General features: G+C 38.2%; 4 protein-coding genes across 7 annotated transcripts in view; 3 read left to right on the plus strand and 1 right to left on the minus strand.

Annotated features, from left to right (window-relative positions):
- Window positions 1-5,757, plus strand: part of LOC139140789 (secreted frizzled-related protein 5-like) — a 7,990-nt gene extending 2,233 nt beyond the window's left edge. Inside the window, exons 2-3 of the mRNA XM_070710201.1 lie at window positions 1,376-1,453; window positions 4,419-5,757. Coding sequence (XP_070566302.1) covers window positions 1,376-1,453; window positions 4,419-4,726 — 386 coding nt within the window. The 3' untranslated portion in view covers window positions 4,727-5,757. The remainder of the gene's footprint in view (window positions 1-1,375; window positions 1,454-4,418) is intronic.
- Window positions 5,758-12,605: 6,848 nt separating this feature from the next.
- LOC139140790 (DNA-directed RNA polymerase III subunit RPC2-like) lies at window positions 12,606-42,695 on the plus strand. The gene is made up of 27 exons (XM_070710202.1): window positions 12,606-12,760; window positions 14,278-14,367; window positions 20,223-20,287; window positions 21,330-21,506; window positions 22,752-22,961; window positions 23,266-23,347; window positions 23,973-24,122; window positions 25,621-25,734; window positions 26,278-26,418; window positions 27,015-27,176; window positions 27,622-27,732; window positions 28,168-28,257; window positions 28,892-29,054; window positions 29,218-29,371; window positions 31,186-31,359; window positions 31,576-31,703; window positions 32,075-32,160; window positions 32,287-32,410; window positions 34,967-35,125; window positions 36,243-36,351; window positions 36,997-37,140; window positions 37,850-37,916; window positions 39,378-39,483; window positions 40,115-40,211; window positions 40,735-40,872; window positions 41,197-41,346; window positions 42,118-42,695. Exons 1-27 carry the CDS (start codon window positions 12,689-12,691, stop codon window positions 42,245-42,247), a joined length of 3,393 nt encoding a protein of 1,130 aa, XP_070566303.1. The 5' UTR covers window positions 12,606-12,688; the 3' UTR covers window positions 42,248-42,695.
- A 2,587-nt stretch (window positions 42,696-45,282) lies between these two features.
- On the plus strand, window positions 45,283-51,493 carry LOC139140793 (uncharacterized). The gene is made up of 2 exons (XM_070710208.1): window positions 45,283-45,400; window positions 47,180-51,493. The coding sequence occupies exon 2, from the start codon at window positions 47,195-47,197 to the stop codon at window positions 49,586-49,588; it is 2,394 nt and encodes a 797-aa protein (XP_070566309.1). The 5' UTR covers window positions 45,283-45,400; window positions 47,180-47,194; the 3' UTR covers window positions 49,589-51,493.
- A 1,460-nt stretch (window positions 51,494-52,953) lies between these two features.
- On the minus strand, window positions 52,954-66,085 carry LOC139140794 (histone H3.v1-like). 4 transcript variants are annotated; one of them, XM_070710210.1, is made up of 9 exons: window positions 65,837-66,085; window positions 64,527-64,644; window positions 62,458-62,526; window positions 60,576-60,791; window positions 57,651-57,732; window positions 56,839-56,994; window positions 56,248-56,377; window positions 55,394-55,663; window positions 52,954-54,795 (listed from the first exon to the last, which is right to left on the minus strand). In XM_070710210.1, the coding sequence occupies exons 1-9, from the start codon at window positions 65,863-65,865 to the stop codon at window positions 54,618-54,620; spliced, it is 1,248 nt and encodes a 415-aa protein (XP_070566311.1). In that variant the 5' UTR covers window positions 65,866-66,085; the 3' UTR covers window positions 52,954-54,617. The 4 variants fall into 4 exon arrangements, with proteins under 4 accessions (XP_070566311.1, XP_070566313.1, XP_070566312.1 ...); XM_070710212.1 differs by having other exon boundaries at window positions 60,696-60,791; window positions 65,837-66,081; XM_070710211.1 differs by lacking the exon at window positions 65,837-66,085 and adding an exon at window positions 64,870-65,004 and having other exon boundaries at window positions 60,696-60,791.
- Between the last annotated feature and the right edge of the window lie 6,004 nt (window positions 66,086-72,089).

The raw sequence follows: 72,089 nt of genomic DNA on the forward strand, positions 1-72,089 counted from the left end.
TTCTTTACATTCGCACTTTTGTCCATCCAGATGCCCCCTGCCCTCCACCCAAAATCCGTAAATTGGTCGACGGTGTGGGCAAATTAGTAAACATCTAAAATGCTCGTTTTGTCTTGCCTGTACTGAACAAAGTTCACTGTTTTGGGCTTGTCAAAGCAACTATAGTTTGTGTAGTCCGTCGCGGTAAGTGACTGCACCGCAGTGGAGAGGTTGCTGTTGGAACACGTTGCCGGGCAGGCAGAGATATATTTTTTCTTTCCTGTCTAACCTGTTGACATGTGCTGTCCTCGTTCACAGCAGACGTACCGTGTCTAGACCAAGGTTCCTTGACAAAGGTTTGTTTTCCCGGCGTAAAGTGCACAGATTCGCGGCAGCTGTCTCGACCTCCAACGCAGTATTTTCTCACTAATAAGCCCCTCTGGAACATTAAAAAGTTTTCACAGGTCGATTTGGGGCTTTAAGAAAAGAATCCGTCTTCTTTGGATGATCAGTTAATTAGGTCCATATAGCCGTATCCAACTACCTAATAAATACCTCCCTTTCTATTGAATACTTTTAAAGCTGCGTGGAGCGATACCATGCCGGCACTTTTCAGTGAATTTGGCAACAGGAATACCTTGATGCCATGACTCTGTATTTAGATATTGCCACAACAGAAATCGAGCAAGCTGATCGTTAAAACAGTGTGTAACATTTCAACATTACTCTGTGGCGTAATGTCTTGACTTTGCACTTGTGCTGAGTACGATACCGTGAAGTGCAAGTGCGCGATAAACGTGTATGTTGTGCTATGCGCTAGTCATATGGGCCCGGCTTGAAGCCGTCTATTATTACGGCATTTTTCACGCAGCTTCGAAGCGTTGATCCGAGGCGCTGTACTTTCTCCAAAATGACAAGCGTGTGGTCAAAATTTACGAGGGAGACTGTCCCAACGTGTGATGAGTGACAATCGGCTACACGGGGAGGCGTCAAATGCCCTCCCAAATGATTAGATTGTAATTAACCCCCGCTGCTTAACTACCCTATTGTTTTTATAAGCTCGGACCGTAAGACTTATGACTAAACTAACCAAGAGATAAAACCAATTTCTCCTCCTTTGTGAAAAAGTGTTATCTACGCCAACCCCCCACGGTATTGTTGCTACGAACTGGTGTGAAAATCAAAACAGGCAGCTGACGTTCGGCCAAAAGCCCCGTAGTTGTGAACATTTTTAGTACAGAGGCGCTCTATCATTTCATGAGAACTGCTCGGTAGCGTTTAAGTTACGTCAATAAATGGTGGCATTTTCTCGCCCAAATATAATAATCAGAGCGTTCTGACAATGAATTCCCTACGGATTAAGAAAACTCAATCTTTGCTCTTGTTTAATTTACAGGCACCCCTGTCTGCGACCAGTGCCACGCTGAAGCAACTGAAGAGAAAATCATAACGGAATTTTGCAATGCTGATTTTGGTAAGTACGCGTCATGCCCCAGCTTAAGCTGTCCGACTGTTAAGCTGTCCGACTGTTGAGGTTAGAGAGAGACAGCTGTATTTGAACTTTACCATTGCACTACATTTATAAATGATGGAAGATCCGAGAAAACTCCGTCCCTTTAGAATAAATTACAATTCTGTGGGTTTGAAACAAGACTTTAAATTTTGAAGCTAGCCCGATATATCTTGTCGCACTGTGCGTTTTTTTTTGAGGGGGACCAGAGTCAGACTGATGGTAAGGAAGGAGGAGGTTTCGATGACGTACTGTTGGGTTCAATGAAATGTCACTGTACTGAGAGATGACGTCATAGAAAGTGTCGGCGGAACGGCATGACTTATTAGTGGAGTCAGTGGTGTACCACTTGTCTTGTGAACGTCCTAAATGGTTAAATTACGGTGATATATACGATCTCCCTGTAAGATGAAGTCACCAAACCAAATTGCTCTACGTGTAACATAGGGCATGTGCAGCCATCTGATCAATGTAAACGTCGAATATTTTACAGTTTGGTGTCGGAAACCGCGCCAAGAAAAACAAAGGCGAATTGAATTATCAAAAGCGCGGTTAAAGGGCAACTACCACGGAAGCTTCGTCAAGTTTTCAGAACAGGGTACATGGCGGGGATTCCATAAAACACCTGTTCCTGGTTCTATTTTTACAGCTCAAGACAGCCAGACACCGCGTCAACGCTGTATGGCAAACAGCTGAAGTAGCTTCCAAAGTAATTTAGTCGGGAAGACGGGTCTTGTATATCGCTTGCAGTTCAATGTTTTCATTGGTGGTTTACATGGCGTTGCATTGCGGCAGTTGAAAGAGAGAGCGTATTTCATAGTTTCGCCCTTCTTACAGAAAGCATCGATTGCAAGTTGACCACCTGTCTTATAAAATATCTCGCTATATTTGTTGTCCAATACCATTACCAATGCCATTGCACGCCGTTGCTCAGCGTCCCACCAAACTGTTGAAAGAGGGCGGCGGTGCGTAAATTTACGTGGACTTCCCCCTCCGATGGTTTATGGCCGACAGTTTAAAACATCACAGATACTTGGCAGTCTTGGGCTTTGTTAAATCCTCCATGCAATTCAAAGACGTATGTTGAATACTAATGCGAAAATACATCGAAATGAATACTTTTTGTCGGTGCGTTTTCCTTTCTGTACGGTCGTTTTGAGGATACCGCCGCGGGTACCTAAGTCTTTCTTTGCCCCCATTATGTCACGAAGATTTCTAAAAAGTTGTCTTGTAATGCAAGCCTTCAGGCGTACACATCGGATTTCTGAAGGCAAAATCAACAATAGTAGAAATGGGACAGTGAAAAGAATCAAAAGTGACCTCGAAAAGCAGAAAGGGAGACAATATATGCCATTTCCGTCCTTTAGGGGTGTTGATAATAATTAAGACGAGGGTAGGCGGACAGTGCCGGTTTTTTTACGTGGTTATTACATGTCCGTACATCAAGACACAAACCCATTTCTTTTGTGGTGCCACGGTTTTTGTCGAATTTCCGACAAATGCAGGTATTTCGTATTGAGAAGAGCGACAGAGAGATCCTCAGTCATTGAAGTGCAGAAAACGGAAAATTACCACAAGTCGGGTCAGACACAGACGCCCAAACTCAGTTCGTGCGTAATGCATGGGATTTACCCAGCAAATATTTCAATGCGCCTACCTGGTGTATAATCCGATCGGCACGTCGGCTATTAAATACGTACGGCTGGCCCAGCTGACCTCTTGAACCGCCCAGCAACTCAGGGTCTGCCTGCCTACTTCACCGCGATCAAACTGCCAGCCTCTAATTCACCCATGCAAAAGTTACCAAACCCACAACTGAACACGGTAAAAGGAAACCGGCCCAACCTTTCAATCGGCCAGCTACTTCGTTAATTTCCCCAATGGTAGCATTCTGCGACAACCAACCACACATTATTGCGTAATTTTACAGAAAATAAATCTCAAATTGGCTTCCCGGTATTAAACTTTTCCAGTCAAACCTAGTCAATGTATGAATGACCAGACGGAATTCAGCATGTATTTTCTTGCTGTCTACACATGTGGACATTTTTAAATTTAGATATTTCTGAGAATTCGTCTATAGCGACAACCGTTAGTCTGCCAGACTTACGGTTCATTCGGCGACCCATATCATCACCACTTTCAACAGTCCGATTTCTCGTCTTCAATGTTGTCCATGTTCTGTTTACGTAACCCTCACTCAACTATACCCATCATTAGCCAGTGTAACGGATCCAACATCCTTACAATAGACAACAACCGATTTAATCAAATTACCAACCAAATAAATCATTTCGTCTCACTCTAGTCAAACAATACCCAAACTGCCTATTTCACTATCCAATCGCAGCCAGAAGCTGACCGAAAAAGCGCCAGCTATCGTTTCCGTCAGTCGTCCCGAACTCATACCTCATTTCACGCACACAGCGGCCAATCAAGTCTTATCATGCAATTCTCCATTGCGGCGAATCATTCGCGCAGCAAAGCGAGTAAACCGCCAACTTCCGTCGATGCGTGCAGCTGTATCCAACCCTGCCAATCTCACCCAGATACTGTTCCTTCAACTCGTCACCCGACTGAGTTGTGTACATCATCCGAATAACCAATTTCTTCCAGGTTATCGATAATTTTTCATTGCAAAAGGCATGAGATGAACGAAAAAACAAACAAAAACAGGAGAGCAGTATCAATGTTAAAGTAACTCCGACATCATGACAAGATTTCTAAATATGTACGCTGCGTCGATAAAAGTACCTGGTCCAAGCTTCAAAAGCAACAGTGTATCCTAATGTGCCTTGGGCATCCGATTTCTTCGGGGGATAAATGCGCTGTCTTAATGGAATTTTATTTATTTATTTATTTATTTATTTATTTATTTATTTATGTCTTTATTTATCTATCTATCTATCTGTCTATCTATCTATTTCAGCTGTGAAGACTAAAATCCAGGAAACAAAGCTATCAAGAGGGGACATAAAAATTGTCAGTAAAGGAAAGAAGAAAAAGCTTTACAAGAGAGGTAGTCTGAGGAAGAAGGACACAAAGAAAATGACACTGGTATTGGAAGATGGCAGCCAGTGTACCTGTGAATTCCTCAACGTTAACAATGAAAAAGATTCTTACCTAATCATGGGCAGAATAATAGACAAAAAGTTGGTGGTTACTTTCGCCATGCCTTGGTCGAAATCTCGAGATCTCCGGAAGGCAAGTCGCCGTTTCAAAAACGAGCAATGCTAGGCTAGATTGGACGACGCTTCCGCAAAGTGTGCAGGGGAAAGACGTCCGCAGAAGGACTGTTTGTTTGAAAAAAACATCGGTACATTCAGGTGATTTGACCGACTCGGTTTGGCGGCAGACCGCAAACATCGTCTACTTGAACTGCACAGGAACATAGTTGTCGTGACTCCTAGATCGTTGAGGGCGTACAACACTCACTGCGAAGGTGTCAAACCATAAGAACTTTAACGATGCAACCCCGCGTCGCAGCAAATTGCTCGAACCTTAATATCAAATCGTCCAATTCTATGAATCAAAGCTCATTGGTGTTTATATGAAAAAGCTGGAAGTACAAGCTTTTCATTGTCGAATGAGGGCGCCCAGCCACAGGGCTTTTATTGCACGTCAGAAGAAACCCGATTATTCATTGAGTATCGAGGACTCTATTACAGAGTGTATAGCTTGCATTTATTACAATTATTTAGATATCTTTAATCGTGTAGCATTTTATCTTTTTTCTGTTTTTATTTGGGCAAACGGTGAAACAGACAAGTCTTATAAGTTTTTAAATTGTGTCTATCTTTGAAGCCTGAGAGAGTATAGTTATATCTTGATATAAATATTTATTATCGTTAATGTTTTCCATTTAGAAGTATGTGTCTTGACGTTCATCTCAATCTTCAACAGAATATACATGTTTTCACATCGTTGAAAGCAAAGCTTTCTCTGTAAAACTTAATTTTTTGAAATGTAGTAGTTTAACGAAGTTGCCTTTCAGACTGGATACACGGCAATAGATTCACGGCATCACCTTTGTTAATCGCATTTCCACGAACACTCAAACCGCTGGAGCCCTGTTAGTATTCATTCCCTTGATGGACAGTTCTTTATAATACGCTTTGTCAGATTCGTCGGGGTAGATGTTATAGGTATTGATCACGTGGTCACTATGTCACAGTTTAAATCATCATGAATTTCACGTGAAGTAATCGCATTGTTTGTTGTTTCCACGCGTAGAGTACATTAAAACACCTTTATCTATTGCATGTCGACGTCGTGTCTTCATTGTCATCGTTTTATAATTTGAGAATCATACAAGTATCAGTCAGTGTCTTAGATGTTTTGAACGCAGAGACGTTTATGGACGCAGCGGAGAAATCCATTCGATTCCCCGTATTGAGTATGAATGACCATTATTAAAACACTGTGCTAAGAGAGAGAGAGAGAGAGAGAGAGAGAGAGAGAGAGAGAGAGCGCAAATGCAGAAAGGACATCAGCGCTATCCAAATTATAAGTCATTGCAGCAGAAAGTTCATTAATTCTCCATGAACCTTCGATAGATTTTTCAATTATTTTTGCTTTGTTTGTAAAAATCCATTTTCTTGTTTTTACACTCAAATCATGGCGATATATGCCGATATTTAACTTATCAGCTCAGTTTATTGGTGTATATTTTATTGTTGACGACTGGATTCGAATTCATTTGTCAACAATGATATTGAATATTGAACATAATGCATTGTCGTTGCAAGACTAACAGTACTTTGTAATGCAACATACTAGTATTTTTATAGGGATAAGACCAGTACAACATACTTGTTTTCTTGCAAAGAAAATAATGAAAAAAATTATCAAAAATTACTCAGGTATTATCCGTTTAAAGAGAAGTGCCGACACTCCTGAAGGATAAGTTATTCCTTGACTAAACTGCCGAACAGCACTACGATACTCAAATAAACCCACAGATATTGATTGAAAATCATTTTCTGCGGGCGCTGTTCCCTTGAACTTGGTCTGTATAGGAACGCGGTACTTGCACTTGTCATCATGGTTAATTTCGAGATCTTTCTCACCAGGGAAGAAAAAATTTACTTCGGAGAAAAGATGACAAAAATGGCAAAAATGGTGTTTGCAAACAGATGCAAATGATGTTGAATGAATAATCTCAACTATGGGCAGAAACCAGAACTTGAATAGGAAGACCGAAAACCAAACAGATTATGATTGCAATTGTGCAAAAGAGATGTGTAGCGTAACTGTTCTACATAGACTTCCGAAATGTCAATAAATCACGTCAACTTGTCATTCTCCCATCATCAACTTTACCCACCAGTTCATTTATCAGAACCTCTTTGCATTCACTATACTATTGCAGGCGTCTATGTGAATGTTTGTATATTTCATGACTAAATAATTGAAATTTTAGCGGTAAAATATTGGTAAAATATTGAAAAGTAGCTCTCTAATCACTTACCCTGGAGAAAAAGAGAAACCGTGGAATGGACTTTTCTTTGAAAGCCTTACATGAAATGACAATAATTCATCATTTGCCCTAAAAACTTACCCGGATGTTAGTATACCCAAAGACATAACTTTCGTAGCACGGATACCAAACAACATTTTATGGTGTCCACGGTGAATAGTTCATTTGGTTTTCAAATTCATTTGTCCACACCAACCCCTCTCTTTTAATACTGGCTCTAGGATCCTCCCAGTGAATGCCCGTATTTATATCTTTACATTGGTCATTTAAACACGGATCATGACGTCATTTAAACACATGGCGACAAAAACAAAACTCCCAGGAATTACAACTTCAATTTTAGCAATGGCCACATTAAATTCTTAACATTGATAGTAACGTTACCAAGTCTCAGAAGTAAGTAAATGAGTTCTTGCCAGTATTCTACTTCCGTCAAGACAAGCACAAAAGTGTCATAGCCGACAGTAAGCAGATGACGCCAGTCTTTGACCCCCAGAGATTAAAATTTTTGCATTGCTGACATGCGTGATTTAACACCGCTTTGTATCTCTCCTACGTTGCTGCATTATATGTATCTCCGTGCAGTTTACTGCGTCTTTCTTGCAACATCACAGTACACTATTCTGAGCGCCAAACTAGCTATGAAATATCAGGTCATAAACTTGCACTATCTAAGCATTCTTGACAAATTTCAAGTTTTATATTCTTCAATCCATCACACCTTAGAAATGATCCTTCGTAGTTCATTAGGAAGTGGGTGACACAGATGGTTCAGCATGTACTCTCCTCTGTTAAGTAGTTGCCAAAATCTTTTTCAAGATAAAACAAAGTAAGAGTTGTACGATCGCTTGAGTGTTAGGCTGCATTTACAAAAATATCTGGGGGATAATGAAGATCTTAACAGCCTAAAAACATTCAAGTATCGACTTCCAACTTCTTAATAGACTTTCTTAATGGACTTTCTCCTTGACAAAGCTCCATCACTCAAACACCACAAAGTTAGAACTGGATTAGGCTGTGTTCACAAATAACGATTAGGGGGTGGGGGGAGGGCTGGAGGAATGTCGATTGAAAGCTTTTTTTTTTCAGATTCCCCCCCCCAAAGTACCCTAAAAAATTTTCAAATGCTCCCCTCTATATTTTTCAAGTCCCCCCCCCCCAACAATCACAGGCCCGCATGTTTGTAAAGGATGTGAGCGGAGAAAAAAATAAACATGTATTGCGCCGTTCTGCTCACAGGTGTTCGACACTACCTGTATTAGCACTTTGTATAGTCATATTCCCAAGGCAAGTTCTTTGAATGCATCAGTGATTTTTTTAGATTTATTGGTCTAAAAGCCAACTTGAGTTAATCCAACTCTGGCCAGGTCAATTGCTCCTGTTGAAGAGCACACAAAATGCAATCATGAGAGAGTAGAAAAATTGTGAATTCTGGCTAATTGCTGTATTGCACAGTGACCTACCAAAAATTGTTTCAAAACTACAAGCCCTATATGAATTAGATGCTACTCAAAATTGACAATACCGGAAGGTTAAAATATTCCATCAAATAAATGTTTTAATCTCTGAAATTTTGGGTGTGATAATCGCAAATTTGGTTAAAAAATAAATAATTCCATTTGGTCACATATTTTTTCTTTTAGTCTTTACTATTCAAAGTTTTACTTCTGTATCATTTTATAATAAGAGTGTGAAAATTTAGAAAATCAAGCATGGTGACCCCATCTTTTTTCTTTAATATTTGATTATTCTCATATGCCAGAATTCAAACATTTCTATGTTTTCTTCCGTGTGTTACTCTCTGGCCTGATCTTGTGTACAAGTGAGTTTCACTGTCATGAGTGTCATTTGACCAAAACTCTTCCATGTACATCAGAGTCAGAGCTGTCTCTGTCACTGTTCAGGTATGCAGTGACAGTGACACTGCAGTAGCAGGGTAGTATCTGATAGTGACACTACCCGTAGGCAGTAGCTGTATTAACTTTGATAATTTTGGCAATATTTTTGTTCAGTTTTACAACTGCGTTCTTGTTCTACTCCCTACAGCATGTTGAATTGTCCAGTATTCAGCTTGCTATCACAGCCTATATATGTGTACCATGCATTTGTATCACTGACAACTGACTGTCAGTCTGGACTCCAATTAAATTATCACCAAATACATATTTATATTTATATATACAGGCTTTGTCGACAAACTAAATATTGTGTGTTTGAGCATGCTGTAGGGAGATAGCAAGAAACTGTAGTTGTTATATTGCATAGAAATATTGCAGAAATCATTAACAGTTGCAGCTTCTGCCCTGTTACGAGGCTAAAGTTTGTTTTTTACGACAAATCACACGTTTAGATTTTTTCGAGATAAAAGTCATGAAATGTGACAAAATGGTTCTAGATTTGTTAAATTATTACTAACATTACAACATTTTGATGACATAAAAAATGGTATTCATTTTTCATTGAATTACCTACAAAAACTTGGAATTGGAAAATGTAAAACTCAAAAGGGACCCAAAAATTTTCAAGTCCCCCCTACAGGTAGAGCAAAATTTTCAAGTCCCCCCTCCACTACCCCCAAAATTTTCGAATCCCTCCTGAATTCCTCCAGCCCCCCTAACCGTTTTTTTGTAAACGCAGCCTTAATGAAAACAAATTTAACAAACAATTATGAAGTCTTTTGGAAAAACTTGATCACTGATGAAAATAGTAAACTAAAAATGTACGCCAAAATAAAACATAATTTTAGATTAGAACCCTACTTAACACAGTTACAAGGTGAGAAAAGAAAATTACTCGCCAAACTTCGCATTAGCAATCATGATCTAGCAATTGAAAAAGGGAGACACACTGTTCCAAAAACCCCAATTACTGAAAGATACTACAATCAGTGTAACACCAACAGTATTGAAGATGAAACACACTTTTTATTAGTCTGTCAGAAATAAAAAGTACAAAGAAAGAACTTTTTCAGTAAAATCAATTTCCCAAACGACACAACTGAAAATCAGCTTATTTCTCTACTAACAAAACAAGTTATCTTTTAATGAACAACTTGCAGATTATATTTTTACTTTATATAAACAAAGAAATACCTAGTTATATTTATTATAAGCTACTATTATTATACTGTATTACTTTATCTTTATTGAAGAAACATTTGAACTTATTTTTGTATCACACTTTTATTACCATAAATGTGATGTAAATCCTATATTTACAAGCAAGCAATAAAACATTATTATTATATAATATGAATTATATCTTCAACCCACCCTACCCCCATCCCTACCCCACCCCAGAGGCGGTGGCTGGCTGCTGTACATTAATCAATTTTCGATTTCTTGCACAAAGTAAAATACATGCCACCTTTTCCAGCAGAAGCAAAAGTAATTGATGGAAAAATTGAAACAAGGTGACCCCTTTCCCTTACCTGTCAAAAGGTGTATGCAATTTTCTTCAAAATATCGAGCATAGGTGGCAAAGGAAGCCAGCTGGCTGGTTTAGGGAGAGGGTGAGCAGGAATATTTTTGAAAATGTAACACATTTTGGAGCAAAATTTTGCTCTCTTGTACAATATATAAGCAAATTAGCAATTAGTATGTATATCACTCTAGTTAGGAAGTTTGTTACATGTGTAAATTACAAATTTATCAATATAACACAGATAAATGTCATTATTCACTATTCAAGGAACAGGAGCTCATTATCTGTACCGAGTTTCATGAAATTTGATGAACTACTTCTTGACATTTCTGCCTAATTACGACAATTTATTAAATATGCAAATTAGCAGTTAATTGACATGATAGTCCTACATATCTTTGCACACCGTTACACTACTGGAAGATCAACATCTGCACCACGTTTCGTCAAATTTCATGCAGTATTTCTAGACATATCACACTAATTATGAAAGTTCATCAAGTATGCAAATTAGCAATTTATTATCACACAGTATTACAGTACAGGAAGATCATCATCTGTACCACGTTTCATCAAATTTGATGCTGTATTTCTGGACATAGCCACTAATTAGGAAAGTTCATTAAATATGCAAATTAGCAATCAATTCACATAATACTGTCTTTGTATTCTTTTATAGGACTGTGTGCTAAAGATCTGTACCAAGTTTCATCAAATTTGCTGGAGTATTTCAAGAGATATCACCCCAATTACAAAAATTTATCAAATTTGCTAATTAGCAATTAATTGAATCCATTCTGACATAAGTTATCGTGCGCTATTAGAACTCTGTCTGACCAATATCTGCATAAAGTTTGATCAGATTCAGTGCAGTCGCTCAAGAAGCAAAGCTCTTTTTTCAAAAAGTCATTGTCAATGGCATAGTCCCCACTTTGTTAATGAATTGAAAACAAAATAGCCGTCACGCGGTCATATTGGATCGTATCACAAAACAAATCAACGTGCGTATATATGACGTAGGTAGTAATGCTTGTACCAAATTTGAATGAAATCGTTCCAGGTATCTCTGAGAAATTTGCATGAACAGACTGACTAATATGACATTTCTCGTTACTTTAATATTTTGGCCATGCTTCCTGTGATTAGACCACAGGATTAATTGACATGATACTGCTACACATCTTTGCACACCATTACACTACTGGAAGATCAACATCTTGACCACATTCGTCAAATTTGATGCAGCATTTCTAGACATATCACACAAATTATGAAAGTTCATCAAATATGCAAATTAACAATTAATTTACATGATACTCCACACAGTATTACAGCACTGAGAGATCAACATCTGTACCAAGTTTCATCATAGACCCTTTATGGTCTTTTGTTTCATCAGATTTGATGCAGTATTTCTGGACCTGGCACAACCAGATAAGAAAAGGCATGACGTCAGAGGTCAAATCGGCCAAAGGTGGGCTGAGAAAGTTCTTCATTCAACCGTTTTAATTCAACAAAGTGAGTAAATTGAAAGATGTTCAACATAGCTCTAATCACAGGAAGCATGGTCGAAACGTTTAATTTAAGTAACGAGAAATGGCACCTTGGTAAAGATGAAAGAATGGATTACATCTTATTTGAATGTAAATATGTAAAGGAAATTTGCAGAAATGTATATTTTTTTATTTTTTCAGAAAACACAACATCAACAACAATAACACCGACAACAATATCAAGAGATTGGCAATATCAGGAATTGAAAATGACAACAATACAACATCAGATACTGTATCACTTCTTATGTGACATAGTACACAGTTTTTGAATATCAGAAACTCAGTTGTTCTTGATGGGATTACAGTAAGGTTACCCGTCAATAGTATGCCATTCAACTCAAATGCTATCTTCATAGATGAATGCGTTATACCTTAAGCTATAGCATAGGCCTAAGACAACGATAAACAAAGTTGATGATTTCATGACCGATTTTTCAAGCCTTTTTTAATGCGTCTTGGACGCATTCCCTTAATGATATTATTTTATTGGTATTTTTGAGTCCCCACGGACAACGTGGGGGGGGGGGTGGCTGTGTCCGTGCATCCGTGCGCATACGTCCGTCCGCCCCTCCATCGGTCAGTCTGTTCATGAAAATTTCTCAGCGTCGTCTTAAGAAGTGCGCCATATAAGTCCATCGATAATCGTCCGTTTGTTTTTGTCTATTTTTGGTTGAATCCAAGATGGCTGCGCCCACGCCCCTGGAGTTGTGAGCGTGATCTCACCGTTCAACTAGCTTTAAAATGGCGAGTCTAGATGATTTACTCAAAGAGAGCGAGAAGGAATCGCTGGCAGCGCCCATAAATACAGTTCAGGTTAGGTCCCCTAGCGTCATGAAAATTGTGTACCCATTCAAAAACAGTACACAATAGGGTATGCCATGGACTCTGGGAGTGGGAAAAAATTGTAGGGAGGGAGGGCGAGTTTTCAAAATGATGCTGAGAAAAGTGATCCTCCCCAATTTCTATGCCCAACAAACATTGGCCGTCCCTGTACGTGTCATAGCTAACATCAATAATATTTTATTTCACAAATATTTACTAATTCATAATGTGACACTGCATCCCACCAAATATGACGGCTGTTGCACTTGTAGCTACTAATATTATCCAGAACCTTGTCAAACAGAAAAAGGTCTCTGTAGCTAGAACTTTCAACCTAACATATAGATACATAGACGATGTTATTTCAATGAATAACTCTGAATTCAGTAAATATCTCGCTATGATTTATCCTCCAGAATTGGAGATTAAAGAAACTACAGAAACGGCCTCTTCTGCTTCATATCTGGACATTTTACTTGAATTTGACTCTAATGGTCACCTTTCTACTAGGCTATATGACAAGAGAGATGATTTAAACTTTAGTATAATCAATTTTCCACACCTCATAAGTAATATTCCACTCTCACCAGCTTATGGGGTATACATTTCCCAGCTTATTCGATATGCTAGAGCATGCAGTTCATATGGTGATTTTGTAGAGAGACATGGCCATCTCTCTTACAAACTGTTAAATCAAGGTTACACCAGAGCAAGACTTGTCTCTACATTCAAACGCTTTTTGGCAGGTATCGCAAGCTGGTAGATAAATACAATATCTCTCTTTGACAAATGATTGCTGATGGCATCGGTGACATTGGGCCTTAGTTAGTGACCACTACCTATCTGACTTACAGATTGATATATGGCGGGTGCCACATGTGGGGCAGGATGCGCTTACTATTTTCGAAACACCTGACATCACTTCTTGGTCTTCTGGCCAGAAGTCCATATATCTTTCTTTCATGAATATGACTTTGTTTGTGTACCGTCTATTTACTGTCTGTTCTGTGCTGTTTTGTGTCTATGTTTACAACTATTGTCTTACGAATTCTGACCTAATGTCTTTGGAGTATGGATTGGTATGATTGCGATTATTATACTAGCAAAGATGTTAAATTAAGGTCAAAGGTCATCCTGGTCCGTGATATTTTTGCAGTAAACTTTCCTTCCTTTGTGGCCGTCCAGCAATCAATTACAAAATAAATGTGGGCCAAGTTTAGACACTTTTTTTGAAAAAATCTCCGGATTTGCAAAATTTTTGTAAATTTTGACGGTTTTGGGGGTTCATTGATAATATAATGGAAATAACAGACTCCGCGCTGACCATCAACGTTTATTTATTGGCGCGGACGAGAGGAAAGCCAAAATTAACGTCAACTGAAAAAAAAGTCAAAGTGGGTTTATTTGATTGTTTAAATTCAATATTTGATATTTGGACAAAACTAAGATCATGCTATGGAAAACTATAGGATTGGGTAAAATATTTTATTCTTTCATGTCATCAACAGGACAAATGGAAATTACTGCCAGCTTTTTTGAAGGTGAAGGGTCTTGTTCGTCAACATATTGATTCCTTCAACTACTTCATCAATGTAGAGGTAAGAATTAGGGATGGTATGAATGTTCACCCAAGCCAGCAACTGTTATTCATTACACTTGAAATGGAATACTCTTGAACTTAATGAGTTTGTTTGCTTCAATTGTTAAATTACGCAGTGGCATCAGGGCTATTTGATAAGTTGGCATTCAAGTCTGTTATTAAGTATGATTATGTCTTCAAGTTTCTCCAACAACTGCATTAACTTTGAACTTTGAATGTATCATTCCAAGTATTTGGTGTGTTGAATATTATGGGTTGAATTAATGATGAGGTCTTGTTCAAACAAACCTGTAGCGTAACAGCCCTGTCAGTAGTGTACTGTCATATAGTTACATATCAAAGGACACACTCTAAGACTTACTTATCACAAGATCAGCTGACCAGTTTTACATTCAATCAGGATCGACGATTCTCTAGTCTCCAATCACAGCCTTGTCCATTTCAGCATGAAAGTACAGCGTCCACCAAACTCCAAAGTCACTACTTCTCACTGGAACTATCGGAAGATGAATATCAATGATTTTCAAGTCAAGCTGGCAGCTAGTCTCTCATGCCAGACCTCGAATCTGCGTGCGGTGCAAGCCGCGAAGCCGCAAAGTGCGAGTAACTGCAGGTTAATACTAATGGTCTGGCTAGAACCAATGTGCTATATATAATGTCCAATAGAATCCTTCGAAAATCGGCTAGATGAAAGAGCACATCTATTGCTTAATCATATTGTAGGCGGAGCATCTAAAAATAGCCTTTTGAACTCGACTGAATGATTGTATCATTCATCCGGAAATGTTTCATTGGAAGTAAACTGCCCTTCGTTGACCTCAGTGCGACTTCATGAAATCACGGTTACTCTATCGATGAAAAAATCTGCAAAAATGCTCAATGCCATTGAAGAAGTGGTGATGGACAGCCTGAAACTGAAGCAGGAGGTAGCTATGACAGATTATCTGGAAGGAGACGACGTTTCGTGAATTTGCCGACAGGATATGTCCAATCTCTCGTTTTAAGCTTGCTCCAGGCGTTGCTTCAATGCTTGTGATTTTGTCGATCATCGACATCCTCTATGGAGTTTGCTTTTTCCTTCTGCTCTGTGCCAACGAAGCTCAGACTTTTGGCCCTATTCGACTGCCAATGAGCTGGTGGTAAATGGCCCACAAATAAATTCTCACTGTAGATATTTACTGGAGTGTTTTTCGGCATAGATATGTGGAACATGATGGACAAATACAGTGAAAATGCGTTATGGTCGTCTGAGCGTTGTGGTCCAAAGTTTTACTTATTAGCATGGGAAAGACAGCCCAATTTTGACGTCATCACATTCCTGAGCAGTTGGTTCTAGCCAGACCTCGTAACCTGCAGTTACATCTCGTGGCTTTGCCACTCACGCCGCATGCAGGTTTGAGGTCTGGCATGCGAGACTAGCTGGCAGCTAAATTCTCTGATTACCCTTGTGACTCCAATCCTTAAATATTATCAGAATTTTTCCACGCGACTTCTACAGACATGTTAGATGATGTTGTTCCTGTTACTACCAAAGTTATAATTAATAAAGTCCAAGCACCTTGGTACACTGAGGAACTCCTACTACACAGGAAAAATCTTTGGCGTCTAGAATTGAAATGGCAAAATACACAGCTTGCGATAGATCAACAAATTTTCATCTGCATGCGATCTGAATACTTTAGTCACTGTGATGACGCGAAATCAAGCTACCATTGACGTCATATCTGAGAGGCGGACTCTAGGAAACTATTTAACATCGTTGGTGAACTTTCCAATGCAAATGCAAGTAACACCAATGCATTGCCAAACAACATCCCTCTCACTGACTTGCCATCCGAATTTCTCACCTACTTTGAATTCAAGGTAGCCAAGCCCTGAAAGGGACTTGCAGTTCAACAGGTTGACTCCCATGATATCCTAACACACCATGTATTTGATGACTTCCACCTGGTTACAGCTGCTGAGGCACAAACAGTCATAAAACGATCTTCCCACAAAGTCTTGCGACCTTGATGTCTTACCGTCTGTCATTCTCGAGAAATCTGTCAACACTGTCACACCTTTCTCAGTTGACTTTTTGCTCGCTCTTGACAGGCTTTGTCCCAACTCACTTCAAATCTGCCATTGTTCGGCCACTCCTAAAAAAAACCGGACCTAGACAAAAATATGCTGAAGAGCTATAGACTAGTGTCAAATCCTACATTTCTTTCAAAAGTTCTTGAAAGAATCGTTGCACAACAACTACTTAGCCATCTTACCAGGTTTGATCTGTTCAAAAAGTGCCAAAGTGCATACTGTCCTAATCTCAGCACCAAACAGCTCTTTGCGGGTGCATAATGACATCATGCATGCGCTAAACGATAAATTGGATGTCAGATCTCAATCAGTGTGTCAAAGTTGGCAATGTAACATTGTCTAATTCGACAATGAAGTATGGTGTACCACAGGGATCAGTACTGGTGCCAATCCTTTTCACACTATATATATCACCTTAGGAGGATATCAAGGAAAGGCCATGGTCTGGATTGTATGATGTACGCCGACGGACACCCAAGTTTATGTTATTTGCAGGCAACCAGATGACGTACGTACCTTTCTCAGGAATGTATCGATGATGTACGTGGCTGCATGAGGTCAAATCTACTCATTCTGAAGGAAGGAAGGTGTCCATTTCTCGTCACCCTTGAAATCTGATGCAACAGGACTGTTTAGACTATAGGGTGACCGGACAATTTTTAAAACTGAAATCTTTTGCCAAAATCTTAAAGGTATATAGTCACCTGTAATCTAAATATGGCCATATGTAGTCAAAGGGGTGTTCCTTGGTATTCAAATATGCCCATGTGAGGGCGCTGTCTTTAAAAAGCAGCCACTTGCTTAAAATCTGTGATTGATGAGATTTTCTCTTTTCATGGTAACCGTGGCAAAATTGGAACATACCTTAATGGCACCTGTTGATAGTGTTGGTTATAATTCCTAATCTGGAAAAATAATTTGGCTAATTAGCATAATCACACTTTGGCAGCCTCTGGAAAGGAGAAAGGCAAAGTTTCCAAATTCTTTCCCTGAGAATATTGTAATGAAGGATAATGAGACAGTGTGACCAAAAATGGACCCGATATGGTTGAAATGGCTGGAAAGATGACTAACTGTACAATAATGAGTCCAGTGAAAGGTGCATTTACAGTTTTAGATTTTTTCCCTTAGAATATAGTAAAGGTAGATAAGTCCAGTGAAAGAAAATGGAAAATTGTCCTCACCCTGACCTTTGTGTTTCCAGTATAATGATAGCCATTGTTTCTGGTCAGTGACAGGTGTGCACCAGTAAAATAGCGTGTTGATCAAGTACAGCACTATTGCGAAGCTTACAGCAAAAACGGAGTCGGTGTGGGCTCTCTCTTGTGCGCATGACAAAATAAACACAACCACTGATGTTTTTTACAGCCAAACACACAGACAATGTAACAAATGTCGTGAAATCTTTTTCTATCGAAAAGGTGTGCTAGCGTTACCAGGACTTACTTTTTTGAACGTGTTGATTTCGTCATTGATGTGTAAGACAAATATATCGATGTCTTGAACAAAAAAAACTGAAAAAATTAAATTTCAATATTATCAATGATTTTATCCAACTCAGAAACCGGAGCAAGGGTTTTCCATCTTTAGGAAGAACAACTGATGCTAAAAACGGATAGCCTCTATGGAAAACACACTACGGACCCTAGTAGTACGGGTAGTCGCTGGTGGGGGGGGGGTGTGTTTTCAGTTGTCCATCAAACAGTCAACGGTGTGCCCGCTGTCGTCAGATTTTCATCCGATAGACGTACGGTGATGAAGGTGGCATCGAATAATATAGATAAGGTGTATAATACTGGCATTTTGATGGCAGCAATCTATATTGAGCTGCTTGATGCGGTGTTTGTTCGGTTGATGCTGTCCCAGTTTCACTGAAGCTACCACCTCGATTGACCAAGGAAGTTTGTGTAGATGCAGACGCAGGAAACGTGATACCGCGCCGTTCAAGCTCTTTCTGTACATAATTTACCGTATTTTTGGTTTATTCTCAACTCGTCATGAGGAACTTTTTGTAACAATAAGAATACAAATTGAATCTTTTGTTTTGATTTGTGGGATGACGTTTAGTTTGGGTGTTCTGTGTGACAAAAACATCTGTGGCTGCGTTTATTTGTTGCGCCCCACAACAGTGAGTCTATGCTGACTCCGTTTTTGCTGTACTTCCTGCTTTTGGAAATCCATGGGTGCAAATTTGCATTGCATAGCTGAGCCTGTTCAGAGCACAGAACCAGAAGAAAAATGTCTAAGGTACAATTTGCCCACATGGCCATATCTTTCCCTCTCAGAAAACGATGCCAAGAGTCATACGTGTTCAAGTGCAAATTTCTTGAGCATTTTCCCCAGTGAAAAAATGTGTTTCAGGGAAATTTTAGTACCAACCTTCACTTATAACAGTCTTCACAGCGTTCAGTGAGAATGCAGCTATTTCCGTTGATGTGATCTCTCATCACAACCGTTCGTGCAAAATGGACTACTTCCAAGATGGCGTCCCTTCCGAGATTTGTTAAAGCGCAGTGGATGTCGCGCTGCGCATGCTCCTGAGGGGTCCCCCCGTTGAAAACATATCCAAGAATGCCCCACTAGGTTACGGGTTGATATTATGTTTGCGATATATTGCCGCTTATTAAATGGCGGCTGATGTGTCACAAGCATACCAACTTACCAAATGTAACACGCAAGAAAAGGTCAATTAATCTAAGTTGAATATCTGCTGAATATTGAACAGTAATTACACGCTGGATTGAGATCACATTTGATCATGATTTTCTTGAATCAGTTGAATGGGGCTCAGCTACTGTTATCGCTCGAGCCATGGAGCTAAACATTTACCCGTATGCGTGTATATGCCAACAGACTATCAATGTCCGGGCTCTAGTCTACGACATCGCTAGCAAGGACGAGAGCTTTCATTTAAAGAGGCCCAACAGGAGTACAATTGACAATAACGCAAGCTACAGAAATCTACAGCTCGCAGAGCAATGCCCACTGCAGCAAGAAGCAGTACAGATATCAAGTCAAGCAAAGGACCTTTCATAGGTCTTCTTGTTATGTGGGGGATATCTGATTTGAAAGAGGATTCAGACCTACCCGGAAATGTGCCGAGGGTAGGTGACCATTTGCCCGACGTAAGGAGGGCAAATGGTCTCCTGCCCCGAGGGTACATAGTCCCTTGTTTGGGCTATAATGTTTTATTACATGCCTCTCTTACACAGTTTTCACTCAAAATATTAACGTTTATTGGCAAATGATCATCAAATGCTTTATTTCCATCTATTTCCATCTAGACGAAAATCCGTTACAAATGGAACGACTTTCATCATCGAATGGCACATTGATATATTAAAACTACTGTTATGCGGTTTATCAATTTTTTGCGCAAAATTTCCCAAAAGCTGGATTTACCATGCAAAACATGTAATTTCAACATTTCTACATCCAAAAGCTGTCAAGTTTGAAAATAGATCCGGGTCACTTTCAGTCAAGTGATGACTATGCGGCCCGCGACGTCATCGACGAGTTACCATTGAATCCTATGGAGCGCGCGACGTTCCATATACGAGGCATGTAATAAGTTACTATTGAATCCTATGTGGCGTGTGATGTTTGACATATGAGGTATGTAATAATGTAATTTGCCAAACAGAATATGTACATGAATAAAGTAATATTGCACAGGACATAATTTGAAAACTGGAAGAAATAGAATAATATTTTCCCTACCTATTGATGCATAGATGACATCTTTCTCTCCTAAAATTCTGGTTTCTTTTTCTGCAGATAAAGAAGATAATGAAAGCCAATGATAAAATAACCAGTGATGCTGATCCTATATTTTACATGAAGTATGTAGACGTTGTCACATCACTGTAAATGTCAATGCACTGTTAGTCTTTTAGGATAAATCTTAACCACTGTAATTTCAATTGGGTCACTGTCAATCAACGTCATTGCATTGATGATGCTGAGAGTTGTGTCAATGCTTAAAAGCTTTCAGGGAATGATCCCGATACTGTTGTATGCTTTACTTGTTCTCTGTCAAGGAGAATTATAATTTTATAGGCATAGACAAGTAAAGAACCCTTTACCTAAACTGTGGTATTTAGTGTCCATGAACTGAGCAAAATCAAATTTCTTGCCATTTACCCAGAATCCACTGCCCACTATGAAAAAAATCTACACGATGGCAAGAGAAATTATCCAGGGAGCATGAATGGAGTTCAGAATTCCACCGTAGAATGGAAAAAAAACCCATAGAACTCATTGCAGTGGGTCACCCTAGAATTATATTGTGTACTGGTCATCTCAAAATATTGGTGAATCACTTTTGCAGTGCTACTGTAACACCAAACCATGTACGAACGGTTGTACACAGCTCAAAAACTGGAAAGATTTCTGCCTTTGCTCAAACATGCAAGGAAACTTTAAACCAATGCTCGTTCAAAATCAAATGAAACCCCGGGGTCACCAGTCAAATTTGGATACTGGAAAATCAATTTACCACAAATTTACCGATATTTGAAATACAAAATAGCTGCTGTCCCTATGTTAACTCTGTAGGGAAAATCAAATTTTTGATTTTCACAAAAATAAGATGTTTAAGCCTTAATTTATTCCACAAGTGTCAAAATGAGTCCACTCAAGCAGCCGACTAGAAAAGCACTGTGAAAATTTGAGTGTCCAAATATCAAATATGAGTGTCCAAATATCAAATTGGAGTGTCCAAATATCAAATTTGAATGTCCAAATATGTTCCCAAGGTGCATTATACCTCACAAGGTCCTATCTTTGTACATGAATGTCTACTTTGCATTTCTGTACAGATTACAATCTCTCATAAAGGAATGATTGAATCATCCATATATGAAAAAACATCTCTTCCAACAGATACCTGAACATTTATGTCGGTATGCCTGATGTTGAGGAAGGCTTCAATATTACTAAACCCATTTCACCCCATGAATGCAGACTGCGTGATATGACTTACTCCGCTCCAATCACTGTAGACATTGAATACACCAGGGGTCAACAGAGGGTCGTCAGAAATAATCTACCAATAGGAAGGTATGTACAGACTCCTACATCCAATCAATATGCTTGCAATGATTGCACTTACTGGTAAGTTCATTGTTGTGATCAGAGACTCTGTAAACAATCTGTATCATTTTCAAAATGATGATCATAGATTTATATCATTTGTTGATGTTGTATATTTAACTATTAGTTTTAATGTCTTTCTCCAAACCTTATTATTGTACTTTCTTTGATGAATTAAAATAAATTCAGATGTTATTTGTCAGAAATTCTCTTCTGGTTTATAAATTTAGACTCCATCTCTGATTATACTGAATATAGATCAGAATTATGGACAAAGTCTAATTTTGGTACTGAGCATTTTGCTTGCCACTTGCCAGCAGTGTGCCCGCTAAGCCAATTTGATGCTTCATGACGCAGAGCAAATCCGCCTGACACACTGAAATTACAAGTAATCTTACGCGTCACTGACACAGCTTTAAAAAGCCTGCCAATGACTAGAAATGCTCAGCAGATTTATAATTTTCACAGATAACATATTTCCTTGGGCGAAAAAATATCTGAATGTGTCATTTCTATAAGTCTCTGCAGTGATACTACGTGCCGATTGTACACTTGTCTTGCCGATCATTCGATGGGGAAGGAGGCAGCCATTGTTGTTTTCATTGTCTTCTCACTGACTCACACGAGAATACCAGGAATAGGCCAAACCCGGAATTCGAATCGACCACGGTACAAACAAAGCCATGTGCGCAAACGCGCTTAGACGTACGTGTATTTCCATACGCGTTAGTACACATGTGGGCTTGTTTGTACCGGCATCACGTAATTATTTGGGCGTACTGAGTCTGTAGAACGCATCGCGTCCTTTTTATTCGGAGTAGAACCATTGAGAAGGACACACTACCATAGAGGGCGCTATACTTATAACTACTGACTTTATTTATAACCATTTCATGAGTGCATGCAGTGATGCCCACCAAGTTTTCTTCAGTTTGACTCAAAACAATTTTTTTTCACCTCCCCTTAGAGGGCACACTGCTTGCCAGTGTACCTGTTGAGCCAATTCGATACACCTTGGACTCAAAATATCTTGTCTTTAACTCAAGATAATTTCAACTATTATACATATATATTGGTGTAAAGCTGGCCCAGACAAACTTCAGTGTATTCTAAATTGAGCCGAGGAGTTCAAATATCTCAAAAGTGAGGTGACAAACTTTCCATCTTTTACATCAACGTAAGTCTTGATATGGCGCCCTCTTTGTTTGACAGGATGCCAATCATGCTGAGAAGTTCAAACTGTGTGTTATCAGGTAAGTCACCAGCGGAACTGGCCAAGCTCAACGAATGTCCAATCGATCCAGGAGGTTACTTCATTGTCAAGGGTGTGGAGAAAGTCATACTTATCCAGGAACAGTTGTCCAAAAATAGAATGATTGTAGAAGCTGATAGAAAAGGCAACGTTACTTGCTCAGTGACAAGGTGAGCTCACTATATTTTTCTTCAACATTCTCAAAAAATTTGTTTCAGATATCGCAACTTAAGAAGTCAAAATGCTAGTGACATACCAAACTTGTCCTTTCCCTGTCCAGAAAATGTTACTACAACAGATGAATGACAAAAATGAAAAAATGTATATGTAAAAACTAATCAAGTTGATAAAATATAAAAATGTGTATAAAAGGTGCTCATAGCTGCATAGCTGAAGTCTTGCTAACTGTATACATTGCAACAACACTGATGTTATTTACAAGAAAACTGATGATGTTTTCTGTATTTCCATCAGTTCAACTCATGAAAGGAAGAGTAGGACCAATGTAATCATTAAAAAGGGGAAGTACTATCTGAAACACAACACAGTGTCAGAGGTAAAGTAATCTTCTTTGTTTCATTTGATAATTTTATCCCATCTTCAACGCTCTTATTGGTATTCATCTAGTCAGTATCACGGGCATTATTATTGATGAGATCCGTACATGCCATCAGCAATTTTATTATTGTTGATGATATCCTTACGAACTATTGGTATTGTTATAGTTTATGTCGAGGACATACCATGTGCAGTGCTTAATCCAGGTTTTTCTTACAAGAGGGGAATGCCCCCTCTGCTTGGAAACTTTTTTACGGAGGGATTTGGTTCTGATTGAGGGGACCATAATAAATTATACAAATAATAATTATGCAAATTATTATAATAAGCTTTTTAAAGGTTTTAGCAAATCAATGTTGATAATGTGGATCAAATATCAAATCAATGAGTCTCCTATTTCTCCCTCATATTTGTGTTCTTACTGTACCTCTCCCATTGTAATGCAGTGTTGAATTTTAGGAAAAATTTGCCAAATATTGAAAAATATCAATGTTTTATAATCAAAAATGATTTGACTGTCTGATGTCTCAAGGACATAGTGGACAAGTCAGTCAATAAATTAGTTGTTCTACCGATTGCACATCATCTTAATTTCCTCAATGTTTCTTTCACTCTTCACTCAGGACATTCCTATCGCTATCATGTTCAAAGCCATGGGCATAGAATGTGACCAGGAGATTGTTCAGATGATCGGTACAGAGGATCAAGTCTTATCAGCCATTGCTCCAAGTCTTGAAGAGTGTCATAGAACCCAGATATTTACACAAACACAGGTGATGTCATAGAACCCAGATATTTACACAAACACAGGTGATGTCATAGAACCCAGATATTTACACAAACACAGGTGATGTCATAGAACCCAGATATTTACACAAACATAGGTGATGTCATAGAACCCTGATATTACACAAACACAGGTGATGTCATAGAACCCAGATATTTACACAAACACAGGTGATGTCATAGAACCCAGATATTTACACAAACACAGGTGATGTCATAGAACCCAGATATTTACACAAACACAGGTGATGTCATAGAACCCAGATATTTACACAAACACAGGTGATGTCATAGAACCCAGATATTTACACAAACCACGGTGATGTCATAAAACCTGATATTTACACAAACACAGGTAACGTCATAGAACCCAGATGTTTACACAAACACAGGTAATGTCATAGAACCAATATTTACACAAACACAGGTGATGTCACCTAGTTATTTACACAAGCACAAATGATGTCATAGATCCTAGATGTTTACACAAACACAGGTGATGTCATAGAACTCAGATATTCACACAAACACAGGTGATGTCATAGAGTCCAGATATTTACACAAACACATGTGATGTCATAGAACCCAGATATTTACACAAACACAGGTGATGTCAAGTTGAAGATGCACAGTGAAAAATATATACAAAACATGTATCATATGCTAGATTTCAAGATAAGATGGCAAAATTATTTTAACATTAGTGTCTTTGCACATTTTGAAATTACTCCAGCGAAATATCTTAGAAATTTATAGTGAAATGAATGCTCCAATCGTAATCAGTTCCCTGCATAGTTTAAAGGTGAAATTAGTTACAAAGCAATGCAAGCTACATTAATCAAGAAAAAGACGTTTTCATCAATACATTTCTAATAGTGAGATGAGAACAAAGTTTTCCCTACAGTTTTATGCCTGCTCACCGCAAATGCAATTGAATGGAAAATGACAAATTGGTTAGTTCTCTGTAGTAAATGCAACTGTAACTTTTCAATGCTAGATGTTTATCATTCATAAAAATGTAAATATCTGAAAGGCAAACCAATCATAGAAGAGCAGACAGGTGAATCAGCCATAGAATATCTGAAAATGCCAAACCTGCCATAGAATATCTGGCAGGTAAATCGATCATAGAATAACTGACGGCAACCATAGAATATCTGACAGGCAGACCAATAGACTGAAAGATCTGTCGCTTGGGGCGTGTGTTTGCATTCTCCCCTCTTTCCAACCATAGAATATCTGACAAGGCAAACCGCCATAGAATATCTGACAAGCAGACAAATCATAGAATATCTGAAAGGCAACTAACCATACAATGTCTGACAATCACACCAACCATAGGATATCTAACAGGTAATCCAACCATAGAATATCTGAAAGGCAAACCGACCATAGAATATCCTTATATCATTCTCTATGTTTTGCTGTCTTTGTTTGCTTGTTGTCTAATCTTTGTAATCACTTTCTGTCCTATGTTATGTACAGGGCTTGAAGTATATAGGTAGTAAGATACGTCAACGCAGGATGTGGGGTCCGAAGAAAAGCATTATAGATGAAGCTAGGGATCTCCTTGCTGGTACTGTACTGGCTCATGTCCCTGTGAGTACAAACATAATTTTACTTGATAGGAATAATTCGGTGTCTTTCAAGTCATGAAGTTTTAGCATTTTATTAATTTCCTTTTATTCTTGCTGAAGATCACTTATTGTTATCAATTCCACAACCAAGCTAGTTTCCTTTGTGTGTCCCATACCTTCCTTATATTCGACACATTTATTTTGACTGTTTGCCCCACTCAAATAGATGATTTTATTTTCACTTTCTGTTTGACTATCAGAAGACAAATATCACTAGTTTGTCAAAACAACTGTTGTCATGGTTTCTTACTACTACTGTAGTATGCAGAATTTTACCATGCAATATGTGATGGACTTATTACTAAAATTAGGTTTCACTGATGGGTAACTTTGTGTCAAGAAGAATATCTTTATTTAGCTCTCATGACAGCCAATCCCTTAGTACCAATGTAATAAAAAATATTGAAGTTTTCTTAGATGTCAAGTGTCATAACAACAAAAAATGTATATCACTTCATCTTCTCTTCAATAACATGCCTGATTTGTGTGTTTTTTTAAATCATAGGTTCATGAGTTTAATTTCCGTACCAAATGTATATACCTAGCTTTGATGGTCAGGAGGGTAATCCTGGCACAGGGGGATGCCAAAAAACATGTTGATGACAGGGATTACTATGGTAACAAGAGATTAGAGTTAGCAGGACAGGTAAGCATGAAATTTTGATATCAAATATTGACTTTATTGAACTGATGCATTTTTTCTTCATTTGGATCAGTTTTGTATACTTTCACAGTGACAAGCCTGTGCAACATAATATGTTATATCAATGCTGTAGCCACAAGCCTTATGTGTGGAGGAGCTCACATGAATGCTGTAAGTTGGAGGGACTAGTAGGCCTCTGTATGTGAGTACTGTATGTTGGAGGGACTGGCAGCTAGCCCCTGTGGGTGAGTGCTGTAAGTTAGAGGGACTAATAGGCCCCGTGTACATTAATGCTGTAGGCTGGAGGGACTGTTACTAATATACTTCACTGTTTTTTCAAATGAAAGTATGAAAACTTAGTGGAAGATAACTGAGAGTGAAGGGACTGGGCTAAGAATACACAAGTAAACTTGGCTGCTTGTTGACCAGTTGTTTTTCATGGACAAAAACATCGTCCCATCATTAAGCATTTATGAAGGCAATGTATCAGACTTGTAAGAAATATTTTGGCTAGCAGCTTTTCAGAAGAATAAACGTGTGCCAGTAAGTCACGTAAGAAAAAAACTGATATTACTTCATATTTGCAATCCACCAAACAGCTTCTAGCATTACTATTTGAAGATCTCTTTAAGAAGTTCAATGCTGAGTTGAAGAAGATTGCAGATCAGACGATACCTAGACCCAGGGCCGCTCAGTTTGATATCGTTAAACACATGAGACAAGATCAAATTACTAACGGACTTATTAATGCCATCTCAACTGTAAGTATTTGCCGCCCAATAACGCTTTTGATCTGTTTGATTTAACTGTTTTATCCTCTTCTTGACAATTTGAATATGGTTTCAACAACTGCCTATGATATTTCTTAAGCATTGCAAATTCACAATCCAAACAACCAACAACAGGAATTTTAACTTTGATATTTCAAAACACAACTATATCCATACTCAGCACTCCGATTAGCATGCAACAGATGACATATTAATTTTTCAAAAATTTGTGGATGGTCTGTATAAATAACTAAATAATCAACACTGGTTGTTTTTCTCCAATACAAGCCAATACTTCAGTTTTCAAGCACTAGATGTGTGGACATCATACTATACATTCTTTGAAGAACTGAGAGCGTGAACAATAAAAGAAATGATTTGCATCATCATGTTGTCGATGCTTTAACCCAATGATAAACGGTTTTACATGTTGCAGGGTAATTGGTCAGTGAAACGTTTCAAGATGGAGAGGGCAGGTGTTACCCAGGTGTTATCAAGATTATCATTTATATCAGCCCTTGGTCACATGACCAGAATATCCAGTCAGGTAAGATCATCACTTTGAAAATAGAAAATGCCACATTGGAATCAAGCAACAGTACAGCTTCAAGCAATGTTTGCAAGAGTAATTGCCAAACTTTCCATGAAGATGGTTTTGAGTCATAATAATCTTAAATATTAGGGTATTTTAAAGTTATCAAAAATTGCTTAAATTAATTACTGTACCTTCTGCTGCTGAATGTGAATGTTAAAAAGATTATCCTTGATTGGCATGAATACAATGAGTTCATTGATTGATTTAATCATAACTGCGACTAGATGGTGATTGAATTATTAAAAACTATAAGAAAATATAATTGAATTTTATCTTGCTATCAGTCACTGAGAAATTAAGCTGTACCATATTATTTCCATCCATATTGCTCTTATGGCAGTCCATACATAAAGGTATATTTGTGTCTTTCTTGCTGTGATTTAAAAGTTTGAGAAGACAAGAAAAGTGAGTGGACCAAGGTCACTGCAACCTTCACAATGGGGAATGCTTTGTCCATCAGATACACCTGAAGGAGAGGTATGTATATGACATTGACAGGGTGAGCAAATTCATCTAGACTATGTGTTGAAGATCAATGCAGTCCAGCAGTCTAAGTTTGCCAATCCTACATATGCTGTATGCATACAACATCATCATCGTTGCTACATTTGATCAGTGCATTGATAAGTTCTCTGGTTCATACTGCATTTACCATGCTCTATTTGGTCCATACCTTTGCAACGACTAAGGCTGAACAAAAAAAATTGTGCTGTTCCGATGACCCGATAAACATGGAAGAGAAAGAAAGAAAAAACCCGTAAAATCATGCGTTCATTACATAGCATTCGATTTTTGCTTGAATGAGGATGTCTTTTATGTTTTTTTTCCTTTTATGTATCATATTTCGTTTTTTTTTGGCCTAATTCTCCAGTCGCAGACCATAGACATTTTCATTTTCTTGCCTCTGTATTTTGTTATCACAAAAGTTGAATTTCCCAAGTATGACGAGATCCGATTGAGTTGATTTAGATTGATATTAAATAGATTTGCATCATCACAGCATCAGTTTTAAACAGAAATGGTGTCAATTTTGTGAAATCAACAAACACAGTTGACCTTTTATTTGATTTCCAGTCCTGTTGTTTGAGTGTGTCATTTATTTGTTTTGCAGTCCTGTGGTTTGATCAAGAACCTAGCACTCATGACTCACATCACAACAGATAATGAAGAATCTCCAGTCATCAAGTTGGCATTTAACCTTGGAGTTGAAGATGTCAATCTACTCTCTGGGGAGGAGTTAAGCTCACCATGCGTGTATCTTGTCTTCTTGAATGGTAAGAAATTAATAATTCATCAGACAATCTGAAAAACAATCTTTGTATCATGAAAAAGAGAAAATGACACAGAAACCATACAATATTGGGTTATATTGGAGAGTTTGTAAGATTTACCAAAATCTAACCAAATCTTCCTTTGAATTTCATGTGTTCTGTTCAGGTAATATTCTTGGAGTAATCCGAGACCATGAGAGGTTGATGAGGACTTTCCGTTTGATGCGTAGAGCAGGATACATCAATGAGTTTGTGTCCATCTGTCCAAATCATACTCAGAAATGTGTCTACATAGCCACAGACGGTGGAAGAGTATGCAGGTGAGACTGCCCTCTGTAGTTGACTTTTCACTCACGCCCTCAACTCAAAAATATTTCAGATTCTTTTATTCACAAATCAGTGAGTATTTAGTACACTTATATTTTCTTTTCAGCTTCACGTATTAAATAAGTGATTGTCCATCATTTTTACATGTGATTTTCTATCCTATTTTCCCTTGTCTGTCAACTTTTTGGACATTTCACACTTTTGTACAAATCATCTGGTCAATTTACTATGAAATTTGGTTATGTCCTTGAAGTATGAGGAATCATCCATTTTGGCCACCAAAACGGAAGGGAAAAATTCCAGAAAATCACAGTGAACAAGTCATCGTTGATGACACAGTCCCCACTTGTTCATGGGTACTTTGATTACAAGTCCTCAGAGAGGATAGAGTCCTCTTCATTAATTAGGTCTGTGATAAAAATACTTTGATACAGATGGCTCTCAATGGCCAAGAATGAGTTCCATGGTGATGAAAACATAAAACCAATGCAGGCCACCATCCTAAAGGTCATTAAATGAGTCAACTAGGAATTAATCAACAGGATGTTGCAAAACATTTTTGCATCCTATCATAACACTGATAGATTATCACTGGTACCATATTTTATAAAGTTTGATGCAGTGCTTCCGGACATTCACCCTAAAAACAAAAGTTCATCATGTAAATGCAAATTGGCAATTAATTTAATTTATTGGATCGTATCACAAAACAAATCAACGTGCATATGTATGACATAGGTCAATGTCCTTGTACCAACTTTGAATAAAATCTGTTGAGATACGCCTGACTTATGGCTCAGTACATGAAAAATCGTAACAAAATGGTCGCACAGCAGCCATATTGGATTGTATCACAAAACAAATTGACGTGCATATCTATGACATTGGTCAATGTCCTTGTACCAACTTTGAATAAAATGGGTTGAAACCTGTCTGAGTTTAATGGCTCCGTACATGAAAAAATCGTAATAAAATGGCCGCCTGGTGGCCATATTGGATCATATCACAAAACAAATTGACGTGCACATGTACGACATAGGTCAATGTCCTTGTACCAACTTTGAATAAAATCGGTTGAGATATACCTGAGTTATGGCTCAGTACATGAAAAAATCGTAACAAAATGGTCGCACAGCAGCCATATTGGATTGTATCACAAAACAAATTGACGTGCATATCTATGACATTGGTCAATGTCCTTGTACCAACTTTGAATAAAATGGGTTGAAACCTGTCTGACTTTAATGGCTCCGTACATGAAAAAATTGTAATAAAATGGGCGCCTGGCAGCCATATTGGATCGTATCACAAAACAAATTGACGTGCACATGTACGACATAGGTCAATGTCCTTGTACCAACTTTGAATAAAATCGGTTGAGATATGCCTGAGTTATGGCTCAGTACATGAAAAAATCGTAACAAAATGGCTGCACGGCAGCCATATTGGATCGTATCACAAAACAAATTAATATGCATATCTATGATATTGGTCAATGTCCTGGTACCAACTTTGAATAAAATTGGTTGGAACCTGTCTGAGTTATGGCTCTGTACATGAAAAATTCGTAATAAAATGGCCGCCTGGCGGCCATATTGGATCGTATCACAAAACAAATGAGGTGCATATGTATGACATATGAAGTAATCCTTGTACCAAGTTTGAATGAAAACGCTCCTGGTATCTCTGAGATATCTGCGTGAACGGACGGACGCACGCACGCACGCACACATGGACATGACCAAACCTATAAGTCCCCCCAGACGGTGTCCGTGGGGACTAATAACCTGTGCCTTTTCCATTTCAGGCCGTACATCATTGTAAGGAATGGTAAACCTAAAGTGACCAGTGAACACATCAATGAACTCACCTTAGGTTTCCGTAGCTTTGAGGATTTTCTCAGACAGGGATTGGTTGAATATTTGGACGTTAATGAAGAGAATGACTGTCAAGTTGCCCTGTATGAAAAGGACATCACAAGGTAAATACTGTGGCGCCCCGATTGTATGTTGTTATCAGATTCGAATGTTTACACTGTGTAGTGATCTATCTGTTTACAAATACACAAGTTTCAAGCTATGTCGATTTCTATATGGATATTAACCATAATTTTGATATTGCAATAACTCTATGGATCAATAAACTATAATTGCAACATCATACATGAAAAATCATACCACTGTCTGTAAATTTTCAGTGACACAACTCACCTTGAAATAGAACCATTTACAATTCTTGGTGTCTGTGCTGGATTAATACCTTATCCACATCACAACCAGTCTCCGAGAAACACTTACCAATGTGCCATGGGTAAACAAGCAATGGGTGAGTATTATCTAGAAGCAATGGGTAGGTATTGCTTTTAAGCAATGTTGGATGTTAACACATTTGTACACAGTGTGTTACTACTATAAACTTTTTACCCAGTTGTCATAGTGCTGCGGTTCAACTCAATTCTTGTCCATACCATTGCAAGGAGTATGGAGGGATAACTTCATTCACTGTGTTACATGCCATGAATAAATAATATAACACATTGAAATAGGTTTTAGCCGTGACATTGCAGTATAAAACTACCGGTATATTAAATTTGTTACCCTCTTCAAAATATTATATTATGCCTTATAAATTGTATAGTCATGTTTTTGAGTGGTATGATTTGAAATGTAATTGTATTCATGAATATTAAATTACAGGAACGATAGCGTATAACCAAAGGCACAGAATTGATACACTTATGTATCTGTTAGTGTATCCACAAGCTCCACTTGTCAAATCAAAGGTGAGAACACTTTACTCAGACAACCTATTAACTTTCAAAAACAGCTGAATTCTTTTACCTCAGGTTTTCACACCAACAAAAACTAACTTTTGTAAATTTCTTTTCTAATTTCCTTTTCCCCGACAGACGATAGATCTAATTCAATTTGATAAATTACCAGCTGGCCAGAATGCCATCGTTGCTGTGATGAGCTACAGTGGTTATGATATAGAGGATGCCCTTGTACTGAACCGAGCATCTGTGGACAGAGGTAATTCCAAAATATTGTTCACTCTTTTGGCAGTTATGAAGTTTACATGAAAATACCAGAAAGAATGCACAAGGATATTTGATGCAGAAGACAACAGTGTGCGGCACTGTTGTATTCAATACTAATGAACCTTTATACATTTATGACTGGATTGTCAGATGGGTCAAGAGTGACCATTTTCCTGCAGTGTCACAACAATTTTCCTTCTCATTGCCTGTGCAACCTCTCCTGTGCTGCTACCTTGTTGTGGTAGGGAGGATTGAGTACCTCAAGGACCCTATAGGCTATACCGGCAGGGCTTAAGTCCCTGGTAGGTTTAACCATGCCGGATAAGTTACAGGTGAGGGGTCAGACAAGAGGCAGCACCTGGCCCTCTAGGTTGGGGATTAGGCTCAGTGCTAACAACTCTGTCCTGTAAAAAAAATCATGTTATGGAAACAGCAATAAAAGAATCTCAAACAACCAGACATGATGGGTTTCCAGGTGTATCAGATGATACCAGGATGAATGGTAGTGGTCAGGATAACCTCAATTCAGATCTCTTTAAGGCTGACCCAAACCTTGCAGCTACAATCCTTCAGCTACTCTTTAAATCAATATGAGAAGAAAAGAATATGTACCTGATGATTGGTCAGAGTGGATTAATATCAAAATACCAAAACTTGGTTCTTTGAGAAACTGTAACAACTGGCGTAGAATCACACTGTCTATACCGAGTAAAATCCTGGTAAAAATAATCATTCTTCGAATATCAAATGCTGTTGACCAACATCTGCGTAAATGACGGGCTGCTTTCAGAGTTGGAAGGCGCTACACTGACCAGACATTTACTTTACGAAACATCATTAAACAGTGCACAGAGTGGCAGAGAGAACTACCGGTATATATAAACATTTTTGCTTTTGAAAAAGCTTTCAACTCCATCCATTGTGAAAACCTCTGGTGCATACTGCGTCAGTATGGCATTCCTTAAGAGATAGATAGTATAATAGGAGTTTTTACACCAATTTCACATGCAGTGTCGGAAAAAGTCAGCAAAAATGCCAGGTAAAAACTGGTGTGAGACAAGGATGTGTGATGTCAGCATTGCTTTTCAACATTGCCATTGACTGGGTCATTAGACAAACAACCAAAAACCATAATACTAAGGCATTAGATGGACACTTTTCTCAATGCTTGTTGCTCTTCTTATACATACTCATCGACACATGCAGGAGAAGACATCTCGCCTTGATGAGAATGGCCAAAGATTGGCTTAAAGATCAACCAAAGGAAAACAGAAGTCATGACATTGAATGTCCCAAACCCTTCATCAATCCAAAGTAATGGAGAAGATCTTCCCAGAACGAATGTGTTTACATATTTAGGCAGCACTGTTAGTCAAGATTTTGGTGCGGAAATAAACATAAAGAGTCGTCTCAGCAAAGCAAGAAATGCATTTCACTGATTGAATAATATATGGAAGTCCAGACTGTATTCTATGAAAACTTAACTCAATTTGAATCAAAGCTGTGTTCTTTCCAACTTGTTGTATGGTTCTGAATGTTGGAGAATGACCAAGGGAGATGTTAGTAAACTGTCAACCTTCCATACCAAGAGTCTCAGGCGCATAGCACGCATCTTCTGGCCAAATACAATTTCAAATGTGGAACTCTTTGATAAATGCCAGTCAGTATGTATTTAAACCATCCTAATGAGAAGGAGATGGACATGGATTTGACATCTGCTCAGAAAAGACACTACTGATATTACAAGAGTAGCTCTACGTTGACCCCTGAGGGAAAATGAAAACGAGGAAGACCAAAGAACACATGAAGGAGAACTGTAGAGAAAGAACTGAAGATGCTAGGCCACACTTGAGGGACAGTCCAACACCTTGCCCAAAGCTGAATGGACAGGAGAACTTTTGTTGCTGCCCTTCATGCTGTGAAGTATTATGGGAAATAACTAACTAACTATTGCCTGTGCAATTATGGAGCATGCATGATACAAACATTTGCTTCTGATCGCCAGAGCAATGACACATGCACCACAAGACAAACCAAGCACTGTGTCATTTGAAACCGTCTGATTTGAACGTGCAGTGGCACTTACAAAAGACACTGTTTTGGACACCTGGAGATGGCTAGACTTAAGGACAGGCATTCCAAACAGTGATTTTTTAGCATGCACAAAATTTTATTGCTTTAAATGACAAATGTATAGTAGTAAGACACAGAAAAATATTACCTTATCATAGTCCCTTTGAAACTACTAATTGCCTGCCATAAGTAATCATATCCAATTAATGGCACAACTAACAGGGATTCCAGTTTCAGGTTTGTTACTTAATAAAGCCGCACAATATTGAACACTGCTGCTTAAAATGCGGACAAATTTTGTCAGTGTTGCATGCATTACTGTTGTTGTAACTTGTAGTTGGAGCTTTAAATAGTATTCATTGTTACGCAGGCATTCACCAACTAAGGTGAATATGTAGTCATCCTACACAAGTAATTTTTCCCGTCCTGATACTACAGCTAAGAAGAAATGTTTGGCTCTTCTTGTTTTCTGCAGGCTATGGTCGGTGCATAGTGTACAGAAATCAAAAGTGTACACTGAAACGCTATGCCAACCAGACCTTCGACAAAGTGATGGGTCCCATGGTGGATGCAGCAACTAGGAAACCAATATGGAGACATGATATCCTGGATTCTGATGGAATATGCGCACCAGGTGAGGTTTGATTTATCAAGAAATGTTTATCCTGCAGGTAAACTTTTGATCATAAGCTATAACAGTCTGAAGATGGATAACTTCAGGGGAATTTTCTTGGAAAACTGTACTGTACTTTTTTGTGTCATCATTATATAGAATGCAACAGGTTTTGAAACTATGTAGCATTTCAGGTAGAGATGAACCACGTCTCCTGTCAATCATAACATGATAACATAAACGTTGGATTGTTCACCATGAGAGTAATTAAGCTAAGTGCAATCAGTGTTGGGAAAGTGGAGGGGTTGTTTATGCATGTGTTGGTTCTCTTCATGGTAGCAAGGCAGACAAGTTACCACTACAAATGAACTCTAAACTATGCATAATACAGTCCAATACTGAATGACAATTCATTTCCTAGTGATGAAATAAACCAGAAAGGAAGCACAGGTGAAGCTAAGTGTCATGACAATTAAAAAATGTCTCTTACACATTGATTACTTTCAAAAACCCTCACCCTGAAGTTTAACTGAGTGAATTGATTTGAACGATAGTCTTTTGCCCATAAGTTAAAGAATATTTATTGACAAGACACAAGCTTTTTGTTCTCTTCCTGAAATTTTACCCTGTTTTGAAATCTTTTGTATGAAGAGGATTATAATTGACATCTCAGCATGTAATTTGGTACTGTCCATAACACTTATCAACTAACACTACTACTGCAGGTTTATCTCTGGACAATATTTAATTCATGGTATCACTCAGGAACAAAATATTCTCTCCATGTTAGATGTAAAGCTTAGAAGAGTTATTTAATGTCCATTGAAAATATGAAATTATATCAAACAATAGTTACTTCTGATTATAAGTAATTTGACCTACATGGGAGAACTAATGAGATGGAGCTAGTTATGTCTGAGTACTTATTATCTGTAAGTTGCCAATGAGCAGTTCCAGGAGAGACTAATTATATAAAATATATTATCTATGCTCCCGGTAAACATTTTTATGGAGACAAATTTCACAAAAAATTGTCCCATGAGAGAAATTGCAGGGTTATTTTTCAACTGTGTCCCAAAAGCCGGTTTAACCATGCTGCCATTGGTTCATTCTTTGATTTGGAACATCTTTGGTATAGGTGAGAGAGTTACTAGCAAGCAGGTTTTGGTCAACAAGTACATGCCTACTGTCACAATGACTTCACCAGGTGACCAACGGCAACCAGACTACAGGGATGTACCCCAAGTGTAAGTACAGTCATAATTTTGAACATACACCTCATGGTACCTGGCAAACTGCCATTTTTCAGGCATAAGCACTTGACCTTGAAGTGTATAAATATGCAGTGAATATTACTTTGCCAGGATTTTAAAACTGCAAACAGTACAACAATCACAATCTGTTTTCCTTGATAAAAGACAAGAATAAAAAAAGCCAATACCAGTTGCACCAGAAATGTTCTCTTTCCTGCAAACTCATCCACAAAACTTTGTATCCATGGAAATAGTGCCAGAACGCATTCCCCAGAATCCTGTCAAAAGTTTTATCACACTTTTCTTTGAAAGGAAAGTTTGATAATATTTTGATGTTTAATAGAATAGCATTGATCGCGATGTCAGATTTATTCCTTAACATACCTGCATGTGCACGGCATCAGACACCTCTGCCTAACATTCGGACAAAGTTTGTTGTTGCATGTGTGGCTGTTGTTGCAGCTTGTAGTCTGAAACATAAATTCATTCCAATTGGTGTGACTTTTAGTATCCATTGTAACACTGGCAGATTTTATTTTCATAGTTCTTGCAGAAAATGCCGAAAAACATTTATTTTTGCATATGAATGAGAGAAAAATGACGTCATTTGCAATCAATGCTATTGATTGTTTTCCACAGGTACAAAAGTGCTGCTGATTCATACATTGAGAAAGTGATGGTATCTTCAAACAGTGAAGAGGCTTTCCTGATAAAGATTTTACTGAGACAGACAAGAACTCCAGAAATTGGTGATAAGTTTAGCAGCAGACACGGACAGAAAGGGTGTGTGTTTATCAGAATTTAGAAATTGAAAATTTACTTCAGCTTTGATCTGTTTTTGATCTCCAGAAAGTTTTTAGTTGTTTTTCTGTCATTTTTTGTGATCCATTTCATTCACTCATTTGTCTGTTTCTCCTAATTGAAAGCTGACATTCATCGTACCTTGGTATACCTTGGTATTTTTATTCATTCATTTTGTTGACCTGTCAATGAAATCATTTCTGTATTTGTTTATGGATGGATGGTCAACTAATCCAAAGATGCTTCAAAACAGCAGGATTGACTGAAACTTGTTGGTAAATTGTAATAATTAGGTAGATCGATGTAGACTAAAAAAAAACTGAGTCTTGCAAGTTTATGGATGGGGAGGTTTTATCCAAAAACTTTTTATCATACAAATCAATTTGATTGCTAAGAATTAATTTCTGAAAAATAAAGCTAAATTCTCACTTTTGTCTTTAAGTTAGTAGACCTAATTGTTATTGCAACATGTTTATACCAGCCCTTGCATTGATTTGCTTCAAAATGTTCCATTGTGCCTTTGCTGTCTGTAGTTAGTTGTATGTAAATCAAATTAACTCAGTTTTAGTAACTAGCTTTTGAGAGCTATCTACAGTGTTTTCTAACCTGTTATCAACTCTGTTCATCACTCTTTTCATTATGTCTTGATATTCACATGGGATTGTAACATCTCTTTGTCTTTTTTTCCCAGTGTGTGTGGTCTGATAGTACAGCAAGCAGATATGCCATTCAATGAACAAGGAATATGTCCAGATGTGGTAAGTCCAATGGGTTTGATGTTGAAAACTTAGACAGGAAACCTTTCTGTTTTCCAGCAAGAACTTTTTTAGCCTTAAAAACGGTTTCATATATGAGTTCAATTTTCAAAATGTTTTCTCATAAGTAGCAAAATTTTATGTAGTGACAGCTAGTCTGTATATGATCATGCATGTATAAGACATCCCAGCCATATGGCTACATACTGAAGTGTCCAGTAAATTGGCTTTTTTGCTACATACTGAAGCATTCCACTGATCCAATTGGCCATATTGCTACATTCTAAAACCTCCAGTAAACCAAATGGCTGTTCGCTACATACTGAATCGTTCCACTGATATAGTAGACGTATATCATTATGGACATAAATTTGTGTCCTAAACCCCGGCGTCGCTCACGTTGATTGGTAGGTTGTATGTCCCTGTGTCCCATCTGCGTTCATTCATTGGCTGCCTTTATGTCCTCAAGTCTCATTAATATTTACTGTTCCGAATGCAATTCATTCATTGGCTGCCATATGTTATTGTCCTTGCCTCACTTTCGGGTGTTCCTTGTCTTGCTCTGCCATGTGCTCACTACTGTAACCTGTAACGCATCTGCGAGCCTAGGCAATCATTACCAGACAGGTTTGTCTTCACAAACATTGTGACTACGCTCTAGCTGTCTGGTAATGATTGCCTAGGCTCGCAGCTGCGTTACAGTAATGAGCACATGGCAGAACAAGACAAGGAACACCCGAAAGTTAGGTAAGGACAATAACATATGGCAGCCAGTGAATGAGTTGCATTCGGAACAGTAAATATTAATGAGACTTGAGGACATAAAGGCAGCCAATGAATGAACGCAAATGGGACATAGGGACATAAGACCTACCAATCAACGTGAGCGACGCAGGGGTTTAGGACACAAATTTATGTCCTAAATGATATACGTCTAATTGGACATTGGCTACATACTCCATTGATCTAATTAGCCATAGGGCTACATTCTGAAGCCTCAAATAAACCAATTGGCTATAGCCTATTTGCTACATACTGATGCCTTCCTCTGATCTAATTGTCCATTAGCTACATATTAAAGCTAATCTGATTGGCCATATGGCTACATACTGATGCACTCCACTAATCTGATTGGCCATTGGCTGCATATCAAAGCACCCCACTGATTTAATTTACCATTGACTACACACTGAAGCACTCCACTGATCTGATTGGCCATTGGCTGCACACTGAAGCATGTCACTGAAGAATTGCTTTTGTTCTGAAGTGAATACCTTCCTTGCTAGTAATTTGTTTTTTGAATAGAAGAATCTGTCTTTGCTGAAAAAAATTACGGTAATGGCTTTTATTACCTTTGTAAAAACACATGCTTTTTACATCTCGTCTCTCTGTGACATCATTACAGTGTTCACTGTTACCCGCTTGAAATAGTGGTTCTGTTTTTGTCATACTGTGACTTTTCAGGTCATGAACCCCCATGGCTTTCCATCACGTATGACAGTTGGAAAATTGATCGAACTGTTGGCTGGAAAGGCTGGAATTTTGGATGGAAAATTCCATTATGGAACAGGTAAGTGATAATGTTGATGTGCCAATGGTTCTGATAAGATTTACAGGCAGTGCGTCAACTTTCAACTATTTATAACCCTCTCTTTATATATATATATATCCAAAAAATCCAAAACAATCCAAAATTGATAAAAAATAATGACCAAAAGCTGCAACTTATCCCTTCAAGGCAAAGTTGTTGAGAAGTACTAACTATCCTAGACATCTTTAAAGTGATATTTTGATAGTGATAATGAAATATCTGTCATTAAACAATACTTGATAACTCACAGTGCTTCCATACCATTACGGGAAAGCTCCATTAACTTAGGAATACCCGACTTCCCTAGAGGATCAATTTCACAGACCTGCCTTTCCTACAATGGCAGTACAATGGCACCAGCTGGATTAGATAAACATAACAATGGAACATTCACACCTTTGGGATTAAAAGTCTTCTGTTTGTCACCCGAGTTGGTCAGGCAAGAACTCGGGTTTCAGGTACCATGCAAGTTAATGCAGCCTTCCCCTAATGCAAAGTTCAAATACGGAATAAATTACCAGTGTTTTTCAGCTTGATAGCTAGCTAGTTTTATGTTACATTATATTTTGTTTGTATCTCTAAAATGTTCCTAAATTTTCACACGTTTTAGCATTTGGTGGTGACAAAGTCCATGATATCTGTGCTGATTTGGTCAAACATGGTTACAATTACCAAGGAAAAGAATTCCTAACTTCCGGCATCACTGGGTAAGTGAATGTTTAACATCCGGCATCAGCGGATAATTGAATTCCTCATATCTGGCATCACTGGGTAAGTGAATGCTTAACATCCAGCATCACCGGATAATTGTATTCCTCATATCCGGCATCACTGGGTAAGTGAATTTCTTACATCTGGCATCACTTGGTAAGTGAATTCCCTACATCCACATCACAGGGATAAGAGGATGCTCAACATCCAGGATCACTGGGTAGCACTCCAATTTGGATCAGTCATATATATGTGAGTTGATCAGTATGCCCGTGAAATGGTATTTACAATTGTATGAGTGGACAAAGGACATTGCCCTAGATGCTTTACTGTAGATTTTACAAAAAATAATTGCAAACAAGTTGAAGATAAGATTGTATATGGAACTGTCTTTGATCATGATGATTATTAATATTGATACACCCCATATCTCTTACATGTAATTCTCTCCCCCCCCCAATAGTTATGACAAATGTCCTAGTAGTCCAAGACATGTATTTATGTTTGTTCTTGTTACAGTGAGCCACTTAGTGCCTATATCTACTTTGGTCCTGTGTACTACCAGAAACTGAAACACATGGTATTGGACAAGATGCATGCCAGAGCCAAGGGCCCTCGAGCTGTCCTCACAAGACAACCAACTGAAGGTCGATCAAGGTCAGTCCCGTGAATGTGATAACACTCCCCAGGGAGACTGCAGATGACCATGTGTTTGTTACAAGAGACATGTAATCATGGTTTGTTCCTATTGTTCTCATTTGTGGAAGTTGACCTTTGAACTGAAAAGATTGGGGTGAAATCATGACAGTATCCAGCCCTTGATGAGACAACTCTTTGGCTGACAGAAACATCGTATGTTTCTTGAATGGTAACAGTGTTGCCACTTTTGAATGTATAATGTACACTGGCAAATATATGTGATCTGCATGGTAAGATTCCCTGAAAGAAACACAAACCCATGTCAGTATCTTGTCTACATAGGGAAGGTGGGCTGCGACTTGGTGAAATGGAACGTGACTGTCTCATTGGTTACGGCGCTAGTATGTTACTTCTTGAGAGATTAATGATCTCCAGTGATCAGTTTGAAGTGGATGTCTGCGGCCAGTGTGGTCTTCTGGGCTATTCTGGATGGTAAGTATAAAACAGAATCATGTTTGTCAGTCTGAGCAGCATAGAAAGCTAGCTGTGATTGGCTAGATAGGCCGCCCATAAGACAAAAATCAGAAGAATGTTGCCATGCATTGCCACTATGAAAGATGGTAGCGTAGCTATTGATGATATGCTCCATCTGTTATATTAGTTGGACATGGTTACTTTGTGCAAGTCTCTCTAAAGTTTGGTTGGTAATCTGTCGTATTAGTGATATCTCCTGTATAAGTGTTTCAGTACTGCAATAGAATCTGACGTTGGTACTGAAATGTTTTATTGCAATCACTTGAGGGGTCACCCCGTGAACACCCCCCCCCCCCCCCCCCCCCCCCCCCCCGTTTCCCTATGCTGTTTTCAAATAGTTTTATATAGTGCAATCAAATTGAAGTGCCTCTCAGATATCGATTGTACCAGATTGCAGTATTGCACACACCAAGGTTTCAAAATTTTCAATTCGAGAGGGGAGTGGGGGACATCTTGTGCTTCCCCCCCAGCCTCCTGCACATTCTCCCCTGTACTTTCAAATTCTCCCCTGAGAGATATCCTAGTAAAACCCCTTGGTCTCTGGCTGTTATAGTGGAAATAGGATGCCCCAGGTTTGTGGAAAGATTCTCAGTAGGTTTGTCTGTATATGAATCAATTAGGCAATCAGTTGATGTTTGAAAGGTAAGTATTGTTTACAGAAATTAAAATCCTGGGGGATTTTCTAATTCTATGGCATATTTCACTTTTGGAATTTCGTTCTGCTTTCAGGTGTCACTTCTGTAAGTCTTCCAGGAATGTATCGTCACTACGGATACCGTATGCATGCAAATTGTTGTTCCAAGAATTGCAGTCTATGAACATTGTCCCTCGGCTGAAACTTGTGAAGTACAGTGAATAGCATTCAAAGTACTGCGCCATGCTATCTCATGATTCTGTGCCAATGATACGGAAGTTACCAGCGTTTGTGGAAGTGTACATCTGTTATCTATACTGCCACATAGTGGAAATGAGACCATGTGAAGTGAAATTACTAGCCACAAGTCTGCTTTGTGTTCACAGATAACGGTTGCTTCTTGTTGGCAGACTTAGCTTAGACATTATGCTGGTATTTTTCAAATATTTCTTGTAGTTCACTGATCACAGAAGTATTTTAACTTTGAAATACTGGTAATGACATACAAACATTTAAGTGAATTGAAGTTTCTGTTTGAAAGCCAGTTTGATATTGACTTTAACTGAAATATTTTTTCAAATGCACCAATAGCGATAGTGTTAATCTGCCATAATTTTGATGTGTGACTGGATTTTCTTGTACATATTAAAATATCTCCGATGATTTCAACAAGTACGTGTTAACGGTTATCACTGCTCCTTATGGGTATACTGTTCAGTCTGTTCAGTCCACATTCTAGCCATGGCTGAAGTATGTGTGTGGCATATTCCCATGGTTTTCAATGCCTGGGTCCTTGGCTTTGAAAACTTGATGCTGATAAACTATAATGACAGTAACCCCTTTCATGGTGTCTGAGCATGTTATTTGGGTACAATTCATAACAAATAGCGGCCTGTGCTGTATGTCATGAATTGTACCCATAGATTTTTGTGTAAAGTGTATCCACCTTCAGTTATTGGGGTGGGGGCAGACATTTTGAAAGCTTGTAGAGGAAATAAAGTTTTCACCCGCTTATTTTTGTGAGAATTGAAAATTTTAAATATGTACGATGACAAGTAATGTTTATTCCTGATGACAAAATTTTTTTAATAGTTTTTAAAAAGTCCCTGAGCAATTAGTGTACCATCTCAACACCTTTTAGCCTTTGTCCGCCATACTCCAACACATACTTCAACACAGGAGTATGGGACAAAGGCCGAAAGACCTCGAGATGCTTCATAGACAACGAGCAATGTAACAGGCAAGACTTGAAAATATGCACAGTAACTGAAGGACTATTGACAGCTCAGATTGTCACATGAGAAAGCTGATATCATTTTTTAGGGACCTTGGAGGTTTGAAGCTCAATTTGATGACGTATGAACCTACTACCTCTACATACCATACCATAGTTGTGCATGTATACTTTGGGAAACATTCATTGTAGTCACAAGAAGGAGAATAATCAAAACAGCAAAATCTTTGAAAAATAATGCAAATTGTGATACACACTTGGTGACTAAACATGGTAAAACAGTTTTAACTGAATGCACAGTGTCACTCAGTTTACACAAATTATATAAGATAAATAAAAAGAAAGCACTTTCTAGAAAATGAGGGAAAACAATCCCGGACTCATCGGATGAAGTGAAGACGGTGAAGTGGAGCAGTTCACAGCTGCCAAAGATTTTGTTGCCAAAACTTTATTAATGAGTTACTTGTTTAAAGAGGCACTCCCACTTGGTAACATTTTTAAAACATTTTTTTATTGCCAACGGTCGATATTTGACGTGGCGACTCCACGCGGATCGCGAGATATCGATAAAAACATGTCATTTCCCGAGCGTATTTTTCACATCCCGAAGTTTTACGATCGTTTCTGGTTATGACCCGAAATCCCCCGAAAGTGTGTTGTTGTGCTGATTGACGATATTCTAAGGAGTCCAAAAAACGTTTGAATGATGCAATAAATTTACCTCCTACTGCGATGACTTTATATACATCATTATCAATGCCTTTACCTCTGCTAATTCTTTTTTGAAAACTTCTCCTTAGTTTTTGTCGTTTTCATTATTCTCAATCAGTTGTATTAAATTTTTAAAACAATACCACATAGATATCAGTTTTTACGTGTAAAATATTAGTTGCCTCTGATGACTACATTTTGTCGTCTGCCACACAGTTACGCGTGGTTCGATACATAGCGGCCGCTGCGTGTGGTATGCGTGCATACCACGCGGCGGCCACTATGCATACTATGTATCAACTGCACCTATCTGAGCTAGTCACCTATGCGAATTCTGTGGAATCAGCAAACATTGTTTTTTTTTTTTTGCCGAGTCAGTAGGACTCGGCTTTCTCCCATGGGACATGACCGCTCACCGACGCGAGTGGTACTGCTGTGGCGTACAGCAGCGTCAGCGTAGACTCGTAGTCCATAGCTTAGTTGACAATGGCCCCAGTGCCGAACGTTCTATGTTCGGAAGCTGAATTCAGGTGGGCCACCGGAATTCAAACTTTAACTTTTTTGAGAACATGTTTTTATCGATATCTCGCGATCCGCACGCTGTCGCCATGTCAAATATCGACCGTTGGCATTAAAAAAATGTGTTTTAAAAATGTTACCAATTGGGAGTGCCTCTTTAATATGGTCACAGGGACATTACTGTAGTGGGCTTCACAAAGCACGCACCTGTGGTCCCATGATAATGTCTGTCCACAGAATTATTGTTTTCAAGTCCTCCCTTTTAGTTCCACAGTAATTAGAAATCCGCATGTAGCATATACCCATTCTTTTCTTTGGGAAGACCTTCACATGCAACGATAAAGGTGAAAATTCCTCAGATTTATCAAGCAATATATTCCCCTAACAAGTTTTCAACTTGAGTGGTGATCAGGGATTTTATGGGTTGGTCAACATAACGAAAGATAGGAAAAGTTACCAAAGGGGGCATCTCTATCTTTCGCAATGTTGACCTTCCCATAAAACCCTTGATAAGTCCATGGATTAGCATAATTAGTTGTGTTGACTAAATTAATTACAAGATGTGTCCTTGTAATTGGGTGTAAAATAAATAGTCAAGAGGTTCGGTCAGGTTATATAAATATTTATTTTATTTACTCTGATCAGTCCGAGCATGAAGAAACGGAGAGGAAATGATAGAGAAAACTGAGAAAAACTCAATAACATTAATAACGTCTGGGCCGCCTGTGTGCAGGCCTGCGGCTGGCTCGGACTGCACTGCAGGCAGTGTCTGTGACTCTGTCAGTGCGCCCTCATGGCAATATGTGAGAGATGACGAATGCGAATATCTGCCTGACGAAGACTGGGTATGCCGAAAAATCCTTATTTCACTGAAATGCAAGTAAAAACTACGCCCGTGTAGTGTATTTTACCAGGTAAGATGCATTTAAGTGTTCATTTTGATCGGACAGTAATAATCTGGTGTCTGATCAAATCGTAGTAGAAGCGTAAAGGCATGGCAAGGCCGACCGAGTTATTTGTTGAATGGAAACTAGATGTGCGAAAATGGACGCCATGATTAGACTTTCATATTCGCGTACTTTTACCGTTCTGGCATCGTTTTCCTGCTTAGTTTTGACACATATTAGGCCATTAGCTATGCGATTGTCAACGTCGAACTAAAATGCGACGGCAAGGGGGTCAGATTAGCGTACATTTGAGGCGTTTTAAAATTTGGAGCGGGCGAGGTAGGCGTACATGTAGCTGACGTGGCCTGGCCATTCATATGCTAATTTGTAGTCTAGTGTCATTGCAGTGCAGTGAGACGAAGTATAGCATTCCGTACATGACCATATCCACAGAAACCATTCACAAATGCTCTTAAAAAGTTTGTCAATTTTACAAAAACTTTGCAAAGATGTCAGGAGAAAATCTTTGTAATGGCAACTGATCGCTTTGATAAATATTTCTCATATTTTTAAAGTTTTATTTTCTGCTATGTGTTCTGAAGATTTTGTACAGTAAAAGTTGCAAATCGGGAAAGAGAGGTTGACAAGTCCAGTTGTTGAGATATTCTTCTTGTAAGGCCAAGGAAAATGAAAATTATGTTTCTCATCCTCACGCGCGTCAATTCATACCAGCCGCATCAATCTTTTTTTCTGCTCATGAGGAAATGAAATTTAAAAAAATGAATGCAAAAATACGGGATGATAGTAGTGCACCACATAGTGCTGTATAAAACAGAACTGTACACAAAATAACTGACACTAACTATCCATTCAGAACTTTACACATTGTCACTGTTATATTAAGCTGTCAAAACTGCATTGCTGCACTAAAAGTCAAACCGCAGAACTGTTGCTATACAAAAATACTAAAGCAACACTGCTGTGCATTTATCACTGTGTGCATTCCTATATTGTTTTCATTTTTTTGTGCGTGCTTGTTGGTTGAAGAATAAAAAAAATTTAGAAGAAAAAACCACATCACCGCATCATTTTTGCAATATATCTAGGATGAGAAACAACTTTTTCATTTTTCTTGGCGTAAAGATGATCTTTTGTGGTAAAGTACTCTGCTCTATGGTTATAACAATTGACAGTGATTGTTTGAAGAAAATGGTAATAAAAATCATCTGCCTGCTGTAATTAGAGTGTTTCTCAATAATTCTTGGATTATTGTACATGTACATATTGACTATTATACAGTGTGATAAATGTCTGTAATTTCATTACAACATCAGTAAAAATAAATGAGGATATACCTGGTGCTAGCAGTAGCAAAAATCAAATATGAAGACAGGTGGAACAACAAATATCCATGTAAATAGAAAGACAATCCTGAATCAATTGATGAATCACAAAGAATCTACAGTTTGCTGTCAAAAGCACAGTTCATGGATTAGAGGCCAGTATTAAAAATGTCAGTCACTGCAAGAAAAGATATTTCAGTTAATGATAAGATTGTAGCAGACGAACACCGAAGTGTATTAGTATGGTGCGTGTTCAGGGCTTCAGATACAGATCAAAATTGCTTTTACATAGTTTTCTCATTCACGTCACATGGCTTAATGCCAACCTGTAGTGAGTTCTCTCCTTCAAAGAAGGATCAACTCAGCCTGTCCTGTTTTCAAGTTTTAGATCACCTTAAAGCTTTAGCGTGAGTACAAACTGTGTTCTTTTGTTCCTTATTTTCCTTTTAATTTTTCTCTACAGAGGACCATTATCACCATGGATACCAGTGATTTTAGCTTCAGTTTCAAGTGCGACTGGTGTAGCTTCTCAACCAAGGACATACTTGAAATCAAAGAACATGTGGACAATCACAAACAGATGGCAAGGAAGAATGATGGCAGCGGACAGCAGACTGGAGATGAGCAAAGCTCTGCGGGGCAGGAAACAGAGTCATCTTCACGTAAAGAAGAAAATGCTGGTGGAGGTTTGACCCAGGCAGACAGTCTCCAAAACGCGATCAGTGAAGAAAATGATACCACTCAGAAAGTTGATGCCTGCAAAGAAAAGACAAATCATGAGAAACAAGATGAAAGGAATTCAATTGAGACCAACTCTGAAGATGAAAGGAATAGTGATGATGATGATGGTGGTGGTGATGATGATGATGATGATGATGATGATGAAGAAGATGATGATGATGGGGAGGAAAGTGAAAGAGACAGCAGTGATGATGAGTCCAGTGATGGAAGTGATGTTGGTAATCATGAAAAGGCTGACAGCCAGAGTGGATCTGGCTCTAAAAGAGGTGTTCAAGTTAAAAAGGGAATGGGCACATCACGTATATATACAGAAATTGTTGATCACAGACCAAACAGCCAGAATGATACTGATGGAAACACCGTTAACTTGGAAGAGATGCAGAAGAAGGCCAGAAGAAAGCCACCTATCCCTAAGAAGGCAATAAAGGAAGCGGACGAGATGACCAATGAAGATTGGGAACTTGATGGAGAATTGAAGGATGCAGGCGCAGTGGACAATCTGTCATGTGATGAAGACTATGATCCTGGCAGAAGTATTGGCAGTGCCAATACCAGAGAGCATCCAGTTGTGACAAGGAGTAGAGATGAACAGATCATCATACAGCAGTTCACAGAAGGTCAAAGTATTGACGCCGAGACAAACAGGGACCCCAAAGTACAGGAGCAGAGCAAAGCCAAATATCGGATCAAACAAAAAAATGAGTGCAAAATCTGCCATCTCACTTTCAAATACAAGTATCGACTGACTCAACACCAGAAGACTCACGGCATTGTGAAAAGGAGTGCTGTTGAGAAAGGCAGCGGTGGGCAGCAAGCAGTTAAGAAAACCAACATACCAACAGACAGATACAAGTGCAATGAGTGTGAGTTCTCATGTAAGTTCAAATATCGATTGAAAGAACACAAGGCTGCGCAACACAGGGAAGGAAAAGCACCCACTGGTGAGAAAATCAAGAAGATTTATGCATGTCAACTGTGCAATTACGTTGCCCAGTATAGAACGAAGCTTCTTCGGCACATCAGGAAACACACGGGTGAGAAGCCGTTTGCGTGTGAAGAGTGCGGGATGCGCTTCTCAGAAAAGGGCAATCTGGAAAAACACAAAGGCAGGCACACCACGGAGACAAATTTCTTGTGTGAAGAGTGTGGGAAAGCGTTCAGGAGGGATATCAATTTACGGATGCACAGGCGAATTCACAAGACTGAAAATTTGTATGAGTGTGACGCTTGTGACTATAGGTGTGTTCGGAAAGATATGTTGGACAGTCATCGAGCACGGAAGCATATCAAGATGAAGACACAGTTGTGTGATCATTGTGGTAAGGGTTTCTTCAGCAAGCAAGAGTTGGAGTCCCACAGACGCAACAAGCACTCCCAGAGAGTGACGCCCTACCTGTGTCCATTGTGTCCTGAAGCTTTCATCACCGAATATAAATTGAAGGCACATCTCAAAACTCATCCGGAGTACAAGCCATTCAAATGTGACTATTGCGGTGTTCAGTTCCGAAAGTCAGCATCTCTCGTATACCATAGGCGTATTCACACTGGTGAAAAGCCGCTCCAGTGTGAGATGTGCAATTATGTAACATCAACACCTAGCAACATTTACAAGCATAGAAAGAGAGAACATGGTATTAAAGGGGACCCAAATAGGAAAATTTTAAGGAAAAATGGACGGTTTGCCAGACAAAATTCAGTTCCTGCCGATATGAATCTTGTCTTGTTAGAACTTCCACCCAGGGTAGCGCCAGAGGTATCGCAGGCTGTTACTGCAGCATCAACTGTGACTCCATTGCCCCCAGCACACGGTGATCACAGTTACGACCAGCGCTACCATCCGCCACACATCCAGCTTCTGCATACCCATTCCCACCCACAACAGCAACAACCCCACGCCCACCAACAGCAGTCCACACCTCAGCTGCAGCCACACCCTCAGCCGACACCCCAGCCTCACCCACATCAGCAGGAACCACCGCCGGTTACAACACAGCACCAACAGTTGCAAGCAGAGGTCAATCATGAACAACTGCAGCACGTAGGTCATTTGCCAGCCACTGTACAAGATGTAATGGGTAGCTACACCGTGCCACCTGTCCATCAAGTGCATCAGTTGTTGTTCCATCAATAATTTATTGCAGGCCTACATGAAATGCAAAGCAGGCATGTTTACCGAGCCCAAAGTGTATCTAGTTATATTTTGACATATTAACTAGGTGGCGATGGACATTTAATTTGGATTACGTTTTCTGAGGTTACAACACTGTGCTTTCAGCCATTGAGTGTTTTAAAAGGAGAGATGAAAGGGAGAAATATCTTGAAATTGGAAGGTGGTACCTCAGATTTCAATAGACATATGATACTCAGAAACTGGTTCCTCAGAGTTCATTATAAATGCTTTTGAAGAAAACAAGTATTATTTTCAAAGACAAAGATCAATTTCATAGAGGAAGATCCAGCATTACAGGGGATTATGGAAAATATGTTTATCCAAGCAAATAGAATGCATGTTGAAGCAGAGTAGCAGTTTGCACCAGATGTTTTTACAGTGTTTCTGATGTGCACAAGTATAAAGAACCATACATGCAACTTCTGTGAATATGTGTTGGTTGCATCTATGTTTATATTACTGAAAACATGCATTTTCAATTTAAAAAATAACTTGTTTTGAATTTGAAGCTTGCAACTTTTGTTACTAAATTTCATTTTGAACCAACAAGGATTCATGGCTGTAAAACACCTGTATATTGTTCACCTATGAGCTAAAAGTGAAGCACGTACATGCATGTACATATATTATTTGACCAGGGTATTGGACGTCTCCTTTTTTTGGTGTTCTCTTGATAATTACAGGTACATGCAGTCACCTGTAATCTAAATATGCCCATATATATAGTCAAAGTGGCGTTCCTTGGTATTCAAAATGTCCATGTGAGGGCGCTGTTTTTAAAAAGCGGCCACCCGCTTAAAATCTGTGATTGGTCAGATTTTCTCTTTCCATGGTAACTGTGGCAAAATTGGAACAGGTGACAGTATACCTTTAAATAAGATACTGTTGTCATGGTGATGCACATTGCTTGCATTTCAGGCAAGTGTTGAAAGTGTCAAAGATGATCTACTGTAGATGTTTTTGACAATTTGTGTTTTGATATTTAGCCAATAGATGACCATACATGGAATATTATTGCCTGCTGATATCGCTCATGGATGTACAAAACTGCCTGTTATACATTTCAGCAGATTTGGATTCTGATTTCACATTCACAAAATGTGATGTGCAGGCTTTGAATAACTGCAAAACTTTACTGTGATCTATTAGTGATAGGCAGCAGCAGAAATCAGGCATAACTAAATACCAAAATGTTTTCAGTACTATTTTTGTACATAGAGTGTAATGGGTACTCTACCAAAAAAACTGTGTTATAAACACAAGAAGAAAGTAACTGCTTTTTTCAAACTTTTCTACAAAATTTATGGATTTTGCAAAGGATTGGCTTTATACACATTTTAATAGTACACTGTTTATGTGTATGTTATGGAAATTATTTGTGAAAAACCCCTGCAGAAGGAAATCATGAGGCATGTCATGGGCTTCCCTTTGAAACAGAACTTCCTAGAAATACTTTACATTACTGTCTTTTGCTATTGGCTCACCTAATTGATAATTGAATGAACTGCCCTATAGAAAATTGTCTGAATATTTTGCCTTGTACAGCTTTATCAACATTATGGAAACGGTGTAGTGTACAGTAAGAATTTAGCCTAAAAGAATGTTCTCCACAGATAATGACGTATTTTAAGTGGATTTTCATTCTCAGAAAATGCATATACTCTTTTTATACACTTAGAATAAATGAATACATTTATGAAAGAAAAAGGGTATGACGTTAAAATGCATGCCATATGTTTTAGTACTACATGTATGTCTTGTCTTGGGCACCGGTATATTACATTGACACTGTACTGATACCAATTTTTTGCATCAGTCCCCTTTGAAATAAGTAATAATAAAAAAAGAATAAAAAAATATATGAGATAAATAAAAGAAACTGTAGGTCTTGTGCTTCCTTTCTGGTTTGATGGTTAAAAATTATGAAAATGATGATTTTTGGGAAAAAAATGGTGATATTGAAGCTGCAATGAGTGTGTGTGTGAACATGGAATTGAAGCAATAACCAATGTCACTGATCCACATAGACGAGATGTGTGTGTGATTCATAACATATAGCAGAAGGTGCTTGGTGATTACGACATGATCACATCATACCCAAATCTATGGAATACTCGTCTTTGGATGAGGTAATTTATATCGACATATATGTTTTCTTGTGTACTAAATTAGAGTGGTTTCACCACTGAACATGGAGCATCTGGAAAGGCACACAAGATTTTAAAAGTGAGTGCAAATCTTTGAACTGAAATTCTTTGCCAGGAATACAGCTTCAGAAATATTTGGAATACATTGCATTCTGTACATACTCGGGCATTTTCACCTTTTTAGTGCTGTTATTTTTCCCACAAACGTTTTAGTGTAACGTTTTAACAATTTTTATGAATATTTCTGTAATTTTTTCTGTATTTTGGACCACACGGACATCACATTTCATTGGCTACAGGTTTTCATCAAAAGTTTAGCAAAAATCTGAAAAAATTTGACTGGGGTACATTTTATATAGGCGACAAATGTTGATTTTGGCACCCAAAGGGTTAAGCAGATGACATGACAGAGGAGATGAAGCAGTGATAAATCTTCCATAGTGAAACACGTTAGTACGGACACTCAATCATGTGACCCTACAAATAATTGAGGGGACATACATACTATTGTAATTAGTGATATATATGCATATGATGTAAGCAACAGTGTTCATATTGCCAAAAATTGTTTGTCACATTGAGATTTTGGCATTGCATTGAAATATCTTTGTGACAAAGTTTGAAAACATTGTCAGGGTATTGGAAATTCTACTTCCATGTATGTCCCATAGCTTCCACTGTACGGTGCTGGACAAGAAGTTGACTTTTTAAAGGGGAATTTACAGTATTTGATCAAGGAGGCGGCCCCTACAAGGAGTAGGACTGTGTGATCTCGATTTGGTCTTTGTATTTTATTGTACATCGACTTTGTAATGGTGTTACTACAGGACCACAAACAACACAATTGTCTCACATTTTGTAGCTTTTTGGTTTTGTGATTAGTTTGCTGGTAGTGGGTCCCATCAAATGATACAATGGAAGTAAAAACGCTACACTTCGCCTGTCCTGTAACCCCTCTTCCAGCAAATGGGTCAAACTTAGCCATTGAGAGCAATAGGGTCAGACCACTGTGATGGTACTGACAGAGTTGTTAACAGTCAATAAACATCTTCAATTCCATCACAATAATTGTTTTGAGAATATGCCTTCACACTGGTCCTATGAATCCACTGTGATTTGGTAAAGTAATATTTGTGGTGGGTAATTCTAAATAATGACTTACAGAAATAGATGCCACTCTACGACTAACACAGATATTTTATTGGTCACGTACTAGTAATCTAAAGACATATAAAACGATTAGAAGTAATACCTGTGGAGTAATTGACAGCATATCTCTTTACAAAGACAGATTAAAAAAGACTTGGTTTCTCTGAGAGAGGAGACAAAACAAAACAGGTTGCTCTATCTTCAAATTGCAAGATTCCAATGTGTTAACAAATGCAAATGTGTACTATGGTCTACAGAAATAAGACTGTCACCTGAAGTTGTAAATTAATAAAAATCTAAATCCTCAAGAAATGATCATGAAAAAGTTGTCAGAGTTTAAGTAAACCATAACACTGTATTTTATTGATGTAAGATTTACACAACAAATTATTTCATTAAAAAATTGTCATACATGCTTGGGGTTTAAAAATCTTATATACACATGTGTAACACCACCAACGCTTGATGTTTTTTGTTAGATGGGGTTCTCCAGAAGGGGATTTTTAATGGGTGGGCCACCTCTCTGTTTTTGGAGTAATCTATTCAAACGTTAATAATTATACAAAGCATACATTCTAACAACAAAAGAAAATGCAGATTATGCATAGATATGTAAATTGGCCTCCCTTTGTTCTTCCAAGCTGAAAGAACACTGAAATGTGTTATCAGGTTCAAATGTGATTGTACCCGAGTACACCTTGGTATACCAACACAATTACATTGGAGAAGAAGTGATGTTATTATAGTTATGAAACAATGGGTATGTATTTTATTCCCAAACAAAAAATCTACGAAACGCAGTGTACTGCTATTGCACTAATGCTCAACACATGATTTGCAAACATTTCTTTACAAAATGGTACACAGTAACTCGAAAACTGCGCACAATAAATGATACATATATACATAAACTGATTACAATATTTTACTATACTACAGGTACAAGGATAAATATTATTTTACAATGTTTTATCAATACTCTAGAATTCACTCCCTACATTGACCAAAGCCTCTGATATTTCTTCATCTGCAGATCAATGATATCAACACACATGGCATGTTACTTTTCTGCTTACGTCTACAGATATGAATATGAAACATACCAGGTATCTGATTGGTCATTTCTCTGAGATCACAGAGGAACAACAAAAGCTACATCTCTATTTGACTCTCTCTGTTAATGCAAAACTTTTTGTGGAAAGCTTTAATGATAAAAGTTTTTCACTAGAGTGCAGGAGGCACAAAACAACTTAACTCTTGATATCCATTATCAGACATAAGAGTGTAAGTGTTGACATCTAGTTGGAATAAATATTGTTCTTAAAATTCTGTCACACACAAAGCAGCTACAGTGCAATATTCTGGGATTTTCAGAGTACACTATTGAACAAAAGTACAGTGTTACTACTGTAACAGACAAGTTTACCACGCAGCTTAGAGGCACACACTCACTTATTTTGTCTAATATCTTCTTGATGTTTCTTATATATTGTGAACTTCTTCAGCAAAGGCAATTACTGTTGTTGAACAATATACAAAACTTCTTTTTAAAATGTAATAGAATATTCGAATTGACAATACAATAAGTTACTAAGAGACATACAGTATTTCATTTATGTAAGTGGTGAGGAAAACATTGTTTTCTGTTAGGATTCAGTTAAAATCCCTGCCAGATTGCGTTAACCTCTGGGCGTTCAAAGCGTAGTCCCCATGGCCACGTAATGTTGAGGACCATTGTACAGTGAAGCTTGAGGTCCACACGCCAATTGACTTTGCTTGACCGTACTTCGCTTCATGGGTCCAGCAACATTATCGGGATCAGGCCCGTATCGGTATTCTGGGTTAGGACCAAGGGCTTCAGCATAACTTGATCTGCAAAGCAGGAAACAAAGAGTTTTGATGGGTTGTTGTCAGTGCACCATTCCTGGCAAGAGGACAGACTTTTGGAGGTGTCCCAGAAATAACAAATCATTTTGAATAATGCAGAGAATACATTTTGCTAAGAGAAGGATACTTCCTCAGTGATCGGTGATAAGCCTCTGACCGACACATGAATTTTCACCAACTTAGAGCAAACTGACAATTTATCATCATTGTTTCAACTGTGCATGTGTATGAGATTAATTTTGACAACTATTTTTTGAGTGTTTATAAAGTAAGATGAAGAGGAGTCCCACCCATATGCAAATGAATCAAATCAACCACCTGCCTACCATCTAACCACCCAATGTCCCATACCAGTATATTCTGGTGGAAATGCTAGCCATGAAAAGACCAAGAAAGACCAAAACTTAACAAATCACAGAATTTTGAGCAAGTTTTTCCGGGTACCTGTCCTTTTAGCAGAATATGATGAAGTAATGAGTATGATATTTCTGATGTAAGTCCAGGGCCCTTGTCTCCTGTACTTTCATTGTATGGACAACGGTGAACTCACAAGTGCATTTAATTCAGTGATATTAATACTCACATCAGGTTTTCTCTGCTGGGTCCTTTGACCAGTGACGAGTCAGGACCCTGTGGTTTGCAACACAGGAGGGACTTATAACTTCCAGACGAAGACCCATAGGTGACCACAATTGGTTTTGTACGTGTAGTGTGCATGGGTCTGGCACGGGGCTGTGTTACAACCGTGATGTTCACAGTCTTCTTGGGTGATGTTGGTTTGCTTAATGCTGACATGCGTGCACTAACTGTCTGTCCTGATACAACGTCATCTTCACTGCTGCTGCTGCTGGAACTGAATAGCAATAATTGATAAATTAAAATTAATAATAACAAAACTCTGAAAACTACCGAAACATTTGACGACTCTGCATACCGTACTTTATGAAAACAAGACAATGGAACACACTAGAACCAAGTATAGACGATGAAATACACTGAGTGTAACGACATTACAGTCTTGGAAATTCCATCCTTTACTTGAAGTACATGTACACATCAAATTTCAGCTGATAAAAGCCACTTTGTGAAAAATTCAGCAGACGGACCTAGATACCCACCTATCTACACATACATACATACATACATACATACATACATACATACATACATACATACAGACAGACAGACATACATACATACATACATACATACATACAGACAGCAGACAGACAGACATACATTCATACATACATACAGACAGACAGAAAGAAAGACTGACAGACACTGGTTAGCTGCTATCCCTAAAGTTTCTTTTGCTCTGTTTAAAGATGGCTACTGGAAGCTTTAAGCGTCACTCAGTTGCTTTGATTAGTACATGTACATTCTATAATTTTGTTAACATAAAACAGTCATCTGAGAGAGTCAAGCTACATGTACCTGGAAGAGCTGTAGTCATCAGCACCAAACACAACAGCTTTAGTACTCTCACTCTGTTCAAATACAACAGCACTGGTGCTGGCAGGTATCTTGACTTGTACATCACTTGGTGTAGCTTGGCGACTGGAACCTAAAAGGAACATTGTTCATAACTTCCTAAAAGTTGAATTGTTCACGCTTGTTTGAAAAAGTCAGGCAGGTGTACAGAATAGTTCTGTTCACTTACTGCTTTACCTTTTGCAAAATATTTTTTGTAAATGTTGAAAAAGGACAACACTGATCCACAGTACACTGTACTCAGTGGTTTATCAGTGACCAGTATTCATGTTTTAGGTAGAATACACCGTGGGGTATTTTTTCCTTTCTTTGTTTTCTTTTACGTTGTTTTCCCTAATGCCATTTATTGAATTCTTGTCATTACACGGCAATCAGCAAATCTAGGTCTGAAATCAGTGCTGACCCCTTGAAACACATACATTACATATAACATTTCTATTTCAGTCACACTCCATTACTGGTCATTCAACTATGTTGAAAACATCACTTTGTCTATGTACTCTGATAATTAAATCTTAGCAAAAGTGTTTGTACCTGCTGATGGTCCCTTATCTTTCTTGGAAATTTGAGGACTTTTGGCCGCTCCGAGAACAAGTTCCGTTTTCTCTCTGTCATAGCCACTTGCCTCCAGAGCCATCTCAATCAGGAATTCCGGATGTTTCGGATACTTGGCTTTCAGATTTAATTTCACTGCAAAGACAGAAAACAAAGATGTGCTTTCCTGACGAAATGTTGGCAGCTCCATTACAGAAGTGATACTTACACTACATCGCAGTTAGTGCTGCCATTATGGGCTACTGTGCTTTGTCTATGACAGGTATGTCATCAGTTTGTGGTGAAACCACTTTTGTAAAGATGCCATGTTGGCATTCATGAATAAGTTCTCTTCTCAGAACACCATACCACCATGCAATCCTACTCAAGCAACGAATTACCCCTGTTATTATGTCATACATATATATAATCAGTTTCAATTTTCAAAATAACAAAACATTGCATGATCAACTTTACATCCTGTACTAAAATCAATAGATCAATGGATTCAAACTAATAAAGTATGGCACCCAGTCACCTAGCGAAAACATCACAGTCAAAACCACTAGGCCATATCATTGTTCCTGCCCGGCGTTCCTACCACAGCACTGAGTAGCGTACAGACAGTCCATGAGTCATTGAGTTCACAACGCAATAAATCTTAAGGATGACCATGACTTTCACTGATGTCCAATTAGAAGATTGAAAGATGACAAAGAGGATGAACCCAGCACATCTTACATCTTCTCACACAGTATCAATCAACACTCATTGAAACATAGCTATGAGAATACTGAAACAAAGCTACTCACTGGTGGTTTTTTCAGCAGCAGTGACTTGACGCTTGGGTTCGGGTTCTTGGCTTGATGGCTTTGGCTGGTTTGAGAATGATGTCTGCCAGAAGGAAATGGAAGTTGTTTATTTCCAATAATTTCCAAGATGAATATATTTGATATTTGGGACACTAATACAGTGTTCATGTAAACTTATGACATTTTATTATTTTGACACTTGGTTTGTTTCTATTTCTAAACAAGAAATGCTTCTCCTAATTACAACATTCAGTTTCACGAAACGATGGCTTTACCATACATGATTTCATACTTCCTTTTTGCATTCAGGCAATTGTCTTTTCTTAAAGCTCACAACATTCATAGCTCGTCATCAATGTCACCAGTTCTCAAACACTTGGTCACTCAGTACATGTTTTATTCAGCACAGGGTAATAACAAATTATTCCCTAATATTTTTCTTCAGCTCGGAAATGCTCATGACGTAATGATTATGTCACCACAAGTTGAAGACAAGTGGTGACACAGTCATTACGTCAGGAATTTTTCAAGCTGAACAAGAAAAAATAGTTAGGAATAATATACTTATCACGCGCACAAGCCAAGAATTTGTAATTTTTTGCAAAATATCAGAAATTTTCTCAAATGACTTTGTGTAAACTTTTAAAATACTTTTGAAATAATATCAATAATTGGCAAGAAGTCAATCATTTTGAATCATCACTGCATGAGCAATGAACTGTGCTCACATGTTCAAGGCCAATGCCAGACAATCACTTGGTCTACAAGATACAAGATTTTCAAAGCTTGCATAGGCCTAAAAATTTGTCTCAGACACAACTAGAGTAAAACCAACTGAATCCCAATAGAATAGGCATGGGTTCTGTCAAGTTGGTCCAGCCTGCTGCACATGACTTTGATCACTGCAATGCTTACAGAAAACATGGCTATGCACGGTAATGCAAACAGCTGTGAGTTTGTTGTTTCCAAAAATTATTAACACAATTCTTTTGGAATATACAGTCGTTAAGTTCTTTGTGTTTTTATTTCTTTATCGTTGTTGTCGACAAAATATTGATGTCACATGCAGCCTGGAGACAATAGGCTTGACTCATGCTGTTGTAGTTGACACTATCTGAAAGTGTACATCTAAGGCATGAAAGTACTCTCAGGCAGTGTAGTCTAGGTATACGAATACGAATCTCAACATTGGTGATAAAATAAAACATAAGGATTTAGAATTTACCAAGCGAATGTATTTTGTCAGATTCTAAAAATTCAGACATAAATTTCAAACACATGAGATATACTGGCTGTTTGTTTGCACTTGTGAGCACATTCAAAATCAACGCAAAAAGAGCTTTTGACACAACCAAAGTTGTTGTAGTGATGTAAAACATCCAGAGGATAAATATTGTATTTTTTGTAAGTTGAGGACAACCTTGGCTCGTATATTTGAGGATACAAGACATAAACGCTCATCCACCCAATACCCATATCCGACACCAAACACTGTACAATGTCAAGGACAAACGGTGACTGGGATAGTAACACAACTTGAATGAGTCAAACATTTGATCACTTTATTTACAAAGATGGATAGAATAGATGCATACTTTGGCCATGAAAAAACTATGATGCAGATTGGACAAGAAGAAATAAGAGTGTGCAGTCAATAATAAAAGACTTTTACTCTTCTGATGTAAAAGTGATACCGTATGCAATTCCATGCACTGAGAACATCTTTGTGTCTGAGAACTGGAGGCAGTACTACACGTCATTGACGAGGGAAAATAACCACACACAGCACCCAAAACTCCTATCAATAGCTCAGTTTTAGTAGTATAGAAACACTACAAAGAGAAAATGAACTGAAAAAAGCAGAAAGCTTGATTCGATAGAAATGGGTGATCATGAAAATTATGCTTCATACTGAAGTAGTCTACAGAAAACTTACAACTTATCCTTTTGATAAAGGGGAGTTACATTTATGTGAAAAATTCATTAAATATTATGTAAAGTTGGTGATTTAAAAATGACTGCAGCAGTATCTTTATGAATTATATTTGTAACTTTGTGAAATATTTCTGTAACTTTGTGAATTATTTTTTTGGAATCTTGTGTTTTGGGGAAAAATTTTTCTTGTTTTGTCTTTGATAAATTTTGTTTTTAAAACCACTGTGTTCAGTGATGAGGATAAACAAATACGTGATTGTTCTGGACAATGAAAGTGTTGATGTCTGCTAGAAACTCAACTTTAAAGTCAATTGTGGCCATTCAAATGTCTACACCAAATTCTATCTCAATGGATAAAGAAACATAAACCATGGATATTTTAATAAATACTAATAGAATGACCTCCATGGTGTCTGATGAGAACACCCATCTTGATACCGGTATAAGAACAGTATTTCTTGATATAAAGTCTTGTTTTCTCCAATAAGAATTGCTTGGCATTAGCATACCGACCTCTACTTTGGAAAGTGAATATCTCTGATTGGATAAATTTTGACAAATATTGAATGTCTGCCCTGAATTTTTTTTCACAAAACAGATTGTAATTGACAACGCAAAATAAGCAGATTGAAAATTTTGAAACTGCTGTTTTTTTGGCACTACTGCAAGGCATACAGAAAGAACACGAAAATGACATTTCACACTTTGCAATCTGCGTGTTGATATGTAGAAGTACAAAGTAAATTACTTCAAATATCATGAAAGATGTAAAAGCAAGGTCACTGGAAGTAAGTCTGAGCCACAGTCATTTTTAAGTTCCATACCTTACCTGGTGTGAACCTGTAATCAGTTACTGCAGAATAAAGTGAAGCGTTTTTTGTGAAGAGTCACACTCAACAGCAAAGCAAAGACGGAGTGCAGTAGATGATGAAGATAGAGATAGAGTTTTAACACAGCAATCCAAATTACAACTCAAAGAGATCTACCGACCTCCCTGTCACTGTCTTCAGAATCAGAGAATTTAAGTGTTTGACCCCTTCTCTTAGCTGACTGAATTCGTCTTTGCTTCTGCAGTTTTGAAACCTTTTGTTGACTTTCACGTCGTCTCACCTCTTCTTGCGCGGCTTCTTTGGCCCTTTGCAGCGCGATTTGTCTCTGTTTTTCTTTGGCTTGGCAGTCGTAACAGTCTAGGCCTGCCCTGGAAACCTACAACGGGTCAAGATTTTGATAGCGCTAGGAAGTTACGGTATCTCAATGATTTCATGGACACAGATAAACACTGTACAAACAGTGTGATACAAGGTTTCATGGGCCAAGTTGAATTGACCACTATAAAGCTTATACCGATCAAAACATTGTCATCGTATAGGGCTTGTGATAAACCAGGGATGTAGAAAATTTTGGATATAGGTAGCAAAAATTTATGTATAGATGGTTACAAGTGTGTGGGCACATTAAATTTGTACAAAATGGCCTTGACTATATAAACTAATAATTTCCAGAGTCAGTAAATTTTGGTTGGCAGCCGGGGCTGTTTTTTCTGGCTGCCGGTTATTTTGTACATCCCTGTTCAACCGATGCTAATCATTGAATTGACCTCAATAAACATGTTTGGTTGGAAGTTGAAATGAAAACAAAAATAAAAGATGCTGTATACAATACCTGACAATTGCCCAAGTGTAAAAAAATCACGGCTGGCAGAGAGATATGCTCCCTCAATAATTCAAAGAAAATCAATTTTTAACTGAGAAATAGACTCAGAGTTTTCTATCGGTGAAATCAGAAATGAGTACAAAGTTGTCAATGATCAACTTACACTTTGAATCTTTAAACAGATTTTATGAATGATAAACCTAGTAAACGCTGCCACGTTAGACACAGCATCTATTTTCCTTTGTATATAAGATCACGGTCCCTCCAGAGATAAAGGGATAAAGATTTACATACTCCTGCAGTTTCAATCTACCTTCTATCTACTGGTAGTATCTACTGGTATACTAATCTTTTACAATTCCAAATTATGGAACGACCCGATTTTTTTCATCAGCTAACCCAGATCAATATGGCCAAAACTGAAGGTGTAATGATTCTGACCTCACTCGGTACACGGCTGCATCAGGTGAGTGACTCACATACAATACGATACAAAACAATAGACAAAACGTATATTACAGAATGATAGAGCCATTCACCACTATACTGGTATTTTAGGTCAGGGATAGTTATAGGTTCAGTCCTCAGAACTGCCAATTTGAGTTTCGTTCAGAAAATGCTTCAAAATGAAGTCATACAATACGGCAATTTTGCCACTGGTGAACCAGGGAGTGATCATGTTTCATCTCTTCATGTATATATCACACAACATAAACACTAAACAATGTTCTCAACCAGTGATAATGCTCTTATTGTTTTATTACATGATGAACAAAATAGTTGAGAACACTATTTAGTGTTTTATGTCCTGTGATACTGTAAAATCATTAATTTTTGCAGGGATTTAATTTCACTATTTTGATGTTTGAGACATTTCACTAGGATTTAAGGTCACAGTTTTTGCCTGTTAAACAATAGCTTCTATTGTTATTTCACATTTTCATTGGAATTTAATTTAGTGGATTTTATGTTTCAGCAAAAATAGTGAAATTAAATCCCAATGAATAATTAATGCTTTTACAGTATATACTTGCAGATATAAAGCATGCACTGTCCTAGAATGTTGGGTACAAACTACCTCATGGAAACTCAAAATTCTGCTGAACATTTGTATCATTTCTGTGAGGAAATCTGAGGAACAAATTTTTTTTAGAGGCTTTAATCAGTATGATAAACCCTAGACAGTAAAGGGGGAAGCACTGTCTATGGATGAACCTACCTCTTTGATTTGACATGTTTTGCATTTGGGTCTACTCAGCATCTGCATTTGAATGGACTCCGCAGGTCTCTGTAAATAAAGTCACGGCGTGATTGAACTTGGACATGATGAGTCATAAAGCAGTGCAATAGAATTAATATGAAAAAGTAACACTACATCCTGTTGTGTCGACAACTTTCAACTCCTTCAAAGAAGATTAAAAAGTGGAACACAGCCAGAAAGTTAGAAGTTTCACAAACTTTCTGCGGTTTGCGCAGCCGAAAATGACCAGCTAAATTCTGGACAAATTATTGTACACAATTTCATTGCATAATGGAAGACAATGATGGTAGGAAGAGAATAAAGTTCATGAAGGGAATGTTCCCAGCCCAGTTAAATTACAAAAACACATGATTATCGGTAGATGTATGCTATATTACACTTGTAACTGGCAACCCTACAGTATATCACTGTTTTCAATTACTTAAAGGGGAAGTTCACCAAGGATGATTTTTACATATGATGTAGCTCTGTGGTCATTTACCCAGGAAAAACTATTTTCACCATTTATAACTCGCAAGATTTTTCACAAAAACCGATAGAAATAGTCCAGGAAGTTGCCCATGTAATTTGAATCATGGGAAAAAAGCTCCAAACTTGGAGCTTGCATAATGTGATATGGAAGGGACCATCTTCGGACGGGTATGGCCCCCACATTGTCCACTCACAGTAATACAGTAGTAAACAGCAACACAAAATCTGACAGTGAACAGTTTATTATAAGTGAATCATCGTTTATGCAAGGATACTCAGTATAAGCAAAAGTTATGTAAATACACACAGCCTGGTTTAAGCAGGGGTGAGTGGACAATGCTATACCCATGAGAAAATGGTCCCTTCCATATCACATTATGCAAGCTCAAAGCTTGGCGCTTTTTTCCCATGATTCAAATTACATGGCAACTTCCTGTACTATTTCTATTGGTTTTTGTAAAAAATCTTGCGAGTTATAAATGGCGAAAATAGCTTTTCCGGGGTAAGTGACCACAAAGCTACTACATATGTAAAAATCATCCTTGGTGAACTTCCCCTTTAATACTAAAAGATATCTTTTCAACAGATGTTGATAGCGCAGTTTTGTCTTTCAAATGCATTCACTAGCCATAACATCTAGTACAACAATATCTGACAGTGCCTATAATGTGCTAATAAATAAATAAATAAACAAATAAATAGATAAATAAATAATAAATAATAATGTAATTCAAATGTCTAAATATGACAACAATATAACAACCTTGTTGTTTTAAGAATTTTCCTGGAGGTTTCTGCTGTTCATTTTCCTAAATGCTTTGATAATACACAATATTTCCAAAGAAATTATTCATCATCTCATTGTCATAATTGTTGTGGCAATCAGATGGTTGAAAACTGCCAAAAATACCTATGATTTAATAGCATTTATCGTTTAAAAAGAATTGTTCAGACAGTTGGACCCCTTCCTTTTAAGTTATGTTTTTTTTTTCTATTCTGATCATGGATTTGATTTGATACTTTAAATTTCCCGAGACCCATGGCCAGTAACATTGCAACTACATGTATGGTGTCGCTATGAAAAAAACAAAAGAGAAGACGACATAAGATAGTTGTGAGCTAAGTATAACCATGGACCTCTTTTTTTAGGTCCATGGTATAACCATTGATGTAAATGTTGTTATTCTTACAACGCACGGTCCAACACCATGGCTGTAGTAAACTCACTGCCTCCATGGAGGTAGGAAACAAACTCAATCAGCAAAACAGCAAAGCAAAGCAAACAGCTACTGAGCTAGCATAAACCTCTCCTTACTACCTCCAAGGCTCGATGTCAACAACACAAACAACAACATGTTGGATATGATGTCCAAACGACCTATTGCGGCTAACACAAACCCTAATTAATATTGCTTAATTTGCGTGGTTACTGATACTGTGATGTCTTACAGTAAAATTATAAATAGCTGGTAAAGAAATAATCGGTTGGTGCAAGTACTGAATTGAACGAAGAGTTGACTGACTACAGACTACAGTATAATCGATCTGCAACTTACCGTTGCCGGTCTGGGCGATCGCTGAGGTTGTGGTGAAGGACCTGGGGACCGCTGGGCATAATAGCGAGGTCGAGGGTCTTCCCAAGTGGTTGTTCTTGACGCATGATGGATAAAGAAACTACAAAGAAATGCAAAAGATTTGATCCAATCTTAAGGTAGTGAGAAATTCATCTAGGCCAAACCGACCTGAATGCAGCTATGACACACCGACAAGTGATCGGCAGTTTACAAACAACCTGCCCACCGACCGTATCATTCCACAGATCTGTTCATTGCCAGCTTTTTTTTCGAGAAAACTTTCTCCATAACATTTGTAACAAATGTTCATGTCGTGGTAACTTACTATCTCCGCGAGCCCGCGTCATATTTCGCTTCCCATCCCGGAGGAAGAGGTTTTTGGTAGTAGTTTTGTTGACCCAGGGTAGCCATCTTGAAAAATGAAAGCAAGATGCAAATTATGCCAAAATTTCTGCATGGCGCCCTCAATCAATAGAAGTGACTACATTGGTAACGTTTGTTTTCAACTCTTTGCTCCTGCTGAGACTGTCGGTGCTGCTACAATAACTCTCCCATAGAATGTGCATCATTTCCCAACAATCGAAATGCATTACCATTTGTTTTACCTGAACATCTCTGAAGTCTGAAGGAGGACTTTTTGGGAAGTGAAGAAGGAATTATTTAAAAAGCAAAAAAGGCTACGTGTACAAGTAAAGGAATTCTTAGATGCTAAATGTGTACCTGTTCATACCCACAAAAGAGAATTCTCATTCCACCCTAAGGTTTATTATTTTATTAGCTTGACTCTTTGAGACGACAACTCATTTTATTGGATTAGTTTTGTCAAGTAATAGTTTGACCCTTCAGATGCGTTAATTATTGGCCGAGGTGAGCCAAGATTAACACAGTAGAATAACTAAACGACACCCCTATAACAAATAGCAATGACAAAGGGCACTGACAAGTATCCAAACTTAATCGCCATATGAACAATTCACTCAGAAACATTAAACCCTGACCATGAATAAGAAAGCTGACAAGTGTTCCGTGCCTGTGTTTCAGTGTACATCAATTTTGTGAATATGAGTATGGCTGCCATTCTACGTGACTGATATTTAATGCCGGCGAGTTATAAAACAATCATAATAATTTAAACGATAAAGAACGATAGTGTCCACGCTACTATAGGAATATATTAAGTGTGTGTAAAGAGTCTAATTGTCATCTCAGACATGACCTTTTTTCATAATTTCTACACATGAACGAATATAGTGCATTGAATATTAAACAATGTTTTATATAGTCATACTTACTCGTCGCCGATATCGTCGAAGTCGGCCATATCTGAGTTTGGCGTAACTCTTCCAATCTACGACGTTCTCCGATCCTGTCCGAAGTGAAATTCACGTTCACTTATGACACGTGACACCCTTCCCCATCATTATGCTTTTGTTGGCAGAGTAACAAGTTTTACCCCGCAGCTGTTTTCTAAACTAAAACGTTTAATATATCGAGGCTGAAATGCAATGATTCTGAGTTCACTATGGCCCCGTATGTCACATGCCCTACTTATCAGAGCGACAGATCAAATAAAATTTGACATGGCCACGTTAAATTGAAGCATTGTTCCTCGGATCACTGAGCCATTTCTATATGTGTCAAAACAGTCAAAACATTTCTAAAATGCCTCAAATCAAGCCAAGAATACTTCCATGATACCATTGCTATAAGTGCTGGATCATTCAGTGACAGTGTTCTCAAGTTTTATTACACGGGAAACACATTAATCGGTACACGGTTCCCCGACTGACAGAGGATTGAATGTCATTAAATTGAGGGAAAATTTATGAATGAATGTATCATAATACATCAAGATATTACTGTAAAACCGAATGAAAATATAATACATTATTGAAAACCTTGCCTGTGACGTCTCTTCTGTTGTACTGCTAAGGGAAACAATACAATTTGTCTCTGTTGCCAGTATGACAACTTAAATCCATGCTGTGTAAATCAAATATACACACATCAAACAAACACAGTTCGACCAATCGTTTGTAATAAATGTCATTTATGAATGTTTACGGAAGGGTGGGGATATAGGAAAGATAATCAACAACAAAAAATTCAGATAATTTGGATCAATGTATGGATTTATATACTTCGGTCGCGAGCATTGTCATGTGTAATTACAGGTCTTTACCAGAATACGTATTGTGGCACTACAGACGAGCGCTATCAGGGACACGGTCGTGTCTGGTGTAAAAGGACAAGGACTGTGTTGGAATACGATTAGGGATGCCCAATTTAGAAACGGGTGGTTGAAAAGGAAGAAAAATCACTGAAAAGAAAAAAAAGTGTTTGGTAGCATGAAGATCAAGAAAATATCCAGATGAAGGTTGGCCGAAAAGTACGTAAGGTACCGTTCAGTTTTTACGGCCGGGGGGGGGGGGGCGGCAAAATCCAGGGGGGGTCATCATAATTTTGGAATCCGCAAAGGGGGGGTCATCGCTTTTTCACTGGTAGGAAAGGGGGGGGGTCACCACATTTTCAAAAACATAATACCAACAATAAAGTTCACTTTATGCCATGACCATGATCGACCCTCTTTACCGGCGGGCCGCCTTCGGCGGCCAACTACAATAAATAAACATTATGTATTACCCATGACCCTCTTAACGGGCAGACGCCTTTGGCGGCCCACTCCAATTAGGTTTACTTCATGCAATGGCCATGATTGACCCTCTTTACCGGCGGGCCGCCTTTGGCGGCCCACTACAATAAATATACATTATGTATTACCCATGACCCTCTTAACGGGCAGATGCCTTTGGCGGCCCACTCCAATTAGGTTTACTTCAAGCAAAGGCCATGATTGACCCTCTTTACCGGCGGGCCGCCTAGGCTAAAAAAAATTACCAATCCGTCTCAGTCTGCAGCATCCTCCAATACACTCAGGACTCTATGAAAGTGCACACATAAGAAAAGTCAATCACTTTGCAGCTATCTGCAATAAGTGTAGGTACAAAAATTATTAGTCTCAGCTCGGAGCAAACTGCACTGACGTTAAACTCCGTCAAGGCTGAGAAATTACTGATCTATCTCAGGCCGTAGCATTCTCCAATACACTTAGGACTATGATCAAAGTCCACAGATATGAAAAGTCAATCACTTTGCAGCCATCTGCAATATCTGACAAGCTTTGTATAGTACAAAATAAAATAATGTCTCAGCTCAGAGCAAACTCCACCAAGGTTAAAACTCCGACAATGAAAACAAATTTCAAATCGCAGTCTGTTGCATCTACAATAAACTAAAAACTGTATCTACAGTCCATACATACGAAAAGTCAATAGTTTGAAGCCATCTGCAATATCTGACACGCTATGTATAGTACAGAAATTACAAAATGTTTCAGCTCGAAGCAAACCGCACCAAGGTAACAATCCCGACCATGTAAAGAAATTTCACATCTATGTCAGTCCGTTGCATCCACAATAAACTCAGAACTCTATCAGTGACGTCTGGCGAATCGCCTGCAATGAGTCTAGAGCCTGTGGGCAAAACCACTGGTTGCAACGCGGTTACTCCACCGAAAACAATCGTTTTTTTCACCCAAAATTGTGATCGATCTCCTATTTTGAGCACGCTCAACTTGTCTAGATGCACGATGAGCTAAGCTGTGCTTTTGAACTTACACAAAGCCCACTTTCATCTCTCTATGCGATGGGACCATATCCGTATCAGATGCGCCATATAGTAAATCTCGGTCTTTCACGATAAGCCTCCCACGCACGGTGCACAATAGACAAAACTGCTGATTGCAGCGCGCAGTTTCTTTTCCAAAAACAGCCAATTTTTAATTTAAAATCGTGATCGATCCTAGTTTTCGAGCACGCTCATCTTGTTTAGATACACAATGTGCTAAGCTGCGTTTTTAGACTTGTGCAAAGTTCGCATTTCTCTCTCTCTGAGAGGGGACCATTTCGCGTCCACCATTTTGAATCTTGTTCGATAGCCAGTAACACTGCCCTGCTCCGCAGAGCTAGGTTTAGAATGGGATGTTGAATTGTGAAATAGGATTTGGAATGGCATGATGTGTTGTCAAATGAAATTCGGAAGAGCATGTTGAGTTGTAAAATAGGATTTGGAATGGCATGATGTGTTGTCAAATGAAATTCGGAAGAGCATGTTGAATTGTAAAATAGGATTTGGAATGGCATGTTGTGTTGTCAAATGAAATTCGGAAGAGCATGTTGAGTTGTAAAATAGGATTTGGAATGGCATGTTGTGTTGTCAAATGAAATTCGGAAGAGCATGTTGAGTTGTAAAATAGGATTTGGAATGGCATGTTGTGTTGTCAAATGAAATTCGGAAGAGCATGTTGAATTGTAAAATAGAATTCGGAATGGCATGTTGTGTTGTGAAATAGCATGTTGAATTGTAAAATAGAATTCGGAATGGCATGTTGTGTTGTAAAATCAAAGTAGTAATTTTGGCATGGATTGGACACCATAATACCTATGTTAAGGTAAAGGGCGACGAATTCGGACGCGCACACGCTTTAGAACGTTTCTGCGCAGATTTAACTCCAGCCTGCCGCAAATGGGTTATTTTGTAGCGCATTTATTTAACATCACCTGTCATTGTTGAAATTGCGCTTTTACCTAATTTTTTGACCCAGTGTCTTAGAAATACATGTGACCTATAACCTTGTCATATTTTGACCCCCTAGGAAGCTGGTTTTTATTCAATATGAGCGAAAAATTAACATTTCTCTCCCATTTATATGGCGCAAATTACCCATTCACCGGGAGATATTGTAAAAAGTAGCATGGTGACACCCTTTTATTAAAAGTGTAAACTAAATGGTATTATGTCAGGAGTTTATTCGCCAAGTTTGGTCAAAATGACACCATTCAAAGCGACAGGAAAAAAGTTCGAAAATTATGTAGTGATATAATTTCGATATCGTCATTTTGTAATCGATACTTATGTTAAAATTTCTTCACAAACATCATGAAAACTATACATTCGATAGATGTGAATCTTAAGTCTTGGTATTTATTAAAATTAACTAATTTGCTAAGCGTTTTATAATTGCTTTCTTTAGTTTAAGTGAATTATAGCATATTTATTTATTTCTAACGACGCCATTTTAACGTCCGTTTCCATGGAAACGAGCGTGGTGACCCCCATTTTTTATTTCATTTTTGCACTTGCAAAACTTCCAAGAATATTTGTGTAAAGTTTCAAAAAAATGACACCACAACTTAATTTTGACGTAATTCGTAGTACTTCACTTTAAAACACGGAATGGAACGAGTAGAGTAAATAGCGGGTGTCAGGGGGCGGGGAGGAAATGCTGCCCCGGAAGTTGACAGACACATGTGCTTCTCTGCATCAGAAAGAGGGGGCGCTCTTGTAATGGACCATTGTTCATTTGGATGAAAGAAGGGGAAATCCTGACAAACAATTACATCGCCAACAAGAAAATAGTCTTCGGAAAGGACAGCACATTTTATTGGTGAAACTTTAGTAGCTGTCCTTACATACGATACCGTAGAGACTTCGTGATATTTTTACAGTAAGTCTTCGCGATTTGTTGAAATCTCTAAATGAGAGTCAAAGTAGCATAAACAAGAATGTGTTGTTTTTTCTTGAGTCAACCGATGTGAAGCAATCTATTGTTTACGAAACTTGTTACTTTACTTTATTTATCAATAAATATATATCTAGATAGAATGTCGATGTCGCCTGTTCCTTTTCATTTCAAAAGACGCTCAATTTTATTGCCAGTATTGTTAATTACAATGGTAAAGCTAATCGACTCAGAACAATTCATGTCTTTATGTATTAACATTTGTTTACTTTTGTCTTGAGTCCTAGCAAGCATCTGGAAGTAATGTCAATTAAGTCAGGTGAGTAGAGCAAGAAACTCTTTTTATTATGCACGTTTTCGTTTGAAATAAGTTCCAAAGTTACAGCATGTCATCGCAGGACCAAAATTAAGGCACGTAGTGAGGGGATTTCCCAAGAAGTATTGTGGATTAACTGCCGATTTGGCTGATTGGCCAGCCTTGACATCCCGGATGCTATGACGTCAATGAATATAAAGCAGTGTCGGGAAGGTTTGAGACTGTGGAGAGATAAATTACACCAACAGAGAGTCATATATGTGGATGGTTTCGTTTGATAATATAAATCCAATATATTCCGGATTTGTTTTAGGGACCCAGGTTATACTTCTGCTTTCAACACTACATCTGCCATCGACGGTGCGGAACAGTTTTTTGAGAAAATGAGAATTCGAATGTGTCAGAACCCCGTCAGGTTTTACAGATTTCTTTGATTGCAGTTTTCTTGTACAACAGGGATCAGTATTGTCACCCCTTTTATTCACACTTTTTGTAAATGATATTGGAATTACTCTAGCTGATACGCACCAGTATTCTGGTGTCGAAATTGGTATTTTAAGAATTTTGTATTTGCACTTTGCAGACGACCTTACTATGATCAGCAGTTCAAAGATAGGATTGCAGCGCTTGTTTGATCAATTGTATCTTTATTGCTCAAAGTGGAAACTTACTGTTAATACCAGTAAAACCAAAGTTATAGTTTTTAGGAGGGGTGGTGGTCTTCGAAAGTATGGAAACTGGTCGTATAATAACCAGCCTGTTGCTGTAACTTCTTTTTATAGCTATCTTGGCATTGTCTTATCCTGGACCGGTAGTTGGTTTCAAGCACAAAAAACTCTGAGTGAACAAGCTAACAGAGCCTTGTATGGTCTTATCAGTTGTCTTTTTAAATTTGGTCCACTGCCTGTTACTATTGCCTTGAAAATATTTGACTGCAAAATACTCCCCATTTTACTTTATGGTGCTGAAATCTGGGGCTTCCACCATGCTCCAGATATTGAAAAAACTCACAATAAGATGCTGCGCTATGTACTTCAACTATACAGCAATACATCCATTACTGCTATGAGAGGGGAGTTGGGTAGACCAACAATGACAGTAAATATTTATTGTAAAATCATTAGATACTTGAAAATGGATAGAAATAGAATTGTATACCGATGCTACGAATTTCAAAAAAGCAAGATTGATGTTAATAGGTATGACTTATGGGCCAGGGGAGTGAGAGGCTTGTTGCAGAGTTATGGTTTTGGTGAAGTCTGGGAACAACAAGGGGTTGGTAATGAAACATTGTTTTTACGGCTTTTTAAACAAAGGTGTAGTGATATCGATGCACAATGCTGGCTGAATGATATCAACAATAGTAGCAAACTTTATCTTTATTCTACCTTCAAAAAAGAGCTGGTATTAGAGCCATACTTGACCTGTATAGATAACCCTGTTTTCAGACATGCTCTTTGTAGTTTTAGAACATCATCACACAGTCTGAGGATCGAGACAGGTCGTTGGAATAATATTCCAAGACAAGATAGACTATGTGAGTTGTGTAATTTGCAGGCAGTAGAAGATGAGTACCATTTTCTACTCGTATGTCCGACGTATAATGACTTGAGAGCTAAGTACATGTCTTCCTATTATTTTAACCCTC

The sequence above is a fragment of the Ptychodera flava genome, chromosome 9 (genome assembly GCF_041260155.1).
Source record: "Ptychodera flava strain L36383 chromosome 9, AS_Pfla_20210202, whole genome shotgun sequence".
Classification (NCBI taxonomy): domain Eukaryota; kingdom Metazoa; phylum Hemichordata; class Enteropneusta; family Ptychoderidae; genus Ptychodera; species Ptychodera flava.

Coding starts and splice junctions, on each gene's coding strand:
- LOC139140790 (XM_070710202.1), top strand. CDS start 12,689: ATGGCGAGTCTAGATGATTTACTCAAAGAGAGCGAGAAGGAATCGCTG. Junction 29,055..29,217: donor GTATCTTGTCTTCTTGAATG/GTAAGAAATTAA, acceptor TGTTCTGTTCAG/GTAATATTCTTGGAGTAATC. Junction 39,484..40,114: donor AAAATTCCATTATGGAACAG/GTAAGTGATAAT, acceptor CACACGTTTTAG/CATTTGGTGGTGACAAAGTC.
- LOC139140794 (XM_070710209.1), bottom strand. CDS start 64,955: ATGGCTACCCTGGGTCAACAAAACTACTACCAAAAACCTCTTCCTCCG. Junction 57,733..60,575: donor CTGAAGACAGTGACAGGGAG/GTCGGTAGATCT, acceptor TCCTTCTGGCAG/ACATCATTCTCAAACCAGCC. Junction 56,995..57,650: donor TGCTGCTGAAAAAACCACCA/GTGAGTAGCTTT, acceptor CTGTCTTTGCAG/TGAAATTAAATCTGAAAGCC.
- LOC139140793 (XM_070710208.1), top strand. CDS start 47,195: ATGGATACCAGTGATTTTAGCTTCAGTTTCAAGTGCGACTGGTGTAGC.